This window comes from Dama dama, chromosome 25 (assembly GCF_033118175.1).
Source record: "Dama dama isolate Ldn47 chromosome 25, ASM3311817v1, whole genome shotgun sequence".
Classification (NCBI taxonomy): domain Eukaryota; kingdom Metazoa; phylum Chordata; class Mammalia; order Artiodactyla; family Cervidae; genus Dama; species Dama dama.
Genome location: NC_083705.1, coordinates 62,636,540 through 62,708,628, shown reverse-complemented (window position 1 = coordinate 62,708,628; position 72,089 = coordinate 62,636,540).

Here is a 72,089-nt window from a genome sequence, read left to right as displayed (position 1 = left end):
TCATGTCCGACTCTTTGCGACCCCATGGACCTCAGCACACTAGGGCTACCCGTCCATCATCAACTCCCAGGGCTTGCTCAGACTCATGTCCATCAAGGCACCGATGCCATCCAAACATCTCATCCTCTGTCATCCCCTTCTCCTCTTGACTTCAATCTTTCTCAGCATCAGGGTCTTTTCTAAGGAGTCAGTTCTTCGTGTCAGGTGGCCAAAGTATGGAGTTTCAGCTTCAACATCAGTCCTTCCAATGAATAGTCAGGACTGATTTCCTTTAGGATGGACTGGTTGGATCTCCTTGCAGTCCAAGGGATTCTCAAGAGTCTTCATCAACACCACAGTTCAAAAGCACCAATTCTTTGCCACTCAGCTTTCTTTATGGTCCAACTCTCACATCCATACATGACTAGTAGAAAAACCATAGCTTTGACTAGAGAACTTAGCTTTGAAAAAGCATAGCTTTGAGAACTTCAAAACAATAAAATAACATCTTAAAGGCATGTTTGATTTGTAAAGGTTCATATTGAATTTTTTACAATTTCAAAAATAACCAAGCATTATTTTCTCCCTTGGTCTCCTTACCTTGAAACTTAGAGATACAGAAGGGTTTTTTACCTGACAGGTTGAAGACATAGAAATATGTTCCATCACTGTGTACAATGGAAATTCTAAACCTGACTGACATCTGGAACGCAACTGAATCAGCATGACCTGACAGAGCTACCCAAGCTTTACAAGGATCTTGACTAAAATCAGCTCTGATTCCCCTCTGCTGAAAATCATCTGTTCTTCAACCAAACTCACATATTAAATATGATTTTTATGACCTCTATTATATTATGCCTTGCCTTGAGACTAGGCATGCAACTTATCTGCATCTATTTTTTATTATGCTAGATTGTAACGTACTTATAGTTTGAGCCTGTTTAAATGAATCTTTTATCTGCATATACTATGACCCCTGACACTGAAGTGAAAGTGAAAGTGAAAGTCACTCAGTCTGGGATTCTCCAGGCCAGAATACTGGAGTGGGTAGCCTTTCCCTTCTCTAGGGAAATCTTCCCAATCCAGGGATCAAACACAGATCTCCCACACTGCAGACAGATTCTTTACCCACTGAGCCACGGGAGGAGTTCAATAAATGTGTCCTAAATAAGTAAATGGGCTTCCTTGGTGGCTCAGCTGTAAAGAATCCACCTGCAATGCAAGAGACGCATATTTGATCCCTGGGTCAGGAAGATCCCCTGGAGAAGGAAATGGCAACCTACTCCAGTATTCTTGCCTGAGAAATCCCATGGGCAGTTCTAGCCTGGCAGGCTACAGTCCATGGGGTTGCAAAAGAGTCGGACACAACTTAGCAACTAAACCACCACAACAAATAAATATTAACAGAAACTTTAGTTCAAAAAAGCGACCATTTACTTGCCAGAAGTAATTGATAGGAAGACTTCCTTTATGACCCAGTGGGTAAGACTCCACTCTCCCCATGCAGGGGACCCAGGTTCAATCCCTGGTCTGGGAACTGGATCCCACATGCAGCAACAGGAAGCATGCAAGGATGCCACAGCTTGGCTTCAGAAGGCTCCTGGCCTGAATCCTGGTTTCTCTACTCATGGAATCCTAGGGTCTCTACTGTTTCCACAGGGCCTCTGCCTAGAATGGGATCATTGGTCTGTTTTCCTGTGTCTTAGAAAAGTCCATGTTCTGACAAGAAGGGCAGGCAGCTCCATGTTTATACCAGGTTACCAATTTCATCCCCAATTCAACTTCAATCCACCCCTTTTCCAGACACTAAGGTTTTCAGGAAAGGACCATGACTGACTCAATCTTGAAGAAGAGCTTTTGACTAGTCACTGAAGCACCTTCAACAGAATTAGGTGGTTATGGGTAAACAGCAACTCCTCAAAAGGAGATCAGTGTTGCTCTCAGGGGAATGACTGCTTGGCAGATACTACCAGATGCCAACTCCCCCCTCATTGGAATTTGATGTCTAGCCCATACAGTTACAGTACTTGTGAGTTCCTTCCTTTTGTCCAACTGAGCTCCTGAACTTAGACCCTCCACAGCGAAGCCAGCAACATCAGACTACAAGCCAAATGATACAGAAATGCACAACTGAGAGTGATAAACAGCAGCTATAAGCAAGGGTTCTTAAATGCAGGAAGTTTTAAATAAGTGAACCTAACTCAATACAGTTAAAGAAAAGTAACTTTTGATATCATGAGCATGAGTTCAGCATGCTGGGGTGTGTGTGTGTGTGTGTGTGTGTACATGCCCACATGTCTGTGTGGTGAGGGGATAAATGGATGACTGGGTAGGGGATCTCACAAATGACGGGTATCATCAGAAAGAGAGTGCAAACCATAAAACACTATATTTTTGTGCAATCAATAACCAGCAAGTGACAATTTTTGGTAATACACTTTGAGAGGTGGATGGACCCGACCTCGAAAAAGCCCTAATCCAACTAAGAAGATAAGCATGTATGTATAAAGATGTTACATAGATTAAAAGTCATATAGGAGGATTAAAAGTGTTATGGAATCATTTGAACCAGTCCTAATGAGATGGATGAAACTGGAGCCCCTTATACAGAGTGAAGTAAGCCAGAAAGATAAAGAACATTACAGCATACTAACACATATATATGGAATTTAGAAAGATGGTAACGATAACCCTATATGCAAAACAGAAAAAGAGGCACAGAAATACAGAACAGACTTTTGAACTCTGTGGGAGAATGTGAGGGTGGGATATTTCAAAAGAACAGCATGTATACTATCTATGGTGAAACAGATCACCAGCCCAGGTGGGATGCATGAGACAAGTGCTCGGACCTGGTGCACTGGGAAGACCCAGAGGAATCGGGTGGAGAGGGAGGTGGGAGGGGGGATCGGGATGGGGAATACGTGTAAATCTATGGCTGATTCATATCAATGTATGACAAAAATAATAATAATAATAAAAAATTAAAAAAAAAAAGTGTTATGGAAGTACAGATAAAAAACAAGTCTGTATGCAAAAGATTATTCATCCTAAGAAAAAGTTTCTCAGAGTGGGTCATTTGAACTGGGCTTTGAAGGCTAGATAGGAGTATGCCAGATGTGCTCCATATCAGCGGCTAACTCAAGAGGTTAGGGAAACTGATGTGAATCTTAGACTCAAGTGTGAGGACTATAGAAACAAGGAAAGGTAAGAGAGGATATGATTCAAGCTTATAAAAATGAAGATGGTGATGAGAAGGATAAAAGTAGACCTACTATATACTGAAATACTAGAAGAGAAGCACATCTTCCTTTAGGAAAAATGTCACTATGTCTAGAATTTAGATCATTTGGTAGTTTAGTCCCTAAGTCATGTCTGACTCTTGAGACCCCATGGACTGTAGCCCACCAGGCTCCTTGTCCATGGGACTTCCCAGACAAGAATACTGGAGTGGGTTGCCATTTCCTTCTCCAAGGGATCTTCCTGACCCAGGGATCGAACCCAGGTCTCCTTCACCACAGGTGGATTCTTTACTGACAGAGCCACCAGGGAAGCCCCTTAAATCATTTAATTACCAGGAAGTCACTATTCCATCAAATGCAACCAGAATCACCCAAGAACTGGGAAATTAGCAAATCAGCCTCCAAAAACCAGTGCAGTCCACCCCACATACAACCGCATAAAAATCCATTTACAAATGCTTCCATTTTCTTGTCAGGTGAGACTACTAGCTTTGTTATATCTGATTTTAAATATAGTCCTGAGAAACACACTTACCTACTTTCTCTGTCCACAGCAAATCACAGTTAACAATCTCGGAAGCGTCAGTAGAAGAGCACTTTCAGGAAACAACAGTTAATCATCCAGCCCTGCTTGCAAAGAAGCAGACCCAGTAATCTTTAAATCTCCAAAGAGTTTATTTCAAAGCAAACAGCTTGGGACTTTCCCAATGGTTCAGTGGATTAGAATCTGCCTGCCAATGCAGGGGCCAAGGGTTCGATCCCTGGCCAGGGAAGGTCCCACATGCTGCAGAGCAGCTAAGCCCTGTACCACAACTACTGAGCCCGCGCTCTAGAGTCTGTGCGCCCCAACAAGAGAAGCCACTGCAACGAGAAGCCCGTTCTCTGCAACTAGAGACAGCCAGTGTGCAGCCGCGAAGGCCGAGTGTAATCCAAAAATAATTTTTAAAATAAATAAATAAAAGGACACAGCTCTACAGGCAATGCAGTCACCCACTGGAGGTCTGTTTATCTTGTGTGTGTGTGCGCAGTTGCTCAGTCGTGTCCAGCTCTTTTCGATATAGCCCGCCATGCTCCTTTGTCCATGGGGACTGACTCGCGCAGTCACTGGTAATGTTAATGAAGGTTGTGACTATCCGAGAAGAGTTTACAGCCTGGGCCATGCATGCTGATTAATCTGTAAAGCATCTTGAGACTGTTCTTAAGACTCCCTTTCAATACGGTAAATTACAAAGTTTCACCAGTTGAAACAACCAGATTAAAAAGTTCCCTTATCCTCCTCTGGGCAGCGCCCTGTGCCTCGCTCCACCCTCAAAGCCAGGCTGTGCTGTGTCCTCATCCAATCGCACTGTGCCCGGTGGCACCCGCACCCACTGACTCTCCCCACTGGCAGATCACAGGTTACTTGAGGCCAGATCATTTATATACATATAAAGTTTATATAGATTGTTCCCAGGGCTTCGTACAAATGCATTCATACATAATGGTTATTCCAAAAAGTTTTATATGAGGAATAAGAGAAAAATGAGGCTTTTGTAACACATTTAAAGAAAATATATGTTAAAAATGAATGAGCCTCCAATTACATGAACAATTCTTTTGCACTTACCCGTGATAAAATTGATTGATCATTTACCAGGTCAGGCATTGGTCCAAGCACTTCACACGTGTTCATTTGTTTAATCCTCAGCACAGTCTGTAAAGCGGGTACTATTACCCGAGTTACACTGATGAGGAAAGGGAGGCCAGGGAAATCTACCTGTGACCATTTAGGCAGTTAGTGAGAAACAGTGAGAAACAGAAGCTGCCTTCACAGCCCTGCAGTCTGGCTCCTATGCCCCTGCCCTTCAAAGCTCAGGTATTGGCCTCCTGTGTTATCTAATTTATCGCAGATCCAAAAAGAAACTTGTGCGCTGCTAGAGGTGGATAAGATCACTGATGTAGATTCATCAGTTTGGGAAAAAAAAAAACACAACTCTGTTTTTAAGTTATTCTTCTACCTCTGTTTTTGTAAGTTCACCTATTTTAGATTCTATATATAAGTGAGATCATACATAATTCATCTTTCTCTTTTTTCATTTAACAAATGCTCTCAAGGTACATCGTGTTTTTGCAAATGGCAGGATTTCTATTTCTTAAGGCTAAATAATATTCCACTGTATATTTAGACAACATTTTCTTTATCCAATTTTCCATTGATGGGCACTTCAACGGTTTCCATATTTGGGCTATTGTGAATAATGTTGTAATGGACATGACAGTACAGAGTTATAAGATAAACTGAGGCATATTAAAATTTTTAAGAGTTGGAGTGAAAATTGATTTAACATCCAATCTGGCATATAAAAAGGAAGGATCTGTACAAAATGACTTTTATAAGCAGAAGGAAACAGGAACAAAGAAGTTATATCAGGTTAAAAGAGGGGAGGAGGGTTGCTGCAAGATTACTCTTCTGTAGGGAATGGCAGGAGGCTATCAGGCAGATTACCCAACTATTACTGATCAGATTACTTCTGATTGGCTGGTTTAAATTTTCATTTTTGGAAGGGCTGAAACTGTAACAAAGTCTCAACTTGGTTACAATGAGTGAAGTCTCCATTTGGTGACGCTGGATTTTAGCATAAGTAACTTCATCTTGTTCCTGCTGTCTTGTTTTTAACAGAGGTACACTTGACTCTCATCTACATTTTCACATTTTTGCTCCTGAGTAGCAAGGAAAGTTAGGGGCTAGGGGGTGTTATATGCCAGAACTTTTGAGAGTGATAGCATGAAGCATCATAACTATACTCTTAAAACTGTTTCTTGATGCTACTGGCAGAGAGAAAATAACAGCAGTGGAGGGGTACTGAGTTGAGTAAGTATGGCATTTTCTGCTGTAACGCTGACCTTAAACACTAAAAACAGACAGTTATCTCACCAAACAGATAATTATCTCACCAGCCTTTACTCCAGCGGCAGCAAAGAAGTGCCATTCAGAAGGTGCAACAATGGCCAACCACTTGAAAGACTGGTAAAGCAAAGGAGAGGAAGCTTTTTATAGAGGAGAAAGGGAATTTGGGCGGGGCTGTTATAAACGAAAAGTCCATTGGAGGAAACTGGGATTTTGAAACATGGTGGGTTTTCATTGGCTGAGCTGAGATAGCCTCTGATTGGCTAAGCTGTTGCCAGGCAAGGAGAAAATCTTTCTTCCTCCTGATGGTAGTAGTAAAGTAGTGTCACTCCTTGCCAGAGATGCACGTATGTCTCTTCCTATTGATGTCCAGTGGTACCTGCATGACGGACTTCCCATGTGGCGCCAGTGGTTAAAAAAAAAAAACAAAAAAAAAAAAAACCCGCCTGCCCATGCAGGAGACATAAGAGATGCTGGTTTGATCCCTGGGTTGGGAAGATCAGCTGGAGTAGTAAGTGGCAACCTACTCCAGTATTCTTGCCTGGAGAATCCCATGGACAGAGGAGCTTCTCAGGCTACAGCCCTTAGGGTTTCAAAAGAGTCAGACCGGACTGAAGTGACTTACCGCGCTAGCATGTACCTGCAGAGCAGTTCTCCCTTCTGGTCTCCTGACTTCATTTTGAGGAGGTTTCCCTTTATTGATTTTCACAACCTTTCTCTGTGTACTTACTGGAAGAAAAAAAAAAAATTCTGCTGTAAAAGGTCTACTCATTGTAATGTTTCAGAGAATAATTCATTCATAAATCATGATTGAAAGCAGAGACAGAAGCCTAAAACTTACCCCATCTCTGTGTTTCCTCAACAGGGAGCACTTTGCCCCCACCTCCAGGTGAGATACTTGTTCATGACTGAAGGCATTTTTGGTTGTCACAACTCGTGGGGTACTGGTGTTGTCAGGGGCCAGAGATGCAGCTGAATGTCCTACAGTACGCTCTGGTATTGGAGAAGACTCTTGAGAGTACCTTGGACTGCAAGGAGATTCAACCAGTCCATCCTAAAGAAAATCAGTCCTGAGTATTCATTGGAAGGACTGATGCTGAAGCTGAAACTCCAGTACTTTGGCCACCTGATGCAAAGAACTGACTCCTTAGCAAAGACCCTGATGCTGGGAAAGTTTGAAGGCAGCGGGAGAAGGGAACGACAGAGGATGAGATGGTTGGATGGCATCACCGACTCGATGGACATGAGTTTGAGTAAGCCCTGGGAGTTCGTAATGGACAGGGAGGCCTGGTGTGCTGAAGTCCATGGGGTCGCAAAGAGTCAGACATAACCAAGTGACTGAACTGAACACAGAACAGCCCCTGTGACAAAGAAGTATCTGGCCCCAAATTTTAATAGTACCAAAACAGAGAATCCCTGCCCTAAAAATAGCAGAATTTCCCCCAATTTATTTAACTGAATAAAAAACAGTTAAAAATTTTAAAGTAACTCTGAAAAGAAAGTGATAAATTATACAAAGGAGGATATTCTAAAAAATTTTTAGAATTAAAAAAAGGTTTAAATTAAAGTTTTTTTTTTTTTTTTTGAGTTTTTTTAAATATTGAAAGAAGTAGAGACAATTAGGGGAAAAGGACAATGTCCAAAGACTAATTGAACAGGCCATGCATAATATAAGAGCATATGCTTAAAATAAAATGTTAATTTAAAATAGATTAAAGTAATGCATGTGCATGAGGTAACTCAGAAGAAACTGGTGAGAGTTACTTCCCTTCAGCTTATTTTCATCTTTTCCAATGCTCAGTGAACAGACTTCCCACTGATTTCAAAGAATATTTTGGTTTTGAGATTAGCTTTATGGAAGCTAAAAATTAGTCTTTAAAAATCATTAACTCCTGGTCCTGTAGATTTTGAAATTCTTTAAATAAAAGAACATGCTACTAAACACGTGCAGTGCAGTGCTCATTCACTAAGTCGTGTTTGACTCTTTGTGACCCTCATGGACTTTAACCTGCCAGGCTCCTCAGCCCACGGGATTTTCCAGGCAAGAATATTGGAACGGGTTGCCGTTTTCTCCTCCAGGCGATCTTCCCAACCCAGTGATCGAATCCACATCTCCGACATTGGCAGGTGGATTCTTTACCGCTGAGCCACCTGGTAGACAACAGTAAACATTTTGGTGATAGTTACAGGAATGATGGGGCTTCCCTGGTTGCTCAGACAGTAAAGAATCTGCCTGCGATGCAGGAGACCCGAGTTCGATCCCTGGTCAGGAAGATCCCCTGGAGAAGGAAATGGCTACCCACTCCAGTATTCTTGCTTTGGAAATCCCCTGGTCAGAGGAGCCTAGCACGCTACAGTCCATGGGGTTGCAAAAGAGTCAGACACAACTTAGCAACTAAACAACAACAACAACAAATAAGTAAAGATGAACAGAAAGTTTAGCTCAAAAAGACGACCATTTTTTGGTTAAAAGTTATTGATAGGGAGACTTCTCTGGTGGCCCAGTTGGTAAGACTCCACCCTTACCATGCAGGGGGTCACAAAGAGTCGGACATGACAGAGCAACTTTTAGGTCACTTCATGGGAATGATACCTATTCCCATATTTTTAGGAGAGGTGTTTGTGATGATAAAAAAAAAAAAAAAAAAAATCTGACTAGTATAGGAAAGTGTTATCCTGATAAAATTAGTTTAAAACCAGAAACACACAGAAGAAGAAAAAAAAAACCCTCAGTCATTAAAAAGGTCATGTTAGTAATTCTTAGACAAAAAGAAAATATTTAATATAAGTTGCTTTTTTCAAATTCTATCATTTGTGCATGAAGAGGAGCAAAATATGCCACCCCAAAATATGTTTCTTTGGCATAAGGATGATCTTGAGGTTGTTATTTTTAAGAAACAGCAGACTCAGGAAAAACTCTGAAAACCAAGAAGTGGTTCTTTGCAAGGTACACTGACATTTATGAGGCAAATCACATTTAAACATGTTTCCCTCTCTGTGGGCTTTCCTGGTGGCTTTCCTGGTAAAGAATCTGCCTACAATGCAGGAGACCCAAGTTCGATCCCTAGGTTGGGAAGATGCCCTGGAGAAAGGAATGGCAACCCTCTCCAGTATTCTTGCCTGGAGAATTCCATGGACAGAGGAGCCTGACGGGCTACAATTCATGAGGTTACTTTTCCTTCTCTGTACTAGGAAGAGAAGAAGGATTCTAAATCTCCAGAAACTCTTGTCAATGAAGAAAGTGATGACCTAAATCTGTAAAACAAATTTACCCTTGTTCACTATGCTTTTCCCATAACTGTACCCTCTCCCACCCACACACATCTATCTTTTGTCTTTAGTTGAAGATGGTATTTAAGGTGGTGGGTTGGGCCATTTCAATAAGTTACTCAGTTTTCCTGGGTATCTTAAATGTACACAGGAGATATTTTGTTGTTGTTTAGTTGCTCAGTCATGTCCAACTCTTTGTGACTCTGTGGACTGTAGCCCACCAGGATCCTCTGTCCATGGGATTTTCCAGGCAAGAGTACTGGAGTGGGTTGTCATTTACTCCTCCAGGGAATCTTCCTGACCCAGGGATCAAACCCGACTCTCTTAAGTCTCTTGCATTGGCAGGCAGATTCTTTACCACTAGAATGACCTGGGAGGCCCTCTAGTCCTTCCAAATATTATGGCCAGCTAAGGGTCTACTCTACAGAGAGTATTTGGATCCTTTATTTCATATCCTTCTAAAATATACTTTTTATTGGAGAGATGATATCATATATTTCATGGATGTCTCATTTATTTGTTTTCTCCTAGGGTATTCTTTTCTCTTTTTTCTGTTTTTGTTTGTTTTGGGTTTTGTCTTTTGTTTTTTATGGGAGAAGGGGAGGCAAGGGTTATTATCAATAATGTTTGTATTGGCACCAATGAAGAAATTTTTTTTGTATTTTTCTGATTATATCCTGAAGAAAAATCAGTAAAGTAGAATCCATGAGCCAAGCAGTATAAAATTGAGGCCATAATGGTATTACTGACGGAAATAGTACAAATGTAAAACCAAGCTACAATTACTCTTTAGAAACACCAAAATAACTGAGTCTTCATTTTCAGATGGTTACCTTGTTAATTCCATAGTAGCATTTATGATGCCATTATTGCTATCCTGCAGGGCTCAGACTGCCTTGGCTCTTAAAGCATTTGCTTGTGACATGACCAGGTCCATTATGTCCTTTAAGTTCACATCTGTTTCATTAACTTCCTCCTCTTCTCTCTCCTCGTGTACAAGAAAAGACTGTATTTTTCTTGAATGTCCCAGATGGTTCTGCCATGAACTTTGAGGTTCTCATCAGCTGCTGGCTGTGCTTGTTGAGATAGGTCCTTGACCTTGGCTTCCTCCCAAGTTTTGTAGGTATCGAAAGTTGGAGCCATGTGGAACAGCTCAATATGGCAGCTTGCTTCATCACCAGTGCAAATTAAACGAACCAGAGAGAGAGAATCCAGCCAAGAAGGAAGTCAATCTTTCGAAATCTACTCTTTGAAGCGATATCCCATCACTTTGGTTGTATTCTGTTTGTTAAAAGCAAGTGTGAGTCCAGACTACCCTGTAGGCTTCTTCTTTCTTTCTTTCTTTCTTTTTGTTGAAGTAGAATTGATTTACAATATTAATTTCAGGTGCACAACATAGTGATTCAATATTTTTCAGATTATACTCCATTTAAAGTTATTATAAAAATATGGTCTATATTCTATGTTTGTGGGTGTGAGATCCCACATCCCTTGTCATGCCGTCAGGGACCTGGCATATTAGGAACCTTGCATCTTGGAATCATCCCCAGCCCAGGGCCCATTCCCAAGACCTCCCATGTCAGAGTCCCTCCTTCATAGTTCCAGAGGCATTGACCTGAGAATTGATTTCAGAAGCAGCCTCTCTCTAGGGATGGAATTGGGGGGGAGGAGGGCGCTGGGAAACAATTCTTTCTCAGCTGTTGCCTTTTCAGTATCTGGCATCCCAGCAGTATTCCTATTTTCTCCCAGTTCTGCTCTTTTTTTTTTTTTGATGGCTCTGTAAAGTCAAGTTACCGTGTGGTAAGGTTGCAGTTTCTCAGTGCTGTTAATTGATCACCAACTGCTTTGTATGTTACAGAATTTTTGGTTTTATGAGGCCACTGGCTTTTCAATATCTCATGGATTTACTTAGATATTTCTTATTTTAATAGAATTTGAGAAAGGCAATAATAACTCTGCCTCTCATTATGTATGACCAGAATTCAGAAGTCCTTTATGGAATAAGATTGAAAGAAAGTGAAACTTAGTCACTCAGTCGTATCCGACTCTTTGAGACCCCATGGATTGTAGTCCACCAGGCTCCTCTGTCCATGGAATTCTCCAGGCAAGAATTCTGGAGTGGGTTGCCATTTCCTTCTCCTATGTTCAAAATGAGGCTCCATCGCTTACCTACTGTATGACCTAGGCAAATTACTGTGTCTGTTTCCTTATTTTCAAAATGTGGATAGTAGGGCATGGCGTTGCTATACAGAGACCTTGTTCAGGACACTCCATAAAAGCGAGCTGTTGTTATTATTATGTCTGTCATATATATTGCAAAAGTTGTCTTTTACTTGTAATACTGTATGTTTGTGTGTACATAGATATAGGAGCATGTACATATCTTTATGCACTTCCATAATAAAAACTAACACTTATGTATGCTTACTATGTATCTTTTAGGCACTTCACATATATTAATCTATGCTTCAGAAAGAGAAACCACACTGGAAATTAGAAAATATTTTAAACTGATAATGAAAACAGAACCCAATAAAACTTATGGGGTTCTTATACCATTATGTTTCCTCATTAGCCATCACTGGTGTCTTAAAAATGTTTTAGTTTCTGTTCATTTATTTTGAATTTAGTTTCAATATGCTGAACAAAGCCTCAGGCAGAGGGTTTATGAGCTATTACTTTATTAGAAATTACCATTCCCAGGAGCAGGAATGAGGCTCAAGGGGAGTGAAGCGGGAGAGATGGGCGGGGCCTTGTGAGCACGCGCTTTGTAGACGGCTGTCTGCGGGTGTGTTCACTCCAAACCCGGGGCCCTCTAAAGGAGCTGTGTGAACTGCCGCTCCTGCGGACAATCTTTGACGGGGACGGGGGGGCGGGGGGAAGAGAGGAGAATAGCACATCCTTGAAGAAGGGAAGATACCAGTTTCCATCTTCTTTTTTATTTATTTAATTTTTATTTTTTTTAACATCGAAAACATTTTGTATTGGGGTGTAGCCGATAAACTATGTTGTGATAGTTTCAGGCGAGCAGTGAAGGGACTCAGCCGTACATATACATGGATCCATTCTCCCCCAAACACCCCTCCCATCCAGGCTGCCATGTAACATTGAGCAGAGTTCCCTATGCTATACAATAGATTTTTGTTGATTATCTACTTTAAATATAGCAGTGTGTACATGACCTTCCCAAAGTCCTCAACTATCCATTCCTTCCCCAACCCCCAGCAACCATGAGTTCCTTCTCTAAGTCTGTGAGTCTCTTTCTGTTTTTGTAAATAAGTTCATTTGTATCATTTCTTTTTAGATTCCAGATATAACTTCTTTTTCTCTCTGTGATATTAGTTCCTCAGTTCCCAGCCTTGGCAGAAATCCAACCCAATAAGCTCCTTTCTGTGTAGGAACTTGGCCCCTCAAGTCCAAGTTGCTTCAGTTGTCTTGGAAGCCTTCAAACAGAATCTCTTTTTCAATTTATTCGTCATTTCTGGTTGTTCTTATAGAAGCAAGTGACACAGATGATGTTTGATTTTAGTCGCTCAGTTGTGTCCGACTCTTTGCAACCCCATGGACTGTAGCCCTCCAGCCTCCTCTGTCCATGGAATTCTCCAGGCAAGAATACAGGAGTAGGTTGCCATGCCCTTCTCCAGGGGATCTTCCTGACTAGGGATCGAACCCGGGTCTCCAGCATTGCAGGCAGATTCTTTACCACTGAGCCATCAGAGAAGCCCCCATAGAGGCAGTCTACTGCAAACCATACCATTGAGGTCAGAAGTGAAAACTCACCTGTTTGTTTTGATTTGTGATGGTTTTTCATCACTATTTTCCTATAAATAATGAAGAGTTTTAGTTTTGATTAACTCTTGAGCTAAGAATCTTTAGAAAGTATGTTGGGTTTTGCGTTTGCCACTTTTCATTGCTGAGTCTCTAAAACTTGGGAGGTTAAACCTACAACATAAATTATCTCAGCATTTGTATGGTTCAGGACCCTAGGTAGGACTCACCTGAGTGCCTCTGGCTAAGGACTATCCCACACTGCAAGCAAGGTCATCCAGGACTAATTTACCTAGGGCTCAGACAGTAAAGTGACTGCCTACAATGTGGGAGACCCAGGTTCAATCCCTGGGTCAGGAAAATCTCCTGGAGAAGGAAATGGCAACCCACTCCAGTATTCTTGCCTGGAAAATCCCATGGATGGAGGAGCCTGGTAGGCTACAGTCCATGGGGTCACAAAGAGTCGGACACGACTGAGCAGCTTCACTTCACTTCACTTCCATGGGAAAAGGACTTGCCTGCAAGCTCACCTATGGGAGTATTAGCAGAATTCCATTTTTCCAAAGGATATTGAAATGAGGGCCTCAGTTCTTCCCTGCTGCTGCTCTGAGGGGTCTTCAGTTCCTAGCTGGATGGCAGCTCAACAGGGCACCTTGCTGCATCAACTGAGCCAGTGAGAAGAGCCAGAAAGAGAGAATTCAGCATGAGGGAAGTCAGTCTTTTGTAGCATACTCTGAAAAGTAATATCCAACCCATTTTATTGTCTTCTGTTTGTTACAAGCAAATCCCTGAGTCCAGCCCACACTCTGGGTTTTTTCCTTTCTCTCTTTTTATTGAAGTATGATTGATTTACTCTATTATATTAGTTTTGGGTGTACAACAGTGATTTGATATTTTTATAGATTGTATGCCATTTAGAGTTATAAAATATTGACTCTGTTCCCTGTGCCTTACAGTATATCCTTGTAACTTGTTTACTTTACACATAGAAGTTTGTACCTCTTAATAAAGGCTTTTTCTATGTTTGAAGAATCTCTCGTTGTATTTGGAAAAGACTGCAAACTGACTGAAGTGACTGAGCACCGCACACACACAAAAACCTCTACAGAAAGTGAAAATGTCAGACACCACGTATTCACTCCCTTCCTGGTGGATGGCATACAGGTACATGAGTGAGTGCTTGCTCCGTCGTGTCCAGCTCTTTGCGACGCCGTGGACTGTAGCCCACCAGTCTCCTCTAGCCATAGGATTTCCCAGGCAAGAATAATGGAGTGGATGCCATTCCCTCTTCCAGGGGATCTTCCCAGATCAGGAATCAAACCCGAGTCTCTTGCATCTTGTGCATTGGCAGGTAGATACTTTACTACTGCGCCACCTGGAAAGCTCCTACAGGTACATAGTCTATGCTTATTCACTGCAAGGTAACCCTGCAGACACTGAAATTAAAGCATCTTACAGGAAAAAACAGGGTGGCATTGGAGGGGCAGCTGCCTTCAAGTGCCCAGCGCAGCAATGAGGTGGAAGTGTTTCAGATCCAACACTCACTACTTCTGCTGTCCAAACTGTACGATCTTTGCCTGATTACCTGCCTACTGCCTGGTTACCTAGACTCCAAGCCTGATTCTGGAACCATCTTGGAGATATTGTAAGCTAAGCAATATTTTTAAGTAAACTTCTTTTTTGTTAAATTAGCCAGAATGATTTTCTTTAGCTTCCAGCAAAGAAAGCCCCGAGTGCTCACATGCCCTCGTTATCATGGTATTCCGTTCCTTCTAGTCTCTTTGTCAAGATAGCAGCTCTCCATTTCTGCTCTTCATCCTCCATTTTCATTCCTTTTCTCTTTGTTTCTGGGGCTCATCCTGTATTTTTGTCCTTTCCCAGTGTATTCTAAAATATGTGTGTGTGTGTCTGTCTTTCACCTGATGATTTGTTTTTTAGCAGTATCCATCCCTAGGTTGGGAAGATCCCCTGGAGAAGGAAATGGCAGCCCACTCCAGTATTCTTGCCTGGGAAATCCCATGGACCGTAGAGCCCGGTAAGCTACCGTCCATGGGGTCGCAAAGAGTCGGACACGACTGAACGACTTCAATTTCAATTTCAATTGGTCTTTACATGACAACTTATCTTCTGTAATTTTATCTTCGTGCTGTTTTCAGTCCTCCCCTTCACAATCAGTTACTTCTTGTTTCCAACTGCCTCTCAGGTGTAATCCTATTCATGTTACACTAGGATTTTTCATCTCAGCAATATCCTATTTCCAGAATTTATCTACACTTAAATTTTACTGAGCATGAAGCAAATGTTTCCCCAAATTAATCTTTGTTTTCCATGAAATTAAAAGTGTTAGTTGCTCAGCCATGTCTGACTCTTTGCAACCCTATGGTCTATAGTCTGCCAGTCTCCTCTGTCCATGAAATTCTGCTGTCAAAATTAGTGTCCATGAAATTCTGCAGGCAAAAATAGTGGAGTGGGTAGCCATTTCCTTCTCCAAGGGATCTTTCTGACCTGGGAATTGAACCCACGTCTCATGCACTGCAGGCAGATTCTTGGCCATCTGAGCCACCAGGGAAGCCCTTGCTTTTCATAGTAAATTCTAAAATGCAGACTCTTTTCCTGTATATCTGAAGTGCTATGTTCCTGACATCTAAAGTAAATAATTTTTTCATAGATCCATTCTTGTAAGGATAAATTCTACTTCAGGGAAGTAAATGTCCACCTGGTTGCTGCTAGAATCTTCTCAGACTTTACCTAGAAAGCATGATGATCTGCATGGCCCTAGCAAACTCTTTGAAAAAAAAATCAGATTAAATCTAAGCACACAGAACAAATACAATATATTCTTTATAGCGTTGATTCCCAGACAGGAAACTTCAAACATAGGATATGTTGCTTATAAAATAGGTTAACATATTAAAATAATTAAGTAAACTGACAAATAGCAAACTGCAAGACATATAGCAATATTCATGTAGAGATTAATGTCTTTAATGCCAGAAACATATATGCAATGACTACTATAAATTTTATGGATTTATTATACTGATAAGAAAGAAATCAATAATCCTACAGACATGGCAAATGTCATGAATAGATAATTCACAGAAAAGGAAATGTAAATATATTACACTATGAAGAATATATTTACCTCACAATAAGAGAATTTCAAATGAAATACGATATGGTTGCATTTCTTACCTATTGTTGCTATTATTGTTGTTCAGTCACTGCTGCTTGTTCCAACTCCGCAACCCCATGGACTACAAGACACCAGACTCCTCATTCCTCTAATATCTCCCAGAGTTTCCTGAAATTCATGTCCACTGAGTCAGTGATGCTACCTAACCATCTCATCCTCTGATTCCTCCTTTTCTTTTAGCCTTCAGTCTTTCCCAGCATCAGGGTCTTTTCCAATGAGTTTGCTCTCCACATCGGGTAGAGCTTCAGCTTCAGTAACAGTCCTTTCAATGAATATTCAACATTGATTTCCTTTAAGATGGACTGGTTTGATCTCCTTGCAGTTCAAAGGGCTCTCAAGAGTCTTCTCCAGCATCACAATTCAAAAGTATCAATTCTTTGATGATAAGCCTTCTTTATGGTCCACTCTCACATCTGTTCATGGTCACTGAATAAAATAGCTTTGACTATACGGACCTTTGTCGGCAAAATGATGTTTCTGCTTTTTAATAAGCCATCTAGGTTTGTCATAGCTTCCTTCCAAGGAGCAATCATCTTTTAATATCTTGGCTGCAGTCACTGTCCACAGTGATTTTGGAGTCCAAGAAAACAAAACCTGTCACCATTTCCACTTTTTTCCATTTTATTTGCTATGAAGTGATGGGACCAGATGCAATGATCTTCGTTTTTTGAATGTTGAGTTTTAAGCCAGCTTTTTCACTCTCCTCCTTCACCCTCATCAAGAGACTCTTTAGTTCCTCTTCACTTTCTGCCATTAGAGTGGTATCATCTGCATATATGAGATTGCTGATATTTCTCCACACAATCCTGATTCCAGCTGTGATTCACCCAGCCTGGCTTACTCTGCATAGAAGTTAAATCAGCAAGGTGATCATATACAGCCTTGTCATACTCCTTTCCCAATTTTGAACCAGTCTGTTGTTTCCGTTCTAACTGTTGCTTCTTGTTCTAACTGTTGCTTCTTGACTTGCATACAGGTTTCTCAGAAGGCAGGTAAGGTGCTCTGTTACTACCATCTCTTTCAGGACTTTCCACAGTTTGTTGTGATTCACATGGTCAAGGGCTTTCATGTAGTCAGGCAGAAAGAAATATTTTTCTGGAACTCCTTTGTTTTCTCCGTGATCCAAGGATGTTGGCAATTTGTTCTCTGGTTCTTCTTCCTCTTTGATACCCAGCATGTACATCAAAACAACTTAAATTTGCAATAATAGGAGCATGATAAAATAAAATAAATTGTACATTATATGATGGACTATCAACACTGAGAACATTGACATAACTCTGGTCTTTCAAACATAGAATAATTGTTAAGATGTATTGGAGATAGTAGAAAAGAAAACAGTGTCCTGGATAGTTTTTATATCTGTTATCACCTCAGAGAAATAAAAAGGAAACACCCACCTAGATGCTGGTGTATTGATTAATTATAAAAGGATACAAGAAACAAGTCATACTGTTGACTTAGCAAGAAGCACTTAGCACCTTAGCAAAAGCACTGTGAGGCAAGTGGGCAAGGGTGATAGACAGAGTTACTTTTTACCCTGCGCCCTCTATAACATTTGATATTTGACCATAAACATGGTTTCAAAAATATAGCAATCAAAGTCTTAATGAAAGTGCATAATACAGTTGCCCAGGTTTTCTTTTTTTTTAATATACAAGTGTTTCAACTGTTTTGCTTGTGTATTTTAATGGTAAAAATAAGAGGCAGATGTTAGCACTGACATACACACACTATCATGTGTAAAATAGATCGTGGGAAGCTGTTGTATAGCACAGGGAGTGCAGCTTGGTGCTCTGTGATGATCTACAGTGGTGGGATTGGGGCGGGTGGGAGGCTCAAGAGGGAAGAGATACAGGCATACTTACAGCTAATTTACTTTGTCGTACAGTGGAGATGAAGATGACATCGTAAAACAACTATACTCCAGTTTTTTTGATTAAAAAAAATTAAGGCAGGAATAATCATGACTTTTACATTTGATCCTATGATTCTCAGACAATTTTATAAACCATATAAAGGCCAACTTAAAAAAAATAACAAAGCCAAAATTATTTCCAGAGGTATCTTGGCAGTAAATTCATTAGAAAGTAAAATAGCTTTTAAGAATAAAGGCCAATACTCAAATGTTAGTCTTTTGAAATTAACATAAATTTGGAACTTGAGAAAATGACATTTAAAACACCTGTCCAATCCAGTGTGTAGGTTCACACATCTGTATATGTGTAGATCCACAGTACACATATGATACATTCTTTAGCTTCTTTGCAAACTATCAGGTCTTTGATCTTTGCTCTGAAATAATGTCACTTGTGTTGATTTCATATATTTAAAAAACTCGGTCTTAATCTCTCATTTTCTTTCATTTCTTCCCTTTTACCAGTTGAATTTATTGCATTTTTTCATTAAGTGGAGATTTCTCTTTAAGACTGCTGGACTGAGTTCATAATGTGCAGTTAATCTATAGCAATCTTTAAAATAATACGCCAAGATTTTTTAAAGATTGGAGTTTTATGAGTAAGAGTGGCTGCTTCATTTATAATATTGTATTAAAAGGCTTTCAAGTAATTTTTCTAAGAGACTAAGAATCAATTGAGCTAAAAGGACACAATTCTTTGTATCTAATGGTGCCAGCCTGTTCACATAGTTCAGAAATATTTTTGCTCAAAATAAATGAACAATAATTACTGATGTGGGAATTCAAGTTCAAAAGGAGTTTATTAAATCAGTTTCTCAATTTTTTGTATAGGTTTTGTTCCAGTCTTTAAATTTCTAGCATTGTTGACTCCAGACACCTAGGTTTATAATCCCCTCACTTCTCTTAACTTCGCCTCCTTCTCTTTTCTGTCTTCCCTGATCTTCCCTAAAAAGGAGGAGCAGAGAAAGTCATTCCATAAGAGATGATTCTTTCATTCAACAAGTATTTCCTGCAGGTTTCTGTGGGCAGGCTTACCTGATAGCTCAGTTGGTAAAGAATCTTCCTTCAATGCAGGAGATCCCAGTTTGATTCCTGGGTCAGGAAGATCCGCTAGAGAATTGATAGGCTACCCACTCCAGTATTCTTGGGCTTCCCTTGTGACTCAGCTGGTAAACAATCCACCTGCAATGCAGGAGACCCCGGTTCGATCCCAGGGTTGGGAAGATCCCCTGGAGAAAGGAAAGGTTATCCACCCCAGTATTCTGGCCTGGAGAATTCCATGGACTGTATAGTCCATGGTGTCACAAAGAGTCAGACACAACTGAGCTACTTGCACACTTCTGGGGGAGGCTCTCAGACTCTGCTCTAAGCTCAATGACCACAGTGTAAACAAAACTAACTTGTTGGCTTCACAAGGCTTAGATCCTAGAAGGGAGAGCAACAAATATGCAAGTGTACTAATTTTAGATAGTGATGGGTATCTGTCTTACATTAGTGTACAATCCCCAAATTTAGTAACTTAAAATGACACCCACTTATTTGTTCATGATTCTGTGGATTGGCTGTTTGGGCAGAGCTCAGCTGGGAAGATTTATCTGCACCAGGAATTATCAGCTGGTTCATGTATATGTTTGCAGTAGGCTGGAAACTGCCTGTAGGCTCACAGTTGGCTTGGGTTTCCAGGACATGTCACTTCTCCACCATGTGGTCTCTCCATCAGACTAGCTCTGGCTTATTCCCTGTAATGCTTTTAGAATTCTAAGCCCAGCAAGGGAGGGCAAGACCTAATACACAAGAAATTTTTGTGTGTCATATTTGTTCTTGCTCTGTTAGCCAAACAGATAACTAGGCCAAGGCCATAGTTATTATGGAGAGTGACTAAACAAGGGCATAGACTAAGAGAGGGAAATTATTGCAACCATTTTTGCCAAAAAAAAAAAAAAAATTGTATATATTGCTTGTATGTCATGCACCAAGGATCTCAGATTCAGGCATTTGCATGCAGTCCTAGAACACTGACTACAATGAGGTCCTCCTTACATTTTGCTTCAAAGTATATATACATATATACATATATATATACATGTTTATATGTATATCAGACTAGCTCCAACAGACTAGCTCTCTCTCGCTCTCTCTCTCATATATAATATATATAAAAGTTTTCTTTCCCATTGGAAAATCCTGCCTTAAGTAACTTTAAGCAGTTATTATTACCATTATTCTTACTATCAGCATTATTCAGGGCTTCTCAGGGAGTTAGACACACTGCCATGCACTGGGAATCCCCAAAATGGGGAAATTACCTTAAAATATTTCACAGGCTTGTTTTGACCAAAAAGTAGATGCTACCCAGCTCTAGAGAGCTTTGCATCAAGATTGTGGCTTCAATATTTCCAGATCTTCTAGGGATTCAAAAGAAGCAGAAAGGATTCTTTTTTTTTTTTTTTAATGTGAAATTTCTTAGTTTTTAGATGTTGACAACTTGTTCAAATATTTCTTTTAATACACTATAAACAAATTTAAAAAAAATAAAGTGAAATACAACTACAAATCCAACATGGCTAGTTGGTGACCTTAAGGGATCAAGAAGACTCTTGGGAAAGAACACATACTGATGGAGGGCAGGGTGGAGGCTCAGAGATTTGGTGAAAAGACAAAAGGCCCAGGTCAGCGGGCTGGTTCTGAGCAGAGCACTGAGTCTTTCACTCAGATTGTTCTCAGCCCAGCACAAAAGGCCTCACAGGAGTCCCCCTAAGGGAAGGACAGTACCAGATTGAATACAAGGAAACAAACTGTTCTCCATAACCTCCATGGGCACTGAGAGCTCAGGGAGTGAGTATCTCTCATGAAAACATTGGTGGCCCCAGCTCAGTGCTCTCAGCATCAATAAAGACTCTTGGCCTTGGTGTCCCAAGGAATGAGCAGGAACAGAATCTAACTCTTCCTGACGGGTCCACTTTTCACTGATTTGTTGCTTGTCAGTTGGAACAGAGATGGAAGAGTGACCTTCTCAGCCTTCCTGTTGGGAGGAAGCTTTTCCCCTGAAGCATTTGCACTGGGTCCATTCCTTTTCCCCATCTGATCTGATGTATTTTCAGGACTCTGACCTTTAACAGCATGAACTGCTAAACCACCCCCTCTGCTGCACACTCAACCCCAGATATCTGTTTATGCTTTCAATCTCTGTTGCAATAAATTATGTTTTTCAAAGCTGTGCCATCCACAGGCTCTAACAGTATGTGACTTTGCCAGCCCCCCATCAATGAGCGGAGTCTGTTCCCTTCCCCTTTGCATCCAGACTGGGTTTTTTCAATCTCTTGTCACAAATGCAATGGAGATAAGTGACTCTGCAGGACTTTAGAAAGGCCTTGCAGCTGCTGTCTATATCTCTCGTTTCCCTGGGTCTACTGGAAAATTTCTCAGCATCAGCGCTATTGGCATCCTGGGCTGAATAGTCATTTGTTGGGAGGAGTGGGTGAGAGTTGTCCTGTGCACTGAGGATGTTTAGCACCTTCCCTGGTCTTACCCGTTAGATGACAGCAGTACCTTCTCCCCAGTTGTGACAACCACTATCAACTCCAGAACACACTGTCAACTGTCCCCTGGGAAGGCAAGCTCACCTCCTGCTGAGAACCTCTGTTCTATGGGAAGCCAGCCGGCACTGAAGAAGCTGGCTACTCAAGACCACCATGCTGGAGACATCAGGTGTAGGTGCTCCAGCGCACAGTCCCGGCGGGAGCCCAGCTTGCCAGCCACCCTCACCAAGGTGCTAGGCTTGTGAGTGGAGCCATTCTAGACCCTTAGAGTGGTCCAACTGCCAGCTGAGTACCACTGAGCCATCTCAGTCAACATCACTAGAAGCAGAAGAAGGACCCAGCCGAGCACTGCCTGAATTCCTTGCCTACAGAGTCTATGACATTAAATTTTTAAAAAGACTGCTTTTTTTTAATCCACTAAGTTTCAGGATAGTTTGCTATGTAGCTCTAGTATGTTATGGAGCACCAATGGGCTTCCTTAGTAGCTCAAACAGTAAATAATCTGCCTGCAATGCAGGAGATCAGAATTTGATCCCTGGGTGAGGGAAGACCCCCCTGGAGAAGAAAATGGTAACCCTCCCCAGTATTCTTCCCTGGAAAATCCCAGGCAAGAGGAACCTGGTGGGCTATAGTCCTTGGGGTTGCAAAGAGTTGAACATTACTGAGCAACTAACACTTAACAGTATGTTATGAAGCACCTATGTAGATAAAAATGAGAAGTAATCATGTTTTGCTGTTGTGTTTTTTAAAGGAAATTAGTATTCAGGCTTGTCCTTGGATGTTTATTTTCATTTCCATAATTTTCTGTTGAGCAAACGAAGTTGGTCTCGCTCATGTAACACACATCCATTGAGGGCCCATATTGGTGCCAGCAGTCATGCTGGATCTCAGAGACACTAGACAAATATGATATTGTTCAGTCATTGTATGTGTGTAATTCCTTTCATGTAACCTCTTATTTCACCAACATTCTTACTTTTGTGAGTTGGTGACCTTGACATGACCTTCGATCTTCTAGGGTTGTTTTTTTTTGTTTTTTTGTTTTTTTTTTTTTTGGTGGCTTCCATTCATGCCAGTCTTCACCCTGGAACTTACTTCTCCTTCCTCGTCTTCCTAAATCTTGTCCGCATTAGGGCCAAATCCAATACTACCTTCTTCACAAAACTTTATCCTGTCCATTAGACAATTACTTTTGCCCCTTCTTTTGACTTTCACTTTTTTCTCCTCCTCTCTCAAGCTTAACACTGCATATTATCATCCTTACTCAGCATCTGGCCTTTCCCTCTACTTCATAGAGAAATGGAACCCATGAGCATTGAGTTCTGTTGGCTTGCAGCTTCCCAATCTACACATTCTCATCTGTGATACAAGCAACCTTGACTAAGGGTTCCCCAGAGAAACAGAACCAGTTGGAGAGAGGTGTTAGATAGATAAATACGGATTTATTGTGGTAATTGACTCACACAGTAATGGAGGGTGAGATAGCCCCTGACCTGCCCTGGAGAATCAGGAAAACCAATGTTATAATTCAATCCCATCTGAAGCTCTGAGAACAGGGCAGGTTTAAGCCCTAGTCCTAGTCAGAAGGCCTGAGAACAAACAGCATCAATGTCTTGAGGGCAGAAGAAGATGGGTGTTTCAGTTCAAAGAGAGGGGATTCTTTCCTCGGCCTTTTTGTTCTGGTCGGAGCCTCAACAATTAGGTGATGCCAACCAGCCTTGCTGAGGACCATCTTAGGTTCTCAGTCTGTGATAAATGCCCAGCTCTTCCTGAGACACTCCACAGCCTCACTCACTTTACTAGCTCTCTGGGCATCCCTGAGCCCCATCAGGTTGACACATGAAATTAGCCATCACATCTCTTTAATTCCATTTTTATAGAACAACTTGCTGTCTTTAATTGAAAGTCACATCATCTCTGCTATGGATCCACAACCCCTGATCTTTGGAAGCCAGAGTCCCTTTTCCTCCAAAATGTCCACTCCCACTCTTTCCCTCTCATCAACTTTGGCTTAAAATAACCTGGGACTTCCCTGATGGTCCAATGGCTAAGACTCCCCAGTGCAGGGGGACCGGCTTCAATCCTATCACAAGAGTTCTTTCCAATTACTCTCTCCACTTTGAATCCCTCATTTACCCTTTAATTCTATATATAAATTTCCTACTTCCTCCCAGGTGGCGCTAGTGGTAAAGTACCCACCTGCCAATGCAGGAGACGTAAGAGACCTGGGTTGGATCCCTGGGTGGGGAATGATCCCCTGGAGCAGGGCATGGCAACCCACTCCAGTATTCTTGCCTGGAGAATCCCATGGAGAGAGGAGCCTGACGGACCACAGTCCCTAGGGTTGCAAACATTTGGATACGACTGAAGCCACTTAGCACACATACAGATCCCGATACACAGCCCTTAGCCCCATCTCCCATCACTCACTCATTCTACTAAAGCTTCTTTTGGGGAAGGTGGCCACTCGCTTCATTGTCACTAAATGGCAGACAATTTTCAGTCTCCATTTCACAGTCTTTTGTTATCATTGACAGTTGCCCACCTCCTCCTGATCACAGGAGGACACCATTCTCTTTTCACCTTTGCAAATCCTTCTCAGTCTTTAGGTGTTTTATTTCTGAGTGGGGAGAAGGTGGTCTCTTTTCTCTCTCTGCACATGTGTAAGCCTTTTCTCACAAGAGAAGAGAATATTCTTGCTTCACTCCTTCTCACGGGGTCACCTCAGTGGTCTCACTCTCATAGCTTCAATCACCCAAACAGCTCCCAATTCAATGCTTCCCAGTCTCAACCACACTTCTACACTCTCAACTTATAGGTGTAGTAGTCTGTTATAGAAATACTTAATTGTCCCCTAGCTATCTCAAAGGCTCCAAGTTCAAGATCAAACTCATGATCTGCCTGTTCAAATATGTCCTTCCTAAAGCCTCCAGGCTTCCCAGGTAGCTCAGTGGTAAAGAAGTGAAAGTCACTCAGTCAGGTCCAACTCTTTGAGACCTCAAGGACTTTATATAGTCCATGGAATTCTCCACGCAAGAATACTGGAGTGGGTAGCCTTTCCCTTCTCCAGGGGATCTTCCCAACCCAGGGATTGAAGCCAGGTCTCCCACATTACAGGCATATTCTTTACCAGCTGAGCCACAAGGGAAGTCCTAGTGGTAAAGAATCCACCTGCAATGCAGGAATCTTGGATTCTGTCCCTGGATTTGGAAGATCCCCTGGAGAAGGAAATGGCAACCCACTCCAGTAATCTTGCCTGGACAGAGAAGCCTAGCAGGCTACAGTCCATGGGGTCACAAAGAGTTGGACAGAACTAAGCAACTAAACAACAATAACAACAAAAGATCTCCACCCTGGGGACTAGCACTATTCTCATGAAAGCATCTGACAGAGCCTCTATATCCTATCAATCACCAGATCATAAGGATTCTGCCTCCCTTCATTTAGTTCACGTCCTTCTACACTGACTCAGCCTTAGCTCAGACCCTCATCATCTCTCATCTGGATTATTGCAGCAGCCTTTTAATGAACCCCCATCTCCACCTTTACCCTACCTCCAAGTGTTCTCCACTCCACTGCAACATGTATCCTTCTCAAATAGACAGTTGGTGATCTTGGTGACGTGATTAGAAAATCTTTCCTGAGAAAGCAGTCTAAGTTCCTCGTCTGGCAGGCAGGCCTTTGTGAACTGGTCCCTGCTCACCTCTCCAACCTCACAACTTCCTGCATCATACCCTGTATGCTGGTCACACTAAGGGTGTCTGCATTTCCCCAGAATGCATCATATTCTATCATGTTTAAGACTTGCCAATGTGGCTTTTTGCTCTATTATTTTTTTTTTCATCTTTCTGGTATATCCTTCCCCCATCTCACCCCTTTCTTTATTGGTTAATCTAATTCGATGAATTAGACAAGCCAACAATTAACATATCTTTACTGTATTGAGAAGATGTGTTTATAACTCAGCATAGCAATGAAACTATCAGGACTTAAGTGTCTTGAGTTTTTCAGCTATTAAGTTCAGTTCAGTTTAGTCACTCAGTCGTGTCCAACTCTTTGCGACCCCATGAACCACAGCACACTAGGCCTCCCTGTCCATCACCAACTCCTGGAGTTTACTCAAACTCTTGTCCATCAAGTCGGTGATGCCATCCAACTATCTCATCCTCTGTCGTCCCCTTCTCCTCCTGCCCTCAGTCTTTCCCAGCATCAGGGTCTTTTCCAATGAGTCAGCTCTTTGCATCAGGTGGCCAAAGTATTGTAGTTTCAGCTTCAACATCAGTCCTTCCAATGAACATCCAGGACTGATCTCCTTTGGGATGGACTGGTTGGATCTCCCTGCAGTCCAGGGGACTCTCAAGAATCTTCTCCAGGGTGTGGAGAAAAGGGAACCCTGTTACACTGTTGTGGGAATGCAAACTAGTACAGCCACTATGGAGAACAGTGTGGAGATTTCTTAAAAAACTGGAAATAGAACTGCCATATGACATAGCAATCCCACTTCTGGGCATACACACTGAGGAAACAAGATCTGAAAGAGACACGTGCACCCCAATGTTCATCACAGCACTGTTTATAATAGCCAGGACATGGAAGCAACCTAAATGCCCATCAGCAGATGAATGGATAAGGAAGCTGTGATACATATACACCATGGAATATTACTCAGCCATTAAAAAGAATTCATTTCAATCAGTTCTAATGAGATGGATGAAACTGGAGCCCATTATACAGAGTGAAGTAAGCCAGAAAGATAAAGACCAATACAGTATACTAATGCATATATATGGAATTTAGAAAGATGGTAACGATAACCCTATATGCAAAACAGAAAAAGGGACACAGATGTACAGAACAGACTTTTGGACTCTGTGGGAGAAGGCGAGGGTGGGATGTTTCGAGAGAACAGCACCGAAACATGTATATTATCTATGGTGAAACAGATCACCAGCCCAGGTTGGATGCATGAGACAAGTGCTCTGGCCTGGTGCACTGGGAAGACCCAAAGGGATCGGATGGAGAGGGAGGTGGGAGGGGGGATCGGGATGGGGAATACATGTAAATCCATGGCTGATTCATGTCAATGTATGACAAAAACCACTACAATATTGTAAAGTAATTAGCCTCCAACTAATAAAAATAAATGGGGAAAAAAAATCTTCTCCAACACCATAGTTCAAAAGCATCAATTCTTCTGCGCTCAGCTTTCTTTATAGTCCAACTCTCACATCCATACATGACCACTGGAAAAACCATAGCCTTGACTATTAAGATGATTCAGTATTAAAATACATTTTTTCAGTTTTGTCCCCATACAACTTAACATTTCAAAGTAGTTTTAGCAGTTGATATTATGTTATTTATCTACTCACTTATCCTCTCTACACCTCTCCCACCCTGCCCTGGAAAATATATTCGTTGAAGTCAGGGACCTCAGCTGTGATGTTGCAGTAGATCCCATATGCCCAGAAGAGGGTATACCTCAAGCCATAAGTGTCCAATGAGAAAGTGAATAAATGCCCAGTCTTCAAAGGCTCTGCTCAGTTGTCAACTCTTTGGGTAGCCTTTCCTGATGCTCACAAAGGAGGATAGATCACCTTTCTGGTGACGCCACGGGGTTTCCCCCTTGATTGCACTTAGGACAGTATACTGTAACTGTCAGTACACTGTCTCTTCCCACAGTCCCACGGCAGGGACTCTGTCTCTTGTGTCTGTGTTGTTGTTTAGTCGCTTCAGTCAAGTCTGACTCTTTGCAACCCTATGGACTGTAGCCCGCCAGGCTCCTCTGTTCATGGGATTTTTCCAGGCGAGAATACTCGAGTGGGTTACCGTTTCCTCCTCTAGGGTATCTTCGCAACACAGGGATCGAACGCGCGTCTCCTACTTGGCAGGCAGATACTGTATCTGCAGCTTTAAGCAGGGTACCTGCATTCAGTACACAATCAATAAATGTCTTATGTAAATAACCCACTGCACCTTCTATGACTGCACTCTGCACACATTCTTTGCCTCCTTTGCTGTTGTTGTTGTTATTGTTCAGCCGCTCAGAAGTGTGCGACTCTTAGCAACACTATGGACTGCAGCACGCCAGGTTTCCCTGTCCTTCTCCATCTCCCAGAGCTTGCTCAAACTCATGTCCATTGAGTTGGTGATGCCATCCAACCATCTCATCCTCTGTTGTCTCCTTCTTCTGCCTTCAATCTTTCTGGCCCACAAACACTTTTGAGAATTGGAGCTTTTTTTTCCTTTCTCCCACTGTCTATTACCATGCTTTTCACATCCTAGACACACAATAAATGTTGAATTAAATTACCATTAGTATTTCATATATTTGGATAAACCTAAACTGAGCTCATCGAAAACAATGAGATGTTCATTTTTCCAATGCTGACCAACATGATGCCAGGATATGGAACCAGATGGTTAGTTGCAGCTCATAGTTATATGGAATACATCCTTTCCAACAACAAACTGCTGTGGAACCTTTGGCGTCTAGTCTCTGCTTAATAGTCCGCATGCTTTCTGTTAGGATTTTGCTCTAAGTTGCCTGCTATCTTCAATCAGGACCTCCTAGGAGAATAATTTCTACAGCTAGAGTGTCCAATCTACCGCAGCCTGGATGACATAGCCTGCAAAGCGGTTCAGTTCCCTTCGTTACCATTGTGAGCTCTCCAAGCCCAAGCATTATTCACCTGTTGGGTGATAAGAAGTAGAAAATGTCCTGGTCTACCTCCTGGACAGTGTTTACTGAGCCCTGAAAAATTCTGACTCTAAATCTCTTCTTTTTTTTTTTTTCTAAATCTCTTATTGTGAGATTTTTAAAAATATTTCTCCTGACCTGCTGCAATGAGATCCACATTTATTTTTTAGCAGCTGTAACTTAATTTCCCCAGTATTTGATAAGTACCCTTGCACCTAGATCAAGATTTGGGAAGAAAAGAGGGTGTTCATATGATTTTGAGGATAGATTGCTTCAGATATTGGTTAATTTTATCCAAATTACGTTTAATCTTTTAGTTTCTAATGTACATGAAAACATGTTTGCTTTCATGAATACAAATGCTAACCGATTATTTTGAGAATATAAATTTTAATCACAGTAGAGTTGCACCGAATTAGATTCCAAAATCAGCCTGTTTGTCAAAAATCATGTGTAAAAAATGACCCACCTGCCATACAAAGGCAGACCTTCTTTCTTTCCCATGTCCATTGCTGCCCGATCTCATATCACCATGGAGAGCTGCTTCATCACTTCCTCACCAAATGAAATTGCTGGCTTGCATTTAAGGGTCATTTAGTGTGCCTAGCATATATCTAAACAAGAATTATCTTCAGTACTGTGATATGATCACACAACCAGAAGCTCCTGGGATCAAGATCAGGGTCACCTCCCATTTCATTTTCACTTAAGAGTCCGTACTCTTTGGCGAAATAGCAGGCAAAACCACTGCCAACTTGTTTCTCTCCCTCTCTCTCTCTCTCCAAGTTAATTTGTAGACGTTCACTGCACATATTCAGTGTCTGTCTTAAATGTTTTCTTAACTGCTCTCAATAGCTTATTACAAACTCAACTGAAACTAAGAGCATGGCTGTCTAACCATCTGTCCCCATAGTTTTCCATATCTGATCCTGCAAGTCTGATTTCTGTTCTGCAGTTCTAAACTTTTGCTGTGGTCACTGACATAAAAACAAATAGGCTTTGCCTATTTCTTCCATATTTTAATGCACATAGAGGAAACTTCTGATGGCATTATATATAGTTCTATCCTTAGGACACTGCATTTTCTTAAATCGCTAAATAAGAAAATAAGGCATGGCCTACAGAGTCATGCCCCCACTCTCTGCCCATCCAGTCCCTCCAAATGATTGCACATCTACGCTGGTTGCACCTGAATTGAGAATAAGGGATTCTTCAAAGCCACCCATCAAACTCTCCTTGGCACTGCCTGCCAGGGGAACTTGTCTGAAGTTGACCCCCACCTCCCTGTGCCCAGGCCCCTGCTGGCCTGGAGGGCAGCCTCCCCCAGCTCATCCATGGAGTTCAGTCCCAGGCAGAGGTCAGCAGTATACCCAGGGCAGAGACATGGAAAGGCAGGCTGAGTCAGACACGGGGGCTCAGAACAACTTGTTCTGAGGAGGCAGGTGGGAAACATGTTAGAAGGTGGGTCTGAGGAAGGAGGCAGATGAGTACCTCCTGGGTAAAGCAATTGGAGATTCATTCTCTATTGCCCGAAACTCCATGGCAAGAATAGCAGGGCAATTAGGGGAGGAGCCTGGACTCTGCACAGACCACATATTTCTTTTTCCCAAAGTCAGGAGACCTCCCTGACCCCACATATGCAGAAAAAGTACCTTGAGGGCCAAAGGGGAGTCATGTCAAGGGATGTCCTACCCAGGCACATTTTCGGTAGGATCCATCTTGGCTAAGAGATGCGTGCGCACACATAGGAGGATCCTGAGATACACTAGATAGGGACTATGAACCAGGCAAACCATAATGATTGGCCAAAGGAAACCCAGAAGAAATGCCCCATATAAGTGATTTAAACTGCCATGTGGATGCAGCTCAGGGACTCTCCAACTGCGCAGGTATCTATCCACAGGTACAGTACTCTTTTTCCTCCTAATAAATACTTGGTGGTGTTTTGGGCGTTCTCTTTGCAAAGCTGAAGGGCCAGGGCCCTTGTCACTGATCACTGGTCTAGTGGCGAGGATCTGGTGCTTTCACCGCCGTGACCCAGCCCAGCCTCTGGTTGGGAACGTAGGCCTCATTCCAAGCTGCTACAGGCCAAGGCCATCCAAGATCAAGTCCACACCTGTTTCCAAGCCCATGGCACATGTGTCCTTGTACCATAGGCTTCACTTACAGAGCATCAATTCAAATTAATTAAGAATTTCAACACAGCAATTGCAGAGTAGGAAACCCTGAGCAAGGGGTCTGTCTGCGTGTTGGGTCCCTTGTGACTGCTCTGGCCACACACTGTGCAACCTGCCCTGGCTTCTCACCATCCCTTCAGCTAGCTGATTCTCAGTTGCAAAGGGCTGTTTCCTTTTTCCTCAGACCGACCCATCTAGCTGTAAGAATTCTGGAGCCCAGTATTGAAAGGGAGTCAGGAGGTCTAATCATCCATGGAGAGTGTCTAGGGTTTCATTTAATGCCCTTGTTTTCAGTGTCTGCATCCTCAGCCAGGAATTTGGATTTCCTGTTTCAGGTTTTTCATAGAAAAATTCTCAAGTCTTCTGCCAGGTAAAAAGAGCTGGAATCAGAATTGAAATGGAAGAAAGTAGGGGATCTGGAGGTGGGGGAAGGGGGTAACTGCTTATAAACATTTGTAGGCAATCTGTCTTCAGCCCCATCCTGAAAACCCCATTTGCAGAAGTATTTTCTATTTCCAAAAATGTCCATTTCTGGACTTCTGAGATAAAACTTGACCTGGCTTTCCCTCTCCAATTTATATTTCAATTTCCTCTGCATTGCTAATTCAGTTACCACTTGCTCGTTTTCCTTTCTAGCTTCCAAAATTATGTTGCTATGCTCTTTATTTCTATTCTTTTCCTCCTATGAGCTTTTTGCCTCTCTCATCATCCTCTTAGTGAGGTTTTGCAAGGGCAGAACTGTTTGTACAATAGGTAATCAAATCTGCATGTTTAACGGAAAGTCTCTCTTTTTTATTTCCTTCCCCCTTTTTAAATAGAAGCTCTCTTTCTCTTTTCTCCTCGTCTCCGATGATTGTACACAGGGGTTGCTGGCAGTGATTATATTCACTATTTAGGCTAACAAGGCAGTTTTCCTAGAAGCGTGACTTCAAATACGGAGGACACATTGACACAGTGCTGTCTGAAAAAAGACAATTGCGTGGCTGCTGGAGGACCCGGCAATAACACATATCAGATACTTAATTCCCCACTGAAGAGGAACTTCAAGGACACGCTTATTCCTGCTTCTCTAGAAACTGCATCCGTCATGACAATGAGGCCCCAACATGGCCTTGGATTCCCCTGGCTCCGGACAATGGACTCAAGCTGGACCAATCAGATCATCTCCCCTTGGAGTCTGGACTTTGATCTCAGATGAGAGAATTAGGAGTTATCAGTAACCAAAGCAAACAAATGGCAGCACTGCAGAGGGAAGACCGTCACAGTCCACTGCAGAGGCACTCAGAGCCACCGTCATCCTCACACATCAAGAGGCCCAGTGGTCAGCTCGTTTGTGGCCCATGAGACATCCCCATACTCCACATGCATCCTGTTATTTCTTCCTTTTTTTGTTGTTTTTTGGTCTTTTGGCTTCAACTGGCTCTTGGTTATTTCAATTTCACTCAAAATAACCTAAAAGAGTGAAAAGCACTCTTATTAAGGATGCTGTAGTGAGGTGCCATGAAGCAGTAGGGTATGGAGCTGCTGTTGCAAGAAGCAGCCATGTCCATTTCTTCCCAACTTCATGTCCATGACTTCCTTTGGGTAGCTTGGGTCAGCCGTGGTGGGAGTATTTACACCACAAGAACTGACAAATGCTACAGTTCAGGGACTTGGGATTTCCTCCCCTCTCCCCAGGAAAGCTGCTGTTTCAACATCTAACAGCACACGGCTGGTGGTAATTCTAGTTGTAAATTTCCCTGGCCCTCAGTTTGCCCCTCTCTGAAGTAGATATAGGACTGCCAGGAGATCAAACCAGTCAATCCTAAAGGAGATCAACCTTGAATATTCATTGAAAGGACTGATGCTGAAGCTGAAGCTCCAATACTTTGGCCACCTGAAGCCAAGAGCTGACTCATTGAAAAAGACCTTGATGCTGGGAAAGATTGAAGGTAGGAGGAGAAGGGGGTGACAGAGGATGAGATGGTTGGATGGCATCACTGACTTAATGGACATGGGTTTGAGCAAGCTCCAGGAGGGACAGGGAAGAAGTGTTGGACAGGGAAGCCTGGCAGTCCACGGGATTGCAAAGAGTCAGACGTGACTTAGTGACTGAACAATAATAACAAAGTAGACATAAATAACACTTCTACTTTTCTTTCTTCTCAGAGATGTCATTAAGATTTAAAAAGGAAAAGAAAACAGAAATTTTAAACTGTTCCCATATTCAGTAAATTTTGATAATAAATAATTTAAATTGAATAATATATTTTAATTAATAACTTTGCTTATTAATGACATGTTAAGGAATAAATACTTCCTGAGAACAGGACATAGGCTGGACATATTCAATCTTGATTATTTATTTATAATTTGAGGAAATAAAGATAATAAAATAATACTCAAACATTTTATGAAAATAAGTGAATGAATTCTCCACCTGTTTTCTTTAGCAAATTACAATAACCCCTAATAGCAATCATAGACATATTCAATCTTGACTAATTTATTTATAATTTGAGGAAATAAAAATAATAAAATAATACTCAAACATTTTATGAAAATAAGTGAATGAATTCTCCACCTGTTTTCTTTAGCAAATTACAATAACCCCTAATAGCAATCATAGAAAGAGAATCCTAAGTTTGCTTATTTTTACTTTTACTTCCTTCACCCATCTTTTACTTGGTGGGAAATTAAAAGAATCTTTCTCTAAAAGATTATAACAATCATTTAGACTGAAAGTGAAAAAAATCAGCTGTCAGTAATATATTATTACTGTATATTTGTATATGAATATATTTTACAAAGTGAATCTATATCCCTTATCTTATTCAATTCTATGAACATCTATTTTTATTTTTGAGTCCCAATACAACTCTCACCTTGCCTTTTTCCTTTGCTTACTATAAAATAGAGCTTCTCAGATAAAATATGGTCTGAATTTCAATTTCGAGGCAGAATAAGGACACACAACTCCTACATTTAGATCCATATCTTGGGTTTTGTGCTCTGTGTTCTGAACACTTGAATTAACATCAACTCCATGTCCCTCATTGAAAATAGATGTCGAACAGGACATTGTGGATATTTATCACGACAAAAATATTTGTGTAAGGTAAGCAATTCAGATAACATTAGAAAACGGCTACAAAACAGGTGTAGTTGTTATTTATAGGGTGCTTTTGAGAACACAAAAGAAGGGACAGCCTTTGTCCACTGGGATTTTGGTTGAAGGACAAAACAGAAAATCAACCAAATAAGCAAGTCAGAAACATGTCTAGGGAGGAAGGCAGGCTTCGCAGAAGAGCTATTGCTAACATCGGGTCTCATTTCTCTTCTTTCCTGAGCCGTCCCCCATATCTTCTTCTCCAAGCAGGAGAATTTTACTAGGGGATCAGATTCAAAAGATTTGGTGAGACATTATCCTGAAAACAAATTTGCAAAAGGATTTTGCTGAGAAAAAGCCTAAGAGAAATATATTTTTCATACATAAGAAACAGCCTAATAAAATTTATATAGCTACAGGGAATATCAAGATCTGGAGAAAATGATAAACAGATTCTATCTAGGCAAAGGAAGAAGGAAATTTGACCAAAACAATGAAAGGAAGGAACTCACAGAGAGTTAGGATGCTTAACAGACTATTTTATGTTTATTTGCCAACAGTTCAGAATTATAGTGCTCTGGTGACCCACATTTACACCTCTTTACCAGAATTGCAAAGAAAGCCAGAGGCAGAAACTGATCTCCTTCAACTTTTGCCCTGAAAAGTGGTTTCCCCCATCCCCCTCTTCAGATACCACAGAAGTGCTTGCCCACAGAGCCTCCTCCCAGGTCTGTTATCTGGAAAGTTTATCTCTGATTTCAAATGCAAAGCTTTTCATGGGTAAAGGAAATTCAGGCATCATTGAGCAGTCAAGGAAAGTGTTTTGCCCAGTCTTGTGGAATCTATCACATTCTACACTTGTGTATTTTACATATTTTTAATTATCTTTTAGCCCTTGAGGCAGGCAAAAGTGTATAACTTGGCAAGGCTGATAACTTATTAGGGCTGAATACATGAAACATTCAGGGTGATGGAAGAATAAGCAGGCTGCAAAACTGGATAATTTAGTGGTCGATGGCAAAGCTGAGGGCTGGATCTCAGCCCTCAGGTCGTTGAGATCTATAGGAGATCTCAACGAAAGAAAGGTAGTTATTACCATCTTACTGCAGTTTTCGTATGTGTTACTAGCCTACATGCCCCATTCTGTAATCAAGCAGATGTGAATGGAAGTTTGAATGATCTTGGCAACCTCCATGAATACAATCATGACACTTTCTTCACCCTACATTCATTCACTCATGCAAGAAATATTTACTTAACACCTACTCTGTGTCACGCCGTGTTCACATTGTTTGTATGAACAGAAATCTTACCTGCTCACATGGATCTTACATGACAGGTAAAGCAGGAAAACACGAAAACAAATACACAAAAAAGATGTCAGACAGTGACAAAGTGCTCTTGAGAGACCTTATGGGATGGGTCAAGATGGTGACTACTTTTTTCAATTGAATTATAATTGATTTACGAAATTGTGATAGTTTCAGATGTACATCAAAGTGATTCAGTTATATATATATATATAATCTTTTTCAGATTCTTTTCCAATATGGTCTAGTACAAGATATTGAATATGGTTCCCTGTGCTATGCAGTAAATCCTTATTGTTTGAAAGTGAAAGTGGAAGTCACTCAGTCCTGTGCAGCTCTTCGCGATCCCATGGACTATACAGTCCATGGAATTCTCTAGGCCAGAATACTGGAGTGGGTAGCCTATCCCTTCTCTAGCAGATCTTCCCGACCCAGGAGTCAAACAGGAGTCTCCTGCGTTGCAGGTGGATTCTTTACCAACTGAGCTCTCAGAGAAGTGCCTTATTATTTACATACTTTATATATACCGGAGTGTCCCTTAATCTCATATTCCTAATTTATCCCTGTGCCTCTTTCCCTTTGGTAACCAGAAGTTTGTTTTCTCTGTCTATGAGTCTACTTCTGTTTTGAATATGTTTATTTGTACTTTTTTTTTGAGATTCCACATATAAGTGATATCATATGATATTTGTCTTTCTCTGTCTGATTTACTTCACTTAGTATGATAATCTCAAGGTCTAACTATGTTGCTGCAAATGGCAGCATTTCATTCTTCTTTATGGTTGAGTAATATTCCATTGTGATGTATGTGTATATATGTGTGTATACATACACATTATTTCTAAAATTGTGTGACCAGAGGAGATGTTTCCAAGAATGTGATATTTAAATTAAGCAAGTATGCGTGGGAAGAGAAAGCAGGCAAGCGAAGACCAGGGAGAAAGCACATTCCCAGCAGAGGAAATAGGTATTTTAGTGCAGAAGAAGGCAGATGCGACTTGAATGTGGGGAATGAGCAGGTAAGGCATGAAGTGACAGTGGAAGTGTGAGCTGAGACTAGCTCATATAGTGGGCTTCCTGAGTAGGAAAAGAGATTGAATTTTGTCCTTTTACAATAGGAACCCTATGTAGCATCATAAGTAAGCAGGGAAATGATGAGATCAGCTTGAAATTTTTAAAAATCCCACAGGCCACTGTGCAGAGGATGAATCATAAGTTATCGAGTGAAAGCAGAGGTATAAAATAAGAAACCATCACAACAGCTTAAATGAAAGCTGGTAATGGCTTAGATGAGGTCAACAGGAATAGAAACAAGCAAGAAATGGCTGGGTCTAGGTCACATCTTAGAAGGACCCTTGATGAGAGTTGCTTTCAAATTGGACAGGAACATGAGGAGGGCAAAAAGAAATCATCATTTTTCTGCAGCGGGCTGCAAGCCATCCTTGGCATCCCTTGGCATCCCTTGGCTTGCAGCAGCATCGCTCTCCTTTCTCCCTCCACCTTCACAAGGCTGTCTTCACGCTCTATGTGTCTGTGTCTCCCTCTTCTTATGATGGCATCAGTCATGGGACTTAGGGCCCACCCTAATCCAGGACGCCCTCATCTTAATGTGGCTGTACCTGCAAGAACAGGTTCCTCTGGGTGGACAAGAATTTTAGGGAACACTACACAACCCGGCACTGTGGCTCAGATAGATCTGCTTGGCTCTACTTCAGATTGTGCTCTCTTGTGTAAACAGTCAGGCAGCGCAGGCTCAGGTAGGGGTGTCTCCCTAGGCTCCCGAGGCTAAGAACTACCTCATTGAAATATCTCTTCTGAAGAGATCACTATCACTATCTCTTCTGAAATCCAGTATTTTTGCAAAGAGGTGGTAGAGAGTGTTCAGTATATGGAGTCTCTACCTGTTAGCCCTTTGAAATGGGGTTGTGACTGCAGCATTGGAGATGGTGGTGGTTTAGTCACTAAGTCGTGTCCGACTCTCGCGATCCCATGCGTTAGAGAGAGGCAAATAGGAGCACATTTATAGCAGATTAGATCTCAGCTTTGGAGGTATTATGGCTTGAATTATGTCCCCCAAATTCATATGTTGAGGACTTAACCTCCTGTGTGACTGTATTATTCTAGACACTATAGATTTCTCCTATGTCATCTCTAGCAACTAGAACTAAGATTATTTCATCCTCTTCTTTAAGTTTTCTACTTCTTACTCCTTGTTCTAGTCCAAGCCATTCTCCATTTGATTACTACATGTGGAATTATTTTTACCCTTGATGGCAAGTTAAGAAGCTTCTTGCAATAAGATTTCACAGTTTGTATTCACTCTAAGCTCCTCCTGGGTGGGTTCCCAGGAGGAACCCACAAACAGGAACCAAGCAGTCACTTTGAAGGTCTGCTGGTTTAACATCTTTGTTGACAACCTAGAAGAATGCAAAAATATCACAGTAATGAAATGTGATTCTAAATTGGGAGCTGAAGCAATGACAGAGGAGTAAATTGAGGAGAAAAACCACAGAGTACCTGAAATTCAACTTAGCAAGCTACCATCTAATACAGCTCAGAACTGAAAAAGAATTCAAAACATGAACTATCGAAGGATGAGTGAAGTCAGTCAAATATTAATGTCCTAAAAGACCTGAGGGTAATGGCAAAGTTAATCATGCGTGTTAGAACTGAGATGGGCTAGAAAATGATCAATGCTGTTTACAGCAAGTAAGGAGGTGGCATAGGGAAGGGACATGTAGAGGATTGGTGAGACAGCATCTGGAATTTTGTCAACTTAAAAGAAATGCCCAACCTGGGAGCTGTAAGTTAAGTTTTATTGGGGGCAAAATGAGGACTGTAGATCAGGAAACAGCATTTCAGATAGCTCTGAGAAAGTGCTCCAAAGAGGCAGGGGGGAGATCAGAATATAGGTGCTTTTGGTGGATGAGAAGGGCATGCAGTCAGGCACATATCTTTTGCAGAAGGTTTCTGCTAGTCACATGGGGCAGTAGTCACCATGAATGATTTTAGTGCTTTTCTAGCAGTCAACCCTAAAGGAAATCAACCCTGAATATTCATTGGAAGGACTGATGATAAAACTGAAGCTCCAATACTTTGGCCACCGCAATGATGTGAAGAGCGACTCATTGGAAAAGACCCTCATACTGGGAAAGATTGAAGGCGGGAGGAGAAGGGGATGACAGAGGATGAGATGCTTGGATGGCATCACTGACTCAATGGACATGAGTTTGAGCAAGCTCTGGAAGTTGGTGAAGGACAGGGAAGTCTGGTATGCTGCTGTCCATGAGGTCGCAAAGAGTCGGACACAACTGAATGACTAAACTGGATAGGAGGAGATAAAGGAATTGGGCTCATAAAATTGTTTCCTGAAAATATCTATTAATTTCTGAAAACCTGTTCTGCCAGCTGTCCCCCTACCCAGCACAGAGTGCCTTGATTCTGTTCTCCAACCTGAACGCCTTTCAGGTGGTGTTGAAAATCAGCAGCTGCAGCCGCACATGGTTTAATCTTTACAGAGTAGATGGCAAGTGCCAGTTTGTAGTTAACATTTGATATTGTATTGGATGTATTATCAGTTGAAACTCCCTCTATCACAGACAAGCTGAAAGCATGGATCAAAGGAAGAATGGAAGGAGAGGACTGACATTGGGGAAAGCAAATCGAATGGAGGAGCAAAAGAGATAAACACGAACTGGCTGCATTCCCAATTATTCAAAGTTATAGAAAGCAGTGTGCTTAGAACAAAATAACTTCGAAATCAGAGCAGTTTCGTGGCTTCCATTCAGCCTCTTATTAGTTGTTGGACTTTGGACAAGATGCAGAACTCTAGAGTCTCCATTTTTTGGTCTGAAAATGAAGTAGCAGGTACACTCGATTCTTAGGGTTGTTTGAAGGGTGAATGAAGTAGGGCACGTCAGAAATTAGTGCAATCCTATACTCTGTGAGGGCTTCCCTGGTGGCTCAGAGGTTAAAGCGTCTGCTCACAATGCAGAAGACCTGGGTTCGATCCCTGGATTGGGAAGATCCCCTGGAGAAAGAAATGGCAACCCACTCCAGTATTCTTGGCTGGAGAATCCCATGGAGGAGCCTGGTGGGCTACAGTCCACGGGGTTGCAAAGAGTCGGACACGACTGAGTGACTTCACTTCACATACTCTGTGAGGACCTAGTTCGGTGGGATGCTGGGGGCCGAGAGGGAGGGGATATATTTATACAACAGAAACTAACACAACATTATAAAGCAACCATACCCCAATAAAAATAGATTAAAAATTTTAGAAAGGAATTAGTGCAATCCCAATGCATACACTGGGTTTCCCTGGTGGCTCAGCTGGTAATGAATCCACCTGTAATGTGAGAGACCTAGGTCGATCCCTGGGTTGGGAAGATACCCTGGAGAAAGGAATGGCTACCCACTCCGATATTTTGGCCTGAAGAATTACATGGACTGTATAGTCCATGGGGTCACAAAAAGTCAAACATGACTGAGTGACTTTCACTTTGGACTTCCCTGGTGGCTCAGTCGGTAAAGTCTGCCTACAATGTGAGAGACCCAGGTTCGATACCTGGGTCAGGAAGATGCCCTGGAGAAGGAAATGGCTACCCACTCCAGAATTCTTGCCTGGAGAATTTCATGCACAGAGGAGCCTGGTGGGCTACAACCCATAGGGTCACAAAGAGTCAGGCACAATTGAGCGACTTCACTTTCAATGCATACATTCTCATAAAGTACTAACTGTAACAAATGATGATAATAATAATGATCCACACATACTCAAGTCTTTTAATTACTTACATCTTTGTAAAACATTTTTACCTTCTGTTAGTGATGATTTTTGCATGGCAGTTTTTCTAGATGTGACATTCAACTTAGAGTCTACACCAACAATGTGATAGCTTCTATGCCCGCAAAGGATTCATTTTAAGTAGTTCACTGTCCCCCATCACTTCCTCCACTACATAATTCTACCATCTGTCCTCCCGTATCTTCTTAATCAGAATAGCCTAATAGGCAGTCCTGGATCCAGCGATTTTTTAAACCAAGAGAATATGGAGTGAGAGCCAGATGGTAAATTTGAACATATCTAGGACAATCACTTTATTTAGCTACAAAAACAAACAAAATTAAACAGTCGTTTCTCTCTTTTATCCACTGGTTTCCCTGGCAAGATAAGTCCTTGAACTTTTTTAGATGACACAAAATTTCTATCCACTCATCAGATACCACATATCATTTTAAACCATGGGATATGAAAGAGAGAGCATATTTTGGGTATGCCACTTTAAAGTTTCCATCGATGTACAGTTGCTTTCTATTGCCTGTGTCAGATTTTTAAGCTGAAGGACAAACAGATATTTTTAAAAAGGTGAATATTTGAAGGGAATTTCATGTGCACTAAGGGAAACAGAGATGGACAAAGTGTGATTACCTCCCTCCCCCAAAGAAAATGATGTAAATGACCAGGTCAAAGAATTTCCTCCTTGCTGAAGTTTGTGTGCTGTTTTGCAAGCATTCCATAGACATGAAGGTAATGAAGTGTGTTCCCAGAGAGGCCCTTTTCTGATGTTAGAGCCTGGTTTGCCCCTTTGTAATCTAGAGCCTAGTGTATTAATTAACCAGACCCAACAAATTCCTTTTTCAATTGAAAATTTGTACTCCAATGACTCGATCAATCTGATACCACTAAACTAAAAACCATTATGATCCCAAAGATTTCCTTCTGAGAAAGAAATGAATGACATAATGCTTCTACACATCATCCAGACATGTCAATTTCTTTTTTTCCAAATTGCACACTTTTCTAGGAGTTTGTAAAAACTATCAAGCAAATTGTAGCAGAGACATTACTTTGAGATAATAGATCAATCATCTTAGTCTTTTCTGAGTCACCTTGGATTTTAATGCCATTGGAATAATGTAGGCCTTTAGGCTATTTCCACTGAGGCACCAAACTTTTATAAATAATTATTAAGAAGTTTGGGCTTTCCTGGTGGCTCAGTGGTAAAGACTCCACCTGCCAATGCCAGGGACTCGGGTTTGATCCCTGGGTCGGGAAGGTTCCCTGGACGGGGAAATGGCAACCCACCCCAGTATTCTTGCTGGGGAAATTCCATGGTCAGAGGATCCTGGCGACTATGGTTCATGGGGTCACAAAAGAGTCAGATATGACTTAGTGACTAAATAACAACAAATTAAGAAGTTTGGAATTTTTTCTCACTTGATTAGCTCGCCAAATGTCTTCCTTCTTCCCTTAACACTGTATCTCCACATAATATCTAAGACAACAATGTTTTCACATTAATAAAACTTTTTATCAGACATCCATTTTTTGCCTTAAAGAAATGCCTTCCTCAAGCAAGGGCAATAGTAATGTCCTTTTCTGAAGATAAAAACATCAAAACAGTCCATATTCTACTTTGACATTCAGTCACATTAAGAAGCATTTGTTACTTAGGTAAGTATTTTTCCCCATATAAAATTTGCTGATATGAGGACTTCCCTGGTGATCCAATGATTAAGAATCTGTCTTGCAATGCAGGAGGCGTGGGTTCCATCCCTGATGGGGGAACTAAGATTCCCACATGCCTTGGAGCGACTAAGCCTGAGCACCACCTCTACTGAGTCCGGGCATTAAACTTGCTAATGTATTCCAGATGTGTATCCGTGAACCATCCAGCTTTTGGCCCACAACTGAGAGGTGACTTGTTTTAGCTCTGTTTGAGATGGGCATTATTCTAGCTTACTGAAACAGAAATGACAGAATGCCAACCCGCTTTCCACTCACACGCTATGTGTAGCAATCAAAGAAGCAGTTTTACACAAGACATGTTGAATTCTTCTCAGCTTAAGACATGCAGTGCACACGTCTCCCTGTCTGAGGCACAGCAGTGTGAAACAAAAGAATGGGTACCTCAGATGGTTTTATAACGTACCCTACCAGCTCTCCAAGTGTGGCAAGCACCATATTTTTGGTAAGCGGTTTAATGTCAATCTAGTCTCAGTATGGATGAATACATTTCCTTTGAGAACTTGTCTGCAGTGACTAGCGGTGTCTTTGGGTCAAGGAAAGCAGTCATCCAGAGAAGAGAATTTTGTTTTTCCCTTGTACATGGTGCTTTTCTGAGGTTCATGTTTCTTTTTTTATCAAGTGCTTTGAGTAGATAGAACTAATTTTTTAATTTTTTTTTTTACATACATTTGGTTAGGAAAATATTTTGTTCTTCACGTGTCCTTTGGATTTGCTTTTGTGGAAAAACAAAAACAACAAGCTGTTTGCATTCATGCTACGTCATTTCAGTTGTGTCCAATTCTTTGCGACCCCATGGACTGTAGCCCCCCAGGCTCCTCTGTCCATGGGATTCTCCAGGCAAGAATACTGGAGTGGCTTGCCAGTCCCTTCTCCAGGGGATCTTCCTGACCCAGGGATTGAAGCCAGCTCTCCCACACTGCAGGCGAATTCTTTACCATCCGAGCTATTATTTCCGGTATGACTGAATCATATGTTTCATGCTACATCAAGGTTATCCAGACACCTGGAGCAAATTCCACTTCGTTGTAAGTAAAGAAGCAAACTATCCTACAATCAGTTTCTACAGCACAGCATTAAATATCTGTTGCCTTAGGGCTGTTTCTCACTTTTTAAATGAAAATGCCTGATAAAGACACTTGTATATTTTCATTTACCATTTATTGCCGATGACTCAGAACTCTCTTCTCCTAAAATGTCTTTGGTTATGGGAGAGAAACGTTAGCGACTGTGTCTCTGTTGTTTCCTTATATCACTAAGCCACTTCCGTCTCTAAATTGTTCTGCTTGTAATATATACATTGTCCTTTTCATGTTTTGCATGGTAAGTAAGCCACTGCTTCATAAACAGTTGAAAAGGACTTAGGCACCTGGAATTCTGTTCTTTGAGGAGGAAAATTAAAAAGAGAGACAAAGAAAGAGCAAAGGAAAAAAGCTAGTCCGAAAAGTGTTTAAAGCTCCAGGGGTGACGGGGAAAAAAAAAAAAAAGAGGTGACAAAATAGAACGCAGGGAAATAAAATGTTCAGTGCGTGTTGACATGTGGAGTGAAATGGACATTTGAGGAAAACAAAATTGCAGGGAAGTGGAGACCCTTTCAGGGCAAGGATTGGGGGTTTTTCAGGATCCCTAAACTACCTGCCTGAGAACCTACAGGGTCCAGGGCTCCAGCCGGTCTGCTGACTCAGAAGAGCTCAGAGAAGACTCAGAAATTTGCATATCCATCACTTCCCACGTGATTCATATACACTATGGGGCCTGAGAGCTTCTTATATATTCAGTCTAGAGCACTGAGAAGTAATACCAGGCCGACCCCCGCCTGTCTGGAAAGCCTTTAATTCTTCAAATAACAAAACCAAATATGTCTCCCCTTACCTCTCCCAGGTATTAAAGTGCTGTGAAGGGCAGAATTCCATCATAAAACATGACAGAGAGAACTCAATATCTTTTACGCCTCCCCTCCATGCCTCGGACAGCCTCTTCCCTCCCAATTCCCCAAAGAACACCCAGAAGTTTTTCTGAAAAATAAAAATGAGATCCTCTTACTTCCCTGCCTAGACCCCTCTGGCAGCTTCCCGAAACGCTGAGAACAAGATCCAGATACGTCTCCAGGGTTGCCAAAAAACAGAGGACCAAACCTCTGCCCACCTCCCCGCTGCAGCCTCATTCCACACCATTCTCCCCTTAATTTCTGCTCATCATTTTCCCGCCACAGATGCCTTCTTTCAGAACCCTGGGAAGCCTGTTTCTCCCCAAGGACTTTTGAGCTAGTCACTGCGTGCTCTAAACTTGAGAGGGAGAGTACAGTCAAAAAAAAAAAAAACAATGCCAGACAGCGCTCTGACTTTCTGTTGTTCGGTTGCTGAGTTGTGTCCGACTCTTTGTGATCCCATGGACCGCAGCACACCAGGCTCCTCTGTCCACGAGATTTCCCAGGCAAGATACTTGAGTGGGTTGCCATTTCCTCCTCCAGGGGTTCTTCCCAGCCCAGGGATCGAACCCATGGGAATGTGTCTCCTGCACTGGCGGGCGAATGCTTTACCACTGAGCCACCAGGAAAGCCATTTTCCAAACAAAGAATGTGTTCTCACTGGCAGTGTGAACACTGCCTAGTCCTCTGTTCCTATGCAAAAACGAGCTCCCCCCACCTTTTCCCACTCCCCCGTCCCAACCTCATTTCATCTCCTGCCTTGCAGCGGCATCTGGCCTCTCTGGTTGGGGACAGTGGGGAGGAATTTGTGAGAAGGATGCAATGACTGGTTTACAGACCTGTGTTGTCCTAGCTTGATTTGTCTCTGGCTTTCAAATACCCTCCGTCAAGGCTGACACTCAAGTGTTCACTCTTCCTTGCAGGCTTAAGATACGTTCTTCAGAGACACCTCCATCACTGCCCACCACAGGCACCTCCTTACAGCGCTATTCCCTGATGTGAGCCATGCATTCCTTTTTGGTTGTTGTCTTTTTTTATTCTCTCTCACTTTTTTAAATTGGAGGATAATTGCTTTGCAATGCTGTGAGGTCTCTGCAGTACCACAAAGCGGATCAGTCATAATTATATATATATATATATATATATATATATATACCAGTTCATTTCAGTTCAGTTCAGTTCAGTCGCTCAGTCATGTCCGACTCTCTGCGACCCCATGAACTGCAGCACACCAGGCCTCCCCGTCCATCACCAACTCCCGGAGTCCATCCAAACCCATGTCCATCAAGTCGATGATTCCATCCAACCATCCCATCCTCTGTCGTCCCCTTCTCCTCCTGCCCTCAATCTTTCCCAACATCAGGGTCTCTTCCAGTGAGTCAGCTCTTCACATGAGGTGGCCAAAGGATTGGAGTTTCAGCTTCAGCATCAGTCCCTCCAATGGACACCCAGGACTGATCTCCTTTAGGATGGACTGGTTGGATCTCCTTGCAGTCCAAGGGACTCTAAGAGTCTTCTCCAACACCACAGTTCAAAAGCATCAATTCTTTGGCACTCAGCTTTCTCTATAGTCCAACTCTCACATCCATACATGACCAACATATATATATATATATATATATATATATATGTATATATATGTATATATCCCTCCCCACTTGAGGCTACCCCCCCACCCCACTCCTCTAGGTCATCACCGAGCCCCAGGTTGGGCTCCCTGTGATATGCAGCAGCTTCCCACCAGTTATCTATTTTACTCATGACAGTGTGTGTATGTCAGTGCTACTTTCCCAATTTTCCTACCCTCTCCTTCCCTCACTGTGTCCACCAGCCATGCATTCTTGGAGAGGCTATTCAGACCCGTGTCCCCGGCTCCCTGATCCCATGCACACCCTTGGGATCCTTCCCGTCACAGACAGGCACGCAGGCAGCCTGTGGGTGGAGGTCCTCCCAGACCTGGCGGGCCCTGTCCCACCCTGGTACCACACGGAGCTACCCCGGGTCACCCTGCTCCCTCGCCTTTGATTCTGCCAAGGTCAGTCTCTTCCCTAGCCAGCTTCCTATCTTCAAACTTTTCCAGCCAAAACTTGGTCAATCCATTCTTCGCCACCCAAATCCCAGATTCTCCAGAACTTCCGTTACTTTTCTTTGATGGGAAGCTGGTCTCTGCACTTCCATAAGCAAGTTCTGAAATAGGGAATATAATTTCAGTTTTCCTTGCTTGCAAACACCCCTGTCCCCCCTCTACCCTCACAAAAAATGTTCAATTGCTGCCTCTTGCATGTGACTTAGAGGAAGGACCAGATAATTCCTTTCTGCCCACAGGGAAAGAGAAAGGAAGTGCCACTGCATTTTCTTCCCTGCAAATAGCACTTCAGAGCCTACTGCACTCAATGACTTGAGCAATTTCTCATACAAGCTGCTTGTATGAGTGACTCATGCACCTCCTAGCAAATCTGGTGGGGGATTTTCTAGTATCTGACTTTAGAATCCAGGGAGATGTTATCACCCACTACTCTGAGCTTTAAGAATTTAGTCACCTATAAAGAAAACCCGAGGCTATTCTGTTCTGATTGCTTCTGTTCTGATTGTTATCCATTTGTGGATAACAAATTGTCCCCCAAAGTGGTAACTTACAGCAGCATGTTATTCATTTTTGCAATTCTAAGGGCTGACTGCCCTCAGCTAGGTGGTTCTTCTGTGTCAATTGTGTCCATATTCACTTGGTTGCATTCAACTGGGTTGGGCTGGAAAGCTGATGAAGTCTTCATCCAGATGGTGCTCAGGGCAGCCCCTCTTTGTAGTCTGGGCTTCCAGACACCATGGCAAGTTTAGAGTAGTCAAACTTTGTAAAAAGCAGCTGGCTTCAAAGAGGGAAAGCAAAAGCTACCAAGCTTCTTGAAAAATGGACTTGGAATGGGTGACCCTATGGATGGTAGCCCACTAGGCTTCTCTCTCCATGGGATTCTCCTGGCAAGAGAGTGGGTTGCCATTTCCTTCTCCAGAGGATTGTCCTGACCCAGGGATCGAACTTGCATCTCTTGCATTGGCAGGTGGACTCTTTACTATTAGTGCCACCTGGAATGGACACATCTCTGCATCTACCAGTGAAGGAAACGAAGATTGCCCCTGGATAATAGGAGGGGCGTGCCCACAGGAAGGGAAGGAATTGACAGAAGCCATTTCTGGAGACTGTTCCTCATACTGACTTCTCTCCTGGAATATTCTTTCCAAAGATCTTAACATGATCACTGGCTTCCTTCTCAGCATTCAGGTCTCAGCTCAAATGTCACTGGGCTTCCCAGGTGGCTCAGCGGTAAAAGAATCCACTTCCCAATGCAGGAGACACAGGGACGTGTTTGATCCCTGGGTCGGAAGGATCCCCTGGAGTCAGAAATGTCAACTCACCCTAGTATTCTTGCCTGGAGTGAAGTTCCATGCCCTCCTCCAGGAGATCTTCCCAACCTAGGAATCAAACTCAGGTCTCTTATGTCTCTTAAGTGTCTGCTGCATTGATGGGAGGTTCTTTACCACTAGCACCACCAGGGAAGCCCACAACTGAGCATGCACGCAGGCAAATGTCATCACTGACTTTCATCACCAAGGTCACTATCAACTCTATTCATTTCACATAAACCTACAGTCACTCTGCATTTACCTTCTTCATTTCATTTCATTGTTTTTGTTTACTGTATATTGCTATGGTTTACTAGATATTGTTTGTTTATTTGTATTAATATATTGTCTCTTCTTAACCTCCCACTTCCCATCATAACAAAAGCTCCCAGAAAGAGAGGAGCTTGGCTTCCTTATTCTCTGCAGTCTTTTCATCATCTAAAAAAGAGAAAGGACTCCCTAACTCCTCGTGAATAAATTAACACCTAGCTCAGCTCTACCATGTTCAAAGCCAGCTCTCAATAACAGTGGTTGATGGATGCGAATGTCTTTATATCTATCCAAGATTTCCTGGGGGACTAGCATTTTAGAACATTTAAAAAAAAATTTCTGGAACAGTAGAGACAATTTCTCAAAGTTTGATATAAACTCAGTATTCTGACTCCAATAACACTTTGGATTTCTTCTGGATAAAATGACCTCAGGTTTAATACAACTGCTTAATTTCAATAAATGGTTAAACAGAATTTTGTTTTCCCAGGGCAGTCAAAGGAAAATATTAATGTTACCTCTTTGATTTTCCTTCTCATAATATTTTCATGTTGTAGTAAATCAACATCATTACGGGGCCATTCCTTAGGGTGGAAACCTACTGTTTTTATGCCATTATTTTTATTAGGATAATAGCTAAATGTCCTGAGCACTTGCTTCTTTCCAGGAACTGTGCTGAGTGCATCACACAAACCAACTCTTGGGTTTTCTAAACATGCTGACTGAAAGGGTCTTCTACTGTGTTTGTGGCAAGTGTCTATAAGCTTCAGGAACATGCTGCTAACAAATACTATCACCGTTTGAGCAACTTCTCTCAAACTCTATAAGACAAAGGTCGTTTGATATATTACTTTTTTTTATTACAGTATAGTTTCTGTACAATATTATGTGCTACAGGTGTAAAATATGGTGAGTCACAGTTTCTAAAGTTATTTTAAGATAACCTTAGAATAACTGTATAGTTATAAAATATTGGCTATAATCCCATTTATAGTTATTATAAGATATTGGCTGTATTTCCCTTGTCTATTCATCTGCTGACAGACACTTAGGTTGTTTCTGTATCTTGGCATTTAAAATAGTGTTGCTATAACACTGGAGTGTATGTATCTTTTTGAATTCATGTTTTGCTTTTTTCAGATATATACCCTGGAGTGGAATTGCTGGGGAGGTAAGTCGTTCTGCTTTTAGTTTTTTGAGAAACCTCCATATTGTTTTCCACAGAGGTTTCACCAATTTATATCTTACCAACTGTGTTGAGAGTTCCTATTTCTGCATATTCTTGCCAATATTTATGTTCTTTTTGGTGATAGTCATTCTGATGGGTGTGAGATGGTATCATATTGTGGTTTTGATCTGCATTTCCCTGATGATTAGTGATGTTGAGATTCTTTTCATGTGCCTCCTGGCCATCTGCATTTCCTCTTTGGAAAAATGTTTGTTCAGTTATTCTGCCCACTTTTTAATTGCATTGTCTCTTTTGATGTTAAGTTGTATGAATAGTTTATATAGGCTGGATATTAATCCTTTATTAATCATATCATTTGCAAATATTTTTTCCTATTCAGTGGTTGTCTTTTCATTTTGTCAGTGGTTTCCTTTGCTGTGCAAAAGTTTTAAGTTATGAGGCCTCCCTTGTTTATTTTTGGTTTTATATGTTTTAAGAGTGGTTACACCTACCCAACTGAAGATATACCCAGCTGAATGCAGAGTCCCAGAGAATAGCAAGGAGAGATAAGAAAGCCTTCTTCAATGAACAATGCAAAGACATAGAGGAAAACAATAGAATGGGAAAGACTAGAGATTCTCTTCAAGAAAATTGGAAATATCACAGGAACATTTCATGCAAGGATGGGCATGATAAAGAAGAGAAATGGTAAAAACTTAACAGAGGTGGAAGAGATTAAGAAGAGGTGGCAAGAATACACAGAAGAACAGTACAAAAAAGGGCTAGATAACCCAGATAACCACGATGGGTGATCATTTATCTAGAGCCAAACATCTGGAGTGTGAAGTCAAATGGGCCTTAGGAAGCATGACTACCAATAAAGCAAGTGGAGGTGATGGAATTCCAGCTGAGCTATTTCAAGTCCTAAAAAATGATGCTGTGAAAGTGCTGTACTCAATATGCCAGCACATTTGGAAAACTCAGCAGTGGCCACAGGACTGGAAAAGGTCAGTTTTCATTCTAATCCCAAAGAAAGGTAATGCCAAAGAATGTTCAAAGTACTGCCGCACAATTACACTCATTTCTCATGCTAACAAAGCAATGCTCAAAATTCTCCAAGCTAGGCCTTAACAGTACGTGAACCGAGAACTTTCAGATGTACAAGCTGGGTTTAGAGAAGACAGAGGAACCAGAAATCAAATTGCCAACATTTGGTGGATCATAGAGAAAGAAAGTGAATTCCGGACAAACATCTACTTCTGCTTCATTGACTATGCCAAAGCCTTTGACTGTGTGGATCACAAAAAATTGTGGAAAATTCTTAAAGAGATGGAAATACCAGACCATTTTACCTGTCTCCCAAGAAACCTGTATGCAGGTCAAGCAGCAACAGTTAGAAACGAACATGGAACAATGGACTGGTTCCAAATTGGGAAAGGTATATGCCAAGGCTATATATCATCACCTGCTTATTTAACTTCTACACAGAGTGCGTCGTGCGAAATGCTAGGCTGGATGAATCTCAAGCTGGGATAAAGATTGGCAGGAGAAATATCAACAGCATTAGATATGCAGATGATAGATACCATTCTAATGGCAGAAAGCAAGGAGGAACTAAAGAGCCTCTTGATGAGGGTGAAGGAGGAGAGTGAAAAAGCTGTTTTAAAACTCAACATTCAAAAAAACAGAGATGATGGCATTCAGTCCCATCACTTCATGACAAATAGATGGGGAAAAAGCAGAAGCAGTGACAGATTTTCTCTTCTTGGTCTCCAAAATCACTGTGGATTGTGACTGCAGCCATGAAATTAGAAGACACTTGCTTCTTGGAAGGAAGGCTATGACAAACCTAGACAACATATTAAAAAGCAGAGACATCACTTTGCTGACAGAAGTCCCTATAGTCAAAGCTATGGTTTTCCCAGTAGCCATGTACTGATGTGAGAGTTGGACCATAAAGAAGACTGAGCACCAAAGAATTGATGCTTTTGAACTATGGTGCTGGAGAAGGCTCATGAGAATCCCTAGCAAGAAGATAAAACCAGTCAATTCTAAGGGAAATCAACCCTCAATACTCATTGAAAGGACTGATGCTAGAGCTGAAGTTCTTATACTTTGGTCACCTGATGTGAACCGCTGACTCATTGGAAAAGACCCTGATGCTGGGACAGACTGAAGGCAAAAGAAGAGAGTGGCAGAGGATGAGATGGTTAGATAGCATCACCAATTCAATGGACATGAACTTGGGCAAACTCTGGGAGATGGTGAGGGATAAGAAGGCCTGGTGTGCTGCAGTCCTTGGGGTTGCAAAGAGTTGGACACAACTTAATGACTGAATAACAACAACCCCTACACTAGAGAAACAATGTTATAATACACCTTACTTAGTTAAACATATGACTCACAAGCATTTCTTTCTTACTTTGAAATGTTACTCAACTCTTGTCCCCAAAATAGTGTCTAACTACTTCATCAAGAAATACTAATTTTATATGAGTTTCATCTGTCTCTGTTAAAATTGCATTTCTGTCTAATGGCATCTTTCTGTTACATAAAGGGGTAGGGATAATTGCAAACTCAATATTTTATGTTTTATTATGTACATCTGTTTATACCTTAAATAAATAACAACTTTTGAATGTGAGCCTGTAATTATACAATATGCTTCATGCTATTCTAAAAATCAGTTTTTATTAAAATCCACCCAAACCATGTAAATGTCTTTGGACTTTCCCAATGGACCAATTTGCATAGGCTTTTCACAAACACTAACGCATAAGGCATAAAACATTTGGAAATATGCCCATTTAGAGGTTGCCTCTCAATGCCCATAACCTAGCTGACTTTCCTGCTGAAAACTCTTGTCTCAAGATCACTGTTCATTTAATTGATGGCTACTGTCTTCATCACACAGCTGTTAGCCCATCAAGAAGATAGTTAATGAACTTGGCAATACACATTGCATTAACTTTTTGCCCTAAGGTTAATCATGGGCTTATTTTCAAATGTTTTTTTGATGTGCTAAGCTTCCCTAATAAATATGATTAAGTAAAATAAGTTGAGAGGAAGAACATCAATTCAGTGAAGATTGCTTAACGTTGGGCAGCAGGTTTGCATTTGAGTAAAGGGAAATTTAGTGCCTGTGCTCATGGTTCTCAAAGAGTATTTGGCTGTGACCCAGATACTGAGCTTTACCTTCGTTGAGCCAAGCCAGGAACTCTGATTTATACACCAATATGATGTTCTTGAGTTGAGTGCTATTCAGGGCCTTATTTTTGCATACAGCATGCTCTTTTCTCTTTTTTCTATACATCAAAACAAGCATTATAATTTTTGGCTTAATTATAAGCCAAAGAAGCATTATAATATTTGGAGTAATAATAGAGGATATTCTAAGACTCAATCAGTGACGGGAATAGACAATGTTAAAATAGTAGACTTTTAAGAAAACATATTTTTTATTAAAGAAACATTCTCCCAAGCATTATACGTAAATTTATGTTAAATATTAAACCTTTCTAAAGTAAAATCTATTTACTCACTTTTTCCAAAAATATAAAGAACAATGCAGAGCGCCCTTGCCGTTGCTAGCGCAACTACTTTTGTCAAGGATGTCCTTCTCATATCCATCCTTCTGAGTCCTCTTCTCATTTTAGCCCTTACTGACTGATCCAGTATTAGCCTAAACTCTAGAAATAACAATAAACTATATGGCATTTCAGTTCAGTTCAGTTCAGTCGCTCAGTCATGTCCGACTCTTTGCGACCCCATGAATCATGGCACGCCAGGCTTCCCTGTCCATCACCAACTCCCAGAGTTTACTCAAACTCATGCCCATCGAGCTGGTGATGTCATCCAGCCATCTCATCCTCTGTTGTCCCCTTCTCCTCCTGCCCCCAATCCCTCCCAGCATCAGGGTCTTTTCCAATGAGTCAACTCTTCGCATGAGGTGGCCAAAGTGTTGGAGTTTCAGCTTCAGCATCAGTCTTTCCAATGAACACCCAGGACTGATCTCCTTTAGGATGGACTGGTTGGATCTCCTTGCAGTCCAAGGGACTCTCAAGAGTCTTCTCCAACACCACAGTTCAAAAGCATCAATTTTTCGGCACTCAGCTTTCTTTATAGTCCAACTCTCACATCCATACACGACCACTGGAAAAACCATAGCCTTGAACAGACGGACCTTTGTTGGCAAAGTAATATCTCTGCTTTTTAATATGCTATCTAGGTTGGCCAAAACTTTCCTTCCAAGGAGTAAGCGTCTTTTAATTTCATAGGGTTTCCCAAATGGCACAGTGGTAAAGAATTCGTCTGCCAAAAATGCAGGAGACAAAAGAGATGTGGGTTCGATCCCTGAGTTGGGAAGAACCCCTGGATAAGAAAATGGCAACCCACTTCTTGCCTGGAGAATCCCAAGAAAAGAGAAGCCTGGCGGGCTGCAGTTCGTGGAGTGGCAGAGAGTCAGACCTGACTGAGCACACACGTGCACACACATATGACATGTAGAACAACAAAGACTGTACAGGTCAGTAGAAACACATTTTGTGATATAATTTCCTTATTTTAGTCTGTAATCTTATTAAGAAAAATATTCTTAGATTTAAATTTTCTATCATTTGTCCAGGTCTAAAATGATCTTTTTAAAAGACATTTTGATACAGTTGCTTTAGTCACTTTCTCCTGTGCTAGTTAAAATCCCAGAGAGACCATAATGATGACATCAGTCTGGGAAAGACAGCAGCCACCACTAAAGAGAGAAATTAGTTTATATCTGAATGGTGTCCTTTTTTTTTTAAGTACAAAATTAGTCCTCTCTCTCCTCTTTGCACAAAATGTACTTGCTGGGATAGAAAAATCCCATTCAAGCTTCCTGGACTCAGCCTTCCATCTGGCTTAGTCTTGGCTGAAGGAAAGAATCACAGAGCAGATAAGGAGGATGGTTTGGTCTTCTACTGGTTTAGAAGCTGGGAGGGCAGTCGCTTCTACTTCTCCAGGGGCTTCCTCCTCCAGATGTAATCTCCATTTAGCCCATTGCTTTGAGAACAGGGGTTCCTTTTCTTCACTAAATGACAAACTTTAGGTCTCTGGAGTACTTTTTAGAGAAGTTCTGTTTTTCATGAAAACATGAAATAATCCTGAGCCAAAGTACTCTTTCTTTAGATTTCTATAAGAAGGAGAATTTCTTTAGATTTCTACAAAGTTTTGTTTTCAAAACTCTCATGTTCAAGACAGTAAATATTTTCTAATTTCTGTAACAGCCACACAAAATATTATTGAGCCAAAGTACAATATCTTTAGGTTTTTACAAGCAAAGTAATGAAACTACAAAGTTTCTGTTTTCAAAGCCCTCATGTTCAACTCAATAAATACTTAACGTCTATAAAGCACTGTACTAATGAGAAGATTGGGATTAGAAGAGTTGGTAAGATCAAACTGAACACTGAAAACAAACAAAAAGTCGTATTTCTGCCTTCCAGTTGCTGGTATCTTGTTGAAGAGACAACGACATGTTCTAATAATCTGATACAAACTGAGTTATGTGAAGTGGTGCAAAGGAAGCTCAAACCCTTTGAGGGTGGTAGGGATGTGGGTACCTGGGAAAGCCTTTTGAATGCTGACCATTCAGTTGAAGCTCCAAGGTCTTCAACAAAGTGAGAGAGTGTTACAGACCCAGGAAGGAACTTGCACCAAGTCCCAGCAATATGAAGGCTCAGATTTCATTCTAGGAAGGCTACCATGAGGGACGTGCAAAGGATGTGATGGGAGGAAGTGGGAGATAAAACTATAAAAAGGTGGGATGACTTATCTTTTTGTAACCTCTTTTGTCCTTACTGGAAGTACATAAATATATATTATCTTCCAGAATGTGTCATACTGCCATGACACTATCCAGAATCCAGAAAATGATGCCAAACAGTTCGTGTATTTCCCCTTGACAATGCTTCATCCTTCAATGTGTCTATCTCATGGGGTCCCAAGTCAGTCTCTCCTCTTTAGCTACAGGTACCTTTTCTTTTTACTGTGATTTTCTGGATCAGGGGCCAGCAAACTTTTTCTGAAAAAGGACAGATGGTAAATATTTTAAGTTTCACATGTCAAACATTCTTTATCACAGCTACTTGGCGCTGCTATTATAGCATGAAAGCACTCATAAGCAATAGGTAAGTGAATGGTGTGGCTGTGTTCCAATAAAACTTTATTTAAAAAACAGATGGCAGGCTAGATTTGGACCATTGGTTGTAGTTTATGGACCCTTGTTCTAGGTCCCTTAATTTCTTTGTCTTCCCTAAAGAATCTTAGTTTTTCTACACTCTGTCTTCAGTAAAAACTGTTAGGTATTTGAAATAATTAGATTTCCAGTCTTGATAAATCTGGGGCAGGACCAAATTTTGGAGGCAATGATAGAAAGGATGGTTTTTTCTTGTCTGAGCTTCAAGATGAAGGATCTAGAAGACAAATCTTTTAGCACAAATGTAGGGTGTTATTATGTTTGAAGTGTCTCTCTTTTTCTAGTTTTACAAAAGGCATCTTCCTGCTAATTTAGTTCCTTTGAGCTAGGGCCTGAGAATGACACTAGGTGTGCAATATATTCTAAGAAGGAGGTCAGGTAGAAGAGGAAAGATGGAAAGTGAAGAAAAATATCATTTTACTACATTTTTTTAATCCTCAGATCTTGCTTTTGAGTGTCCACTCTTTGTCAATCCACTAATTTTCCTTTGATTTAGCTATTTAACATGGGATCCAAAAAAAATGCACCATTTCAACTTTGTCTCTACACAGTGGGAAAATCCACTGGAGATTGTTGATCAGGAGAACAATGTGTTCAGAATCTTTTAAAGAAAATGTAATTCTGCTAACAATGTACAATGAAGAACCAGTGCATTTTAATAAAAAGTCTGAGTGTTTGGCAAGGGTTGGAGGGAGGGAAGAAAGAATAAGCAGTGAAACTATTCTGTGTGGTATTATAATGTGGGAAACATCTCATACCCATAGAATGTACACCTAGAGTGATCCCAATATAAATTATGGATTTGGGGTGACTATGTACATTCATGTATGTCCATCAATTGTAATAGATGCATCACTCTGATGCAGAATTTGATAATAGGGGAGATTGTACGTGGGTCAGGGCAGAGGTTGCATGAGAAATCTCTACTCAATTTTACTGGGAACCTGAAACCACTCTAAAAATTAAGTTCTACTTTAAAAAGTCTCTGACAAGGAATAATCCCAGATTTAACTTGTCAGATGACATATATAAGTACCATTTATGGCCCTAGAAGGCACCCTTAGTAAGCTCCAAAGGACAGCATCTCCAAAAGGGAGAGTGGGGTTGGAAGAGATGTAAGGTGTTTGCCTTGAGCTGTAGTCTAGACAGAAAGCCGCGCTGTCAGTCAAGCAGTGTGCAGATTATTCTTTACAAGACGGCTGCAACAAGAGCTTCCATCCTACACTTCTTCTTCCTATGGCATGCTGTCACTCCTACTAGAGAGGTATGGGTTTGTTTTTCTCCCCTTGAACCTGAAAACACCAGAATTGATACTATGGAACTTCCAAGGTTAGGGCATGAAAGACTATATGGATTTTACTTGGCCCTCCTGGGACACTTGTTCTGAAACTTAGCCACCTTGCTATGAGGAAGTAGCAAGACCACACAGAAGCCAGGTATAACTGTCTGGCTAAAGCTCCTATTAAGGTCCCAGCCAGTAGCCAGCATCAACATCCTGACATGTGAGTAGCTGAGTCACAGGCAACTCTAGCCCCAAACATCACCTGCTACAACAGCATGAGAAGTCCCCCAATCCCAGGCAAACACTGCCTAACTGAGCTTAGTCAACACCCGAAACAATGAGAGAAAATAATAAAGTGATTTTTATTGCCTTGATGTGATTACTCACTTGGCAATAGATAACCAAATAAGTACAAGGTGTACAAAAAGAAAGGTCCGGCTGGGTTGCTGTTGCTCCTTAAATCAGTAGAAAATAATAGCTAATAATATCATGCCTAGCTCTTAAGTTCATTCTTTAATATTTCAATCAATTGGTCCAAGATTTCTTTAATGACCACCACGTTGCCTGCCTTTCCTAAATGTGCTACCAGGGTTGACAAGATCCTTCTTTCTCCAAGGCAAATGGTCTACGTGAGCCAGAAGCCTGGGAACATACACATCATGCTCAAATGACCATCCATGTATTTAATTTAAAAAAAAACAAACAAAACATTGCTCATTACTTCACAGGTACTAGACTGATAGAATCAAGCCACAAGATATCACAAGATATCAAACCCTAGAGATACAATGCATTTTTAATTTTGCAAAAATTGCCTTTCCATCTCAAATGTATTAATTCATTTTTTACTTTTGTAACTGATGCTGTCACGTATCTCCTGGGATCACTGCAAATCTTGATAAGGCCCTGTGGCACTTACTTTAACCTAATTATAGCAGCAATTCCAACAGCCTATCATTCACTTGGATGTGAAGAAATGCATGACTTAACAGGGTCACATTCCTGGTCTAATTCCACTCTTCAGTCAGCCACGAGGCAGCTGCTTGAGCGTGTCTGAGGATGTAGAATGTGGCCACTCCTGATTCCATGCCAACATCCGCCCCCTTCATTCTCTGCAAACAAAATTCTCTCCCACTTAAGGGCAAAGAACAGTATCACCTCTCTGGCTTCTGCTGTCCATTTCTTCCTCTAATTTGCATAAGCGTACTCCTCACTTCTTCTCTCCTCTCCATGATCTCAGAATACTGTGTATTTTCTACTTCAAATAAAATCTTCTCATCTTTTTTCTTCAGCCTATCACTTCCCCATCTTCTCAGAGACCTCCATAAATAATTCTCCTTTTTCTGTATCTTCAGTCTCTTCTTCTTTCCTGACTCGTGACCCCCTGCCTACAAAATTTTTAAAAGACTTTCCCTTTCTAAAGATTAACTCTTCCTTGCCCTTTTATCTCTTTAGATACCTTCCCTTTTCAATCGACCTTGTAGGAAAATGTTGTCAATATTTTATTTCCCTTGCCCAATTCCTATTCATTCCTTGTTCTAGCAGCATCTTGATATTGCCCACGTCATTTGAGTTGTTGGGGTCACCAATGATCTTTGGAAATTATTTCAAGGCTTATTGAACTTGCTCTTTGTAAGTACTTAGAGATTCTAAACCATTTCATCCTTTGAAAATAACTTATCTTCCCTGTTTTCCACGACACTCTTTCCTAATTTTGACTGTCTTCCCTGCCTTCATTCCCTCCTTTCTTCCTTCTTCATGTTTTCTTTTCTCCATCCCTCTCTCTCTTGCTCAACAATATATAGGGTCTTGTATTCGTCAACTTGGGCTGTCATAAGAAAATATTTTCGATTGGGTCATTTATAGCAGAAATTTATTTTCTAAAGTTTCTGGAGGCCGGCAGTCCCAGATCAAGGTGCCAGCTGATTCAGTTCCTGATGAACGTGCTCTTTCTGGCTTGATTATGGCCATCTTCTCACTATATCTTCACACGAAATTCCTCTGTGCATGTGATAGAGTAAATCAAAGATCTCTTTCTCTTCTTCTCCTCTTATAAGACCACCAGTCTATCAGATTAGGGTCCCACCTCATGTAACCTTAATTTTCTCCTAAAGATCTTATCTCCAAAAATAGTCACACTGAAAGTTAGAGCTTCAACAAATGAATTTGGAGAGGAGACATAATTCAGTCCATAGCAGGTATAATTTGCAGCATGAAAAGTAGGCAGAGGCATACAGTTCCAGGTTGGCTTGCAGCCTGGGCACCTCTCTCTTTCCCCTCTGTGGCCCTTACCGGGTTGCTGGCATTTACCTTCACACCTGTTGCTTCAGAATCCCAAGACGGATGCTACAACCTGAGAGGTTTTCCTTGAGAGGCGGAAACCAGGCAAACCGATGCACCAGGTTCATTTTTTAGGATAAAGAAAAATAATAGCAGCCTTCGGACTCCCTTCATTTCTTCCTACCCAGAACTGCCTCACATCCTTATGGATCACCACATCAAAGGCAATGGGGGATTGGTTTAGTCTAATCAACATCCTCTTTCAAGATGGCCCATTTCAAGATGACTGCTAGAGCTGACTTTGAAGTTTCTGCATGTAGCCCCCTTCCTCTGTCCATAAAATCTCTTGCCCACTGATTGTCAGTGGGAAGAGGAGTCAGCCTTTGGACAGAAGTCTTTTCCCCAACCTCTGCCCCAGGTTGCTGGCATTAGAGATAAAGCAAACTGTCCTTTCCACCAACCTTGCCTCTTCATTGGCTTTTGAGCAGCAAGCAGATGAACACCACTTTTCTTTACAATATCACATTTAAACTCATTTTGACTGAGTTGAGTGAAATTTGCTTTGCTTCTAAGAACACACGACTTTCAATGAAATTACTACAAATAAAAAATGAATAAGTTATCGCCTCTGAGTTCTTATTTTCATTCCATTATTGACCTCGTTCTTGCTTTGAAAGTTTTACACTTGAAATTATCCTCTTTACCCATAAATTTATCTCACCTTTCTCAAGGTATGAGGAGGAATGCACCTTATTTATATGGTGTTTTACCATCTGCAGTGTCCTTTCTGATCTATTTAATTACACCTCAGCCACATGTTAATCTCATGAGGCAGATAAACCAGAAACAATTTCACAGATGAGAAAACTGTCACTTTTACCAAGATCACATGATTAGAAAGTGATAAAACCAGGAGAAGACTCAATATCTTCTGATATGTAGTCTACTGCTCTTTGAAACATGGCAACCATTCCAAACTCAAAAAATTAAACCTCCCCCTGCCTTTTATAAAACAGCATTAAGATTGCACTGGGGGGTTTCCTGGTGGCTCAGTGGTAAAGAATCCACCTGATAATGCAGGAGCCATGGGTTTAAGTCCTGGGTCAGGAAGATCCCACATTCCTTGGAGCAATTAAGCCCTTGCACCACAACTGTTAAGCCTGTGCTCTAGAGCCTGGGAACCACAACTTCTGAAGCCCGTGGACGCTAGAGCCCGAGTTCCACAACAAAGAGGAACCCCCGACCCCACCACTGCAACTAGAAAAAAGCCCAGGCAGCAATGAATACCCAACACAGTCAAAGATAAATTAAAAAAAAAAATTGCGCTGGGATGTACAGAGTATAAAATTCCTTGTATACTTTTGATCACTTCAAAACTGAAATGGCAAACTTTGGAAGGCTATCTAAGGTTTATACAGTGAAAATGTTATTTCTCAGGACTTGGGAAAGTCTAGTCAATATTGTTAAAATAGAAAAAAAAAAACTGTTCTTCATGGAATATTCATAAGACAAATGAATTTTTAAAACTTGCAAAGCCGGCTGAGCTATAACCTCACAAGTGATATTTCAAAACATGTTAGAGGTCTCCTGCTTGTGGCTATAACAAAATAACTTGTACCAGACTAATCTTCTCACCATAGAAAACTATAAAACCGAACAAAATATAGGAAGTGGTTATTTTTAGATGTTAGACAATAGGTAACATAGATCTGCTGGTCCTCCAGGGGAGTCCTCGGGGCACCTTCAGCTAAGCATCATAGTTATTATCAGCCGTCTGTTTGGAGGCGTTTGGAGGCAGGGAGTCGCAATAGGGTGCAAGGGTCTCACTGGGTGGAAAAGGAAGATAGCATAGCTCTGGGCTTCAGAGGTGGTTGGAAATTATGGGGCAGGAAAGAAGAGAAGAGAGTCATACGGAAATAAAGCTCCAGAATGCTGCGTGTGGTTCCCTTTACTCTTTGATGCAATACAAAACTGTGTATGCATAGGGCAGAGTCCTTAAGGCAGAGCAAAAAACAGCTATCGGAGAAAGAGAAGTTACTGAGGAAATTTGAGCTGAAAAACTATTAGACCTCACCTAGTCTGGGATACACTTGAGTACTGACAATCAGAGTGGAGACATCTCATTAAATAGCCCTTACATTCAATGGGCACCCAGAGAAGGTCATGCTAATCTCATTTCACGGTAGAAACTATTCTAAGCTGTCCTCAACAAGGGCTTCCCTGGTAGCTCAGACGGTAAAGAGTCTGTCCACAATCCGGAGACCTGGGTTCGATCCCCAGGTCAGGAAGATTCCCAGGAGAAGGAAATGGCAACCCACTCCACTACTCTTGCCTGGAAAACTCCATGGATGGAGGAGCCTTGTAGGCTACAGTCCATGGGTTTGCAAAGAGTTGGACACAACTGAGCAACTTCACTGGTTCACTGGTCCTTAACAAAGCATAAAAATTGTCCTTGAATGAGTAAAGCTTAAGGACATTAATTATCTGTCTGCTGGAACAAAATTCAGTATTTTGCTAAGGAAGAGTGTAAAAGCCAGCTCTTTAGCAACATAGCACCCACAGTATTCAGTATATAACAAAACATTACTAGACATTGTGAAGAAACAGCAAAATATGATGCAGAACCAAAAGAAAAGTCAGTTAATAGAAATGTAAATTGTTTATTTTTAGCAAAATGATATAAATCTCATAAATCTTTGAATGTTTGAAAAAGCCTTTTCCAAAATAGATAATGGCATAAAAAGAAAAATTTTAAAGAAACCAGAAAAAAGGAAAAGAGCCACTGTTAACCTCATTAGAAACAATGTATATCAGACTACATTAGATTGACATCTTTGAACTACTGAAAGGAAAACCTAAACCTAAAAATCTTGTAAAAATATCCTTCAAACATGAAAGAAAAAAAAAGACATTTTTAGGCAAACAAATACTGAAAGAATCTGTCACCAGCAGGCAAACACTACAAGATATATTAAGAGAAGTTCTTCAGACTAAATGAAAAATGGTTCCAGATGGAAATTTGGTCTACACAAAGAAAGGAGAGTGCCAAAAAAAACTAAATATGTAAATAAATACAAATTATTTTCTCTTGTTGCTTAATTTCAGAGAAAAATGGAAGTATACAGTTATAAGCCTTTATATGCAAATACTTGTAATTTTATATATGAAAGAAAATATATATATATGAAAGAAAAGAGAAGGAAAGAGGCATAGCTAACAAAACAGTAGAAGACATAAAATGGAATCCTTAAAAATTTTTAATCCAAAAGAAAGCAAGAAAGGAGGGAAAAAAGGACAAAGATCTAATGAGATAAAAACATAGCAAACAAAAGATGATTCATATTTAAATACAATTGGTTATTTGGTAATTCCACGAATTGACACTGGACTCTAATTAAAAGTAAAGGATTATCAGACTAAATTTTTTAAAATCCATATGTGGTTTGTAAGAGAGAAAAGCACAGAAGAAGGTATACCTCTTAAATTTTCATCAGATGAATTTTAAGCAGGGTATATGAATATCAAACAAATTATACTTCAGGACAAAAATGTTTTTAGAGATAGAGACATGCTATAATAAAAAAACATGGTCATCAAGAAGATATTAAAATCATAAATGTGTATACACCTAATCAGAGAAATTCAAAATGCACAAAGAAACTAATGTAACAGAAAGGAGAAATAGGAAATTCTATAACTAAAATTTTAGATATCAGTACTCCTTTCTTAATGGTAGACAGAATAAGTATACAAAATGCTCTGTGTGGCTATAGGAGACTTGAATAGCACAATCAATAACACAACAAACACAACACATATTTTTTCCAGAGTGATCATGGAGAATTCATCAATAAAGACCATATGCTAAGTTACAAAACAAACTATAAGAAAACTTATAGAACTGAAATCATACAGGGTACATTCTTAACAACAAAGAAATTAAATCAGAAAGTGATCAAAATATAGACATCAGAAGATTACCAAATATTTGGAAATTAAGAAAGCCATGTCTTAACCCATGGTTCAAGGAAAACTTTAGAACATGTTATCAAATGAATGATAATAAAATTATCACTATCCAAATTCGGGGGATACAGTGTTTGGCAGAAATTATATAGCTCTATATGGTTTCCCTGGTGGCTCAGTGGTAAAGAATCCATGTGCAATGTTGGAGCCGCAGGAGACACTACTCGATCCCTGAGTCAGGAAGATCCCCCAGAGGAGGGCATGGCAACTCAGTCCAGTATTCTTGCCTGGAGAAACCCATGGACAGAAGAGCCTGGTGGGCTACAGTCTATAGGGTTGCAAAGACTCGGACACAACTGAAGCAACTTAACATGAGTGCCTATATAAAAAAGAGGAAAGGATTAAAATCAGTTGTTACTGCTTTCACCTTAGGAATCTAGGGAATGAAGTCTAAACCCAAAACAAGCAGAAGGAAGGAAACAGTACTGGTAAGAGTGGATATTAATGAAATAGAAAACAGATGAATAATAAAGAAAATCATGAAATCAAAATTTGGTTCATTGAAGTGCTAACAAAATCAATAACACCTACCTTAACTAAGACACAAACAGAGAAAGCATAAATTACCAATACCAAGGAAAAAAAGAAAACATCAGCGATGATCCATAGACATTAAAGGAATAATAACATTTATGAATCACTTTTATCACTGAATTCAACAATTTAAAAGGCAAATTCCTTGAAAGACACAAATTACTAAAACTGATATAAGAGGAAAGAAAATCCAAGTAGCCCCACAATAATTAAAGACATGCATTTTTATTCAGAAAACTTACCAAAGAAATCTCTAGATAAGGTCATTCATGAATTCTACCAAATAATTAAGGAAACATAATATCAATTTTCCCAAATGGATTAGGGTTCAAAATATGGTTTTTGCCTTTGTTCTTTGATTTTACGAGTAACTCTCTGGTTTTAGGGATTGACCCCATCACTAAATGAGATGACAATCATGAAAATCTTAAAAACTGGGTTGAGGAAATAGGTAAAACTAAATTAGAAATCTAATTCAAAACACCAGTGTTTGTCATTCTTTCCTAAGCTAGGCAGAAAGCTGAGGGGACTGGGAATTCTGATAGGTTTTACCATGCTCTGCCAGTTACCCTCTACTGAGCTGAAACTGTGCGATCCTAGTGAACGATCCTATTAGTCCGCCTCATTTTTCTATTTTCTCTTTCATAAGAATAATTTTAATTTGCTGTATCTACTTTCTCTTCTCCCATTTCCGGGCAAGAAGTCCCCAACTCAGTCTGTATGTATGCGGACATAGCCAGAGAAGCCAGGAAAGCACTATGGCCAAAGGCACAGAAATGAGAAAGCTAGCACATAAAGAGCTGTAAGAGGTTCCTCCACATTGAACCAAAAAGCAGTGGGGCTGGGAGGGTAGGTCAGAGATCACAAAGTGAATGTGGCATGCTCCTTAGGATTTTATCTTCCAAAACAGGAAGCTATTGAAGGATTGCAAACATGATCAAATGTGGACTGTGCAAATATATTCCAGTCATGCACTGGTTCAAATTAGAAACAGTGGAATACAGGAAAAGGAATACTTACGGATACAGGGACAGAATCCAAGGGACACAGTGATTGACTCAACATCTGGAGTGAGAAAGAGGAAGGAGTCTAGATGATTCTAAGGCTTCCTGCTCAGATGGCTGTGCGAACAGTATGTCCTTCACTGAGATGAGGTCTCAAGAATGGACTAGAAAGTTACTACGCTTGCTCTTGTGAATTAATGAGGTTTAAGGTGAAATGTGAGTTTGAGCAAACTCTGGGAGGTACTGAAGGACAGGCAAGATTGGCGTGCTGCGGTCCATGGGTTGGCAAAGAGTGGGACACACCTGAGCGACTGAACAACAAGGGTGAAAGGTGAGATCTGATCGGCATTTGTATATATCCTGCGCTCGGGAGAGAAGACTGGAGGCTGATATTTGGGTTTCCTCAGCACGTGAGCTAAATGTGCAGTCAAGATATGCATAAAGTGAGAAAAAAGATTTATGTGGCTGTTGAAGCCATGTGAAGAGATGAGATCTCCAAGATGTAGAAAAGGACATTACATAAGAAATGCCAGAGGAGATTTTCATGTTATATCATTTCTATGTAAGCAAGCTACTTTCCCTGTTCCAGATTCAAGTTCCTAACTCTGACAAGAATTAACGATTTCAAGGATGACATCTTTTAGCCCCCAAAGGAAGCTATTTGAACAATAGAAAAGCTGACAGTCAGTGATTATCTCTTGATTATAAAATATTAGGGAAAAAACTTTCAATGTATATGAACTAATGATGGTGGTTCTCTTCCAACCTATGAATTTTACAATGGACTCCATCTCCTCTACAAATACTTCATCCAACACCGCATCCTTCCAGCCTCCCATTGTCACAATGTTTGTTGACAATAATATCCCACAGAGTTCTATAAAGCTATAATGCAGTCTTATAGCCACTCTTCAACAAGACCCTGTCAATAACCTGATAGTAAAGTCAGAGTGAGATTTACTGTAAGGCTATTAACCCTTCACCTTGTGTTCTGTTTTATAGTATTTTGTACAGTTTTATAGTATTTGCAAAGGTAATGTATTTTTATATTCTTTTCTCAAAGAGGTCCCCAATTACATGAGCTGCAGCACAACCGTACCATCCGTGTATAAGGACTGTAATTCCATGTTATAGAAAATAGGTTAGTAAAAATTAATCTAGTTTTTAAAAATTAATTAAATTAATACATTTGCGAACTGGCTTTCACCCTTGTCTTCTGACGTTAGGATCCTTCTCACTACAGCAGGAGTCCTCCACCCAGTTCGCACACTTGAATTGCCCAGTGGACATCCAGGGTTGAGGATCACTGCCCTACCATTAACTTCTGTTAACACTTCTTAAATACAGATGAACAATTTGAAAAAATACATTCTTGAGGAAATTTCCCCAAAGGAAGAACAGTGGAACAAAGATACAAAGTCTTTGCATTTATTTCTTAAGTCACTGGTTCACTGATAATTCAGCTGTGCCAAGTATTATGAATACTTGGTAAGTACTTGGTAAGTTGTTCTTTCTTATCTGGAGAAATTCTAATATGGAAACAGCAAACCTCTGTGTTCTAACCTACATAATCTACATAATTATTTTTATTCAGGTTTTATTCAGTTTCTCTTTAAGCCTTCCATCAAGGATCACCACCCATCTTCACCTCATTGATGTGTTGTCTCTTGCCTTACATTCTAGGTATGAAGGAGAAAAGCATTTCCCTCAACAGTTGAGCATTGGTTAGCTTCCATAGCCTAAGTCAAGCCTTAACATTGCTTATGAAAGCTACTTCGTCAACCTATCTTTTCAACAATTCACTTGCATTTCTAATAAGGATTAGAGGAACAGGAACAATTACATGTGCAAGAAATTATTTGAATAGTTCCAAATAGTTCCCCTGGATTCTTTGGACAATCGGTCTGCTTTTGTTTTCCTGTTTTTATTCATTTACAATGTCACTTCTTACCTTCCATAAATAATTCTTTTCCTCCTGTTAGGCAATTCAAAGGAACCTGTGATGTAATTAATACAGTGGTGGTCCCCAAACTTTTTGGCAGCAGGGACTGATTTTGTGGAAGACAAATTTTCAACGGACAGGGAAGGGGGAAGGATGGTTTCAGGATAATTCAAACACATTACATTTACTGTGTATTTTATTTCTATTATTATTACATCAGCTTCACCTCAGATCATCAGGCATTAGATCCTGGAGGTTGAGGACCTCTGGAATGGAGTAACTGAAAGACTTAGATTCTGATCCATCTGAAAAGCTGTGTAAAATTGACAAAGGTGATTAAACTCTGAAAGTCAGTTTAAAAAAAACTGTAAAGTTAGAATATAAATATGACTTTGTCTTCCCTCATAGCTCAGTTGATAAAGAATCCACCTGCAATGCAGGAGACCCCAGTTTGATTCCTGGGTCAGGAAGATATGCTGAAGAAGGGATAGGCTACCCACTCCAGTATTTCGGGGCTTCCCTTGTGGCTCAGCTGGTAAATAATCTGCCTGCAATGTGAGACCTGGGTTCAATCCCTGGGTTGGGAAGATCCCCTGGAGAAGGGAAAGGCTACCCACCCAGTATTCTCACCTAGAGAATTCCATGGGCTGTATAGTCCATGGGGTCACAAAGAGTTGGAAACGACTGAGCAACTTTCACTTTCACTTTGACTAACCCACAGAGCTGGTTAGTGACCAAATGTGATATTTCTATCATCTCTTATTTGACAGGAAGATATTTGTTCTTGGGAAGGGGGATCTTTGATTGCAGAATGTTTGACCAAATGCATACAAACTTTGTTGTTGTTCAGTCGTTCATTCGTATCCGACTCTTCGCATGGACTGCAGCAAGCCAGGCTTCTCGGTCTTTCACCATCTCTCAAGGCTTGCTCAAACTCATGTCCATTGAGTCAGTGATGCCACCTAACCATCTCATCCCCTGTCGTCCCCTTCTCCTCTTGCCGTCAGTCTTTCCCTGCATCGGGGTCTTTTCCAATGAGTCGGCTCTTTGCATCAGGTGGCCAAAGTATTGGAGTTTCAGTTTCAGCACCAGTCCTCCCAATGAATATTCAGAGTTGATTTCCTTTAGTTTGTATTTTAGCATAGAAACTTAGAAAGCTGTATTATAAAATATGTTTCAAATAAGCAATTTATCCAAATGAGATTTTCACCTGAATGTGGCAAACCACAGGAGGCTAGATGTCTTTCTTCACTAATTGGAAATTATTATGGATATTCAATAATCCCTTTCATTTAGAAAGTGTCTCTTAGGAAGATATACATTACCATAATTTGAGAATATGAAGATTCTGAAGGGTTTAAAATCTGATTAACTTTGAGTAATTCCTGGGCCATTATTGATTATTACACATGAGTATCTGTTTAATTCCTTGTACAACAATATTTCTCAAAGCAACCTAAGCCAGTATCTCCAAATATGTGATGATAAAAATCAAAGCAAGGCTAAAGGTACATTTAAATGCTGCAGCCCAGGGAATTCCTTGGTGGTCCAGTGGTTAGGACTCTGTGCTCCCTCTGCAGAGGGTTTGATCCCTGGTTAGGGAACTAAGATCCCTGTTCCCCCAAGCCACGTGGTGCAGTCAAAAAAGGAAAAATAAATAAATAAATGCTACTGCTCAAATTGATATTCACTGAGTCACTGAATGGGACAGGAAACACAGACATTGTTGAGTAGACTAAGCCTCTCATCTGATAGATGTTGAAACAGAGATTAAGTGGTTCTGTCTAGCAGCTGTTTTGCTGTAGAAGTGGAATTAGAACCCTTAAATTAAAATGTAGAATTCTTTTAACTACTCCACACTGACCGTAAAAATATATCCCCACATTTTCACACTAAAATAGAAATTATAAAAATTGCAGGAGTTAGGGAGAGAACATGCTTAAAAAGTCAGAACGTAAAATATTCCAATTTTTATCGAAACCTTAACAAAGATTTCCATTTTATAGTTTGATATCATAGGAGAGATATTCCACTGATATACTACCCAAGTCCCTGGCTCAAGCATAGACTTAGACTATTAAAGCCTAGTTAAAACATGTTTAATTTAGTTGCTTACTCATATCTGCAATACTAGTCTTAACTTGGGATTTAATTATAGAAAGCAATAAACTAAATTAGTCTCATTGGAGTTTATATCATTATTCTTATGTAGAAAATTTCAAAAAATTAGCTTAAGGGGGAAAAAAAAAAAAGAGCTGAACAGTCTCATACAAACTCTTTCCCAGTAGATCAATCCACTTTTAAATGCACTAAACAGCCTGATGAGGTGAACATTTCCCCTTCTTCAGGCCCAGCATTTCAGTGCACATTTTCAAAGTAATGATTACTAAGATGTTAGCATCGTTAAACGTTGTCAATCCTGAAAAATTGCATGTAGGGTATTCTGGATATTTTTAATCTGGACAAAATGTAAAGCAGGGGAAATCATCTAGAAAATTTAGCAAACATAGTCTTGGCTTTGTCATTGGAGTGGAGGGAGGCATTATACACTGTCGCCTATGCTACAGCTGTTCCCGAATTCTTACGAGGCAGTTGCAAAGAGGAATGCTTTCCTCATCAATGTGTGACTTCAAGGTTATGGCCTTTTCTTTGAAAAGTAGACTTCATCCCAGTTGTTCACTCTTAAGAGCAGAGTGCAGTAGGTGGATGAATATTTCAGTATCACAATATATAGACAGTGTTTTTTTCTGATAAAGAAAAGAGTTCCCAAACATCATGATGGTAAGAGGGCCCGATGATGCTTGAGTCCCAGGTCTATCATTGATGCAGGACAAGCCCTCTCCCCTCTCTGGGACTCAGTTTCTTCCTGTGTAATATCATGATGCCTATGGTCAATTCTGTGCCCACTTTGAGTCCTCCGAAATAGCCAACTTCATTATTCAAAGCAGGCTGCTAAGTTCTTCACCAGAGGCTAAGATTACACCAGAAGTCAATGTTTTGTTAAATTTAGTCCTCAACCCTTTCTCTGTGAATGAATGAATGAAATATGAACAATAACACTTACATAGGAAACAAGAGACTTAGAAAGCTATATATGTGTGGTCATTCATTGTAGAATGGCTAATAAGCCCAATTGCTTTGAAATGAGTCAAATTCAATGGAGTGAACAAAAAGCATGTCTTCTAAAAAAGCCCACTTTCAGAAAATGATTTTTGTGAGGTATATAGTTTTCTGCTCTCTTTCTGTTTCATATACACAGAAAGAGCAAGGTGTACTTTCAAATGAAATCCACTCAGAAAACAGAAGTGTGACAGGAGGAATTTAGCTGTGCAGTAGGGTGCATCCAGTGCAACATCCCATCCATGTCTGAGAAACAGCCCAGCCACTGCAATAATTACGATGTGGTCTAGAAAGAACAGAGGACCAGGAGACGGGAAAACCTGGACTTGTACTCCCCAGAGGAAGGGGTCGTTATCTTTCTTGGTTGATTTTGCATTTCTAGAGCTTAGCTTGGGGCACGGGAGGCAGGAAGCTCTCAAAATGAGGAGTTGGACTTCAAACTCTGCTGCCTCCTTGGTAAGTCCTGGTCCAGGACACTTGGGGAAGCAGAGCTGAGGCAAAACTGTGTGCCACGGCTTTCCGGGGAGGTATCAACCCAAGGAGTGGGGAATGAGGTAGAAACAAGAAGCTAGTTGAAGGTGGTAATGTTTGTTACCAAGACCAACGGTTCCAAGCACAAGACATCACCCAAATGCATCCCTCAGAGGAGAGGAACTCATTTCTCCAGTGTCTTATCCCTTATACCTGTGTCTTATCCCTCAATTTACCTCCTGCGACACTGACTCCTCCCACACATCCGAGTGGTGTTACCTAGCCGTAGCTGCCTCTGGAGCAGCCGTATTGCATCGCCTACTGCGCAACACCTCATCTGAGCCCAGGGGCAGAGGGAGGAGGTGGAACCCACGGCTAAGCCAGGCTGGCCTTTGACACAGGGCGGCTCTTCTTTCAGAGGCATCGTGGAGGTAATGCCAAAGGCCAACATCCTCTAAGCACCCACCTAGCCAGGAATGGAGGGTCAGAGGACCCCTCCACCAAGCAGGAGGTCAAGTCCCAGGAAGCAGGCCAGGCTATCTGGTTTTGCCGGGGGGGATAGCAGAGTGGTGATAAACAGGGTCAGGGATAGTGTGGCATTTTAGAAAGTTATCTGACTCGGGTCTGAGTTTCTTCAGCTCTAAAAGGCTGATCCCATACATGCCCTCCCATGCCATGGAGTATCAGGAGGATAACAATGAGAGACATGTGACTTTAATCTTCTCATCCCTCTTCTCCACCTCCTTGCCTGCATCATATAAACCTCCAAAGCAGGAAGAACTTATACACCCACCAGCTCCCTATCTAGCACCCACCAGGAGACGCTAAAAAAAAATCTCACCCAGCCAGTCAAATAGTATGCCAGCCCCAAATAGGCCCGCCTCACTGAGGCTCAACTTTGGTGCTTTTCCTCATTGAGCTTGTTCTCTTTTCTTCCTCTTCCCCTCCACTTTCTACTCTCCATTAACACCCTTGGCCAGGGACAGACACAAGTTTTGGAAGTCCTGGAGGTTATAAAGTATTGGGAATCCCTCTTAAGAAAAATATTACGAATATAAAATTTGGTCTAAAGAAGAATTTATTTATTCTAAATAAGCAAAGACAATACACCAAATACTAGAGACTTGTAAATCTGAGTCCCTTTCTTCTGTTATCTCTTTAAACAACTTATGAGAAATGCTTACTAACTGCAAGTTGGTTTACCTTCCTAACACAAAATACCCAAGAGTGGCATATTTCAAAGTACCTCTGAACTTCTGGGAAGATTTCACATAATAAGAAAAGACAACCCACTCCAGTACTCTTGCCTAGAAAATTCCATGGACAGAGGAACCTGGTGGACTACAGTCCATAGGGTCGCAAAGAGTCTGACATGATTGAGCAACTGAGTGCATGCGTGCATGCACGCAGTTACACACACACACACACACACACACACACACACACACTGAACTTCTGGGAAACTTGTGAAAATGCAGATCTTGATTCAGTAAGTTTGGGTGGGTTTTGAGGGTCTACATATTTGACAATGCCCAGGGCATGCCCAGGTGACACTAGTGTTACCCAGCCATGAGCCATATTTCAGGGAGCAAGGCTTTAACTCGCAGCATTTGCCAGGGCAGGTGCAACTAAGGGCTCAGAAAGCTTAAACCTCATAAATTCCATCCTTTCAGGTGTTAATCACTTCACCCTTCCAGTGCCTAACAAAAGGGCAATTCAAAATGGCGGTATATGGGACTTCTCTGGTGGTTCAGTGGTTAGGAATCTGCCTTCCAGTCAGGGCACATGGGTTAGATCCTTGGTCAGGGAACTAGAATCCCACAGGCCACAGGGCAACTAAGCCCGTGCATAACTAGAGAAGCCTTCACCCTGCAACAAAGACCCAGCACAGCAAAAATCAAACAACAAACTAACAGAAATGTTGGCATAGATGTTGAGAAAGTGAATAACTGTCGAAACTGGGCAAAAGAATTTTCTAATTCTTACTTTCAATCTAACTGAAGAAGAACTGAATCTTTTGCCAAACAATAGGTTATTTAAAGTGATTCTTGATATATTCTCTCTGATTTTTGCCATAAACCTCAGAAGGCATTTGAACAATCAAATGACACTGCTAGAAACAAAGTCTTTCATTCTTGTCTGCTTAATTCTGTGAAAAGGTTTCTCAGGGATGGTATTAATAAAAGTCAAAAACAGGAAAAGTATTGATGCAGAACTCTGTCTCATTTTCACAAAAAATAATATTGAACTTGGATACTTAAATTACCTTGGAAAAAACCCTCCATCTATCCCTGCAACAGGCACATTTCTAGTAACTTTTATATATTTAACAATAACTTATCAAATTGTATGATGCATTCTATTGTCTTGACTAATTGTATGCAAATATTAATTCAATACAGAACAAAAATATTTAATACATAGATGGTTATGGTTACAGGACTTTTCAAAAATTTAATTTCAATGTCTATAATTTGTTGCAAACATTGCTCAAAGATGATTTCCAAACGTAAAGATATAATAAAATCCTGTGGAAGAAATAAAATCAAATGGAAGTAAGATTCCAGGGGAAAAAGAGTGACATAAAATTTCCAACTCATCATGAATATTTTAAGTGAAATCATTGAATGCCAAATTATAACTGTATATTGATCCCATAAGTAAATTTTTAAAAACCTCACAATAGTTGTATTTTAAAATTTCAACATGCTTTTAAATTTAAATAACAAATACATAGTATAAATAAATTTATATATAAATTTAAATAACAAATATATAGAGAACCTTTGTCTTCATCTCCACTTCTGGCGCAGAGTTCCTAACCCCCTTGGAAT